Below are 72089 nucleotides of genomic sequence, written 5' to 3'. Positions count from 1 at the left end.
TTCACCTTAATCACCCAACGATCAAGATTGGCGTCTAGCATCTACGCGTCATGATTCCCTAGATACAAATGAAGTGCCTGCAAGAACCTTCTGATATAGTTAGCGTACAGTACGATCCCTTCGATTCATATGTCCCGATTGAACTAGAGGCATTGGTTCATCGAGACCTCTTTATTTGTTCAATGACCGTGCGATCGTTCTAAGTTCACTGAACTCCCTCACCCTAGAAATCTCTAAGTGGTTCCCAATAATCGAGTAGAGATATCTATGGTATAGTTGTACACCATTAGTCCTTATGACCTAGACATCACCGTGACTTCACTAGAGGACCAGCTGTATCGTGACCTGTCTCTGAGTTCCACCGAGGACCATCCCAAGGGCCAGTGTTCGTGCAGTCCAAAATCTAGTGGGAGGTCTGTGCATTGTAGTCGGGGATTCGATCGCTAGAATAGTCTTGGATGTCCTGTGTGTTCTGATAGTTTGTAATCATTCTAAGTCTCTGGCCTGAGCTGACTAAGTGATGATTAAAGAATTCGATTCTCTAAGTCATGCACGTGACGATTACAACACTTGGAACGATCGCACCGTCATCGAACATATAAAGAGGTCTCGATGAACCAATGCCTCTAGTTCGATCGGGACATATGCATCGAAGGGACCGTACTGAACGTTAACTATATCTGAAGGTTCTTGCAGGCACTTCATTTGTATCTAGGGAATCATGACGCGTAGTTGCTAGACGCCAATCTTGATTCGTTGGGTGATTAAGTTGAAACGAGCTTCATCTTAATCGTAACTCTAAGGGACGAGTTTTGACCACAAAGGGTTGTGGGCCCACGGCTAGCTTACACCTGAACCATCGAGGGTCACACTGCTCGTGCACATGAGATCTTTGAATAAACGGTCAGAGATAAAATAGTTTATCTTTGCATGATTGGAAGTCAATATGATTGGATCCAACATTCGTAATTTGGAATTATGAATGGGAATAAGAAAAGGAAAAGAATAGGCGAACGTGTTAGTGAACTTTCTAAATCGGGAAATTTCCAAATTTAGAAAGTGCACTGAACTAGGGTTTCCACTTTTGGAAAGTTGGAAAATGAGAGTTGGCACTCGTAATGACGAGGATATTATAATGATTCCGAAAATGTAATTGTTGCAATTTTCCGATCATTGATTTGAGAGAGACGAGCAAGTAAAGGAACTAACGAGCTTAAGCTGTTGGGCCCGGTCCAACTTAAGCCCGTTAGGGTTTTATGAAAGGGACTATAAATACTTGATTTATAGGCCTTGCACAAACACACAAGAACTAATCAAAACCCTAGCCGCTCACCCCTCTCTCACGGCCGAACTCCTCCCGCGGCCACCACCGCGCCATCGCCGGAAATTCGCCGGAATCGGCCATCCGTTGGTCGATTCTTTTCGGTATTTCTTTCCTTCTCTTTTTCTTCCGTTTTTCTAACTATTACGTGTCTAGTGCCACGTGTTTAGTAGATCAAAGTATACGAGGTGAAATCCGAGAGGAGGAAGATCGAAGATCGAAGAATCGAGGAGCAGCACACGAGCCGAAGCCGCACGCAACCCCACGCGCCGCCCAAAGACCGCGCGTGAGTTACACGCGCCGCCGTGGCCGTCTCGCCGCTGTTGCCGCTGCACCGCTGCTGCCCCGGATTGTACGGATTGGTTTCCGTAGCAATCTCGACTTGCTTAGCGCTCCTACCTCACGCTTCAAGAGGTAAACACACGAATCCCATGTTTCGATTCGTTTACGTTTAAACTAAATATTCATGTTTTCTTTCGTATGATTTTATGTGATTATGTGTAATCGTTTTAATCGTTGCGAGCATGTTAGTTGGTTTAAACGCGAGCATGTTAATTGGTTTAAATTCAGTTAAACATTTTAGCATGTATGTTGTTTTTAATTTCGCTGGAAGCGCAAAGGTACGCAATTAATTGATTTAATTTATCGGGCATGTGCTTATGTGCTTTAAAGTCGTTTAAATTGCATAAAATTTTTGTTTTCCGCTGCGTACACGTGCCCGAAACCCAACAGTATCATGCTCAACAATCCACAATTTGGTCACCCTGGTAAGGGCTGGTGGTCTTTCGGGCAGGCCTTTTTTATGTCGCGGAAATCAATGCACATTCTCCACTTGCCCTCCATCTTTTTGACCAACATCGCGTTGGATAACCAAGTTGGGAACTCCATTTCCTTGATGATTCCTGCCTTGAGGAACCTGTCTACTTCTGCCGCAACAATCTCATCTTTGTCGACCCCAAAGTGTCGCCTCTTCTGTTTTACCGGGCAAGCATCAGGCCGGATATTCAGTCGATATTGAGCTAATCCCGAATCAGTACTCTTTAAATCTTCTGGATTCCAAGAAAATACGTCGCAATTATCTCTCAAGTACTCAACCAACTCGTCGATAAGGGCTTTGCTCACGTCGCTTCCAATTCTTGTCATATACCCTGGTTAACGAGGCTTTAGTTAAATATTCAAGAATTCTTCGAAGGTACAAACCGGGGCTTCTTGGAATCCGGGTCAATTCTATCTCGCATATACCCAACAGTATTCATTAGCTCCACCCAATTCCTGCTAGCCTTCTGCACCCCATCTACATACAATTTCCTTGAATCCTCCTGATCTCCCTTAACTTCACCTATACCCTTCCCCACTGGAAATTTCAACTTCATATGGATGGTAGAGGGAATGGCCTCGAATTTGTTAAAGTTGTCCTTCCTAAAATAACATTGTATGTGGACGGGGTATCCATCACCAAGAACCGTACAATATGTGTTTGTGTTAATGGCCTCGTCTCTAGGGTAATCTGTAGGGACACCTCGCCTATAGTTTCCGCCACCTCGCCTGAGAACCCATAGACGGGAGTTTGTATCGGAGTTATCTTGACTTCTCCAAACCGCATCTGATTCAAGATATCTTTATACAAGATGTCCACTGAGCTTCTAATGTCAATAAATGTTCGAGAAACATCATACTCCGCAATAGGGCGGATCACACCTCGTTTATCCTCAGCATTAAAGTAAATCTCGGGCGAGCAATTTTCAACTTCATGATTCACCCTTCGAAACAGAGCTCGCGATTGATCGTGATTGCTTCTTTTCAGCTCTATAGGAATCTCCGACTAGATTTCGGACTGCACGAACACTGGCCCTTGGGGCGGTCCTCGATGGAAATCAGGGACAGGTCACGATACAGCTGGTTCTCTAGTGAAGTCACCGTGGTGTCTAGGTCTTAGGGACTAATGGTGTACAGCTATATCATAGAGATCTCTACTCGATTATTGAGAACCACTTAGACATTTCTAGGAGGAGGGAGTTTAGTGAACTCGTCAACTTACGAGCACCCACTTACGCATGCCGATATCACAATACCGTGTACTGATGAGACGCAGTACACATACACTAAGTGCTAGTCTCTTAATGGGAAAGGCCTATATCCTCATTGGTGGCGTAACCCTTAGACTAGGAACACGGTTTAAGAGTTACAATACTTACGTAAATATCTCACGATCCTAAAAGATCAATTATAAGTAATTGTAATTACTGTAAGGGCTATATCTATGTTTGTACAATGGACAAAGATATAGAATGCCTAGGTTCTTTATCATTAATACGAAAAAGGATTATTTATTACAAGAATAAATGGAAAAATCACAGTCACAAGTTGGCTTGTTGCTCACCTACTCTAACAGATAGAAGATATGGTGTAACTTCTGCCACATCAAGAAGTGAGAATGTTGAGTTGGAGTCTGAGGGGTGAGAAAATTGCAAACTCGTGCCACCAATTGAAAGAAAAGACAATTCGGATTCGAGGGCGAATACTTTTGAAGAGGTGGAGAATGATGTGATCCAGCCATGCAAGGAAGTAAATGCTGAGTTAGACAAAGTGCAAACTGACATTGTGCATGTGGATGAGATGGCGATGCCTAGAGAGATGCTTCATTCATTCTCTATACAGAAGATTGATGCATTGGGACTTCGAGCTACAAAATACTCACGTTCATATTGACTTGAATGGGTGCAAGATGGTGTGTTATGCGATGTGGTTTCGAGATGTGTAAGTTTGCTACCAAACATAGAGATTGATTATAAGATCGATTTTGTTTATACTCCTTCTGATATTTGTCCGGATTTGAGGAAGAATCCTTTTAAAGAGGGGGAGTATCATACGATCCAGACAAGCTCCAAGACGAAGAATTGGAAGAAGAGAAAGCAAGTGAGATTAATGGAGCCGTTCGTGTTGGAATTTAAGAGTAAAGGCTTGAATAAGGCCTTTAAAGAGTCCTTGTTGAAGAATTGGAAGAGAAGGAAGAGGAAAACTTGTTGGACAAGCCGAATTCCATGCTTCCGAAATTCTCGCCTATTTCTAGCAGCTTTACCATTCGGGTTATAGCTCTCTCATATGACGTCCAATTAAGGTCCTTCAAATTGCTATGGAAATATAACTAAAATATCTACAACTTTCAAGTTTGGATTATTTTAAGAGACGGATTTAATGAATATTTGAGTATTTTGAGAGGTCAATTCTCCTTCGTTGTTCTACAACAAACTTTGGGATTTTACAAGTGGATTCTTGTAATTTTCTTAGCGACATAATATTGGTTTCTGTGTTTCTGGCTCTTTATAACCACGGGGTCAATATTCCACCTTGATAATAATGGTTTCTAGCTATTTATAGCTATGGGGTCATTATTCCTTTCTTCCGCCAATCTGAATCCCTTGGTCTGGACGTTCCGTGTTTTTGCTTCCGCGTAAGATATTGGGTCCCGTAACAAGTTTTATGGGGTTCGTATCAGGAACTCAATTGAATAGCCAAATAATGTGGATGATAAGTTATTGGAACAATTCTCGAAACAAGATGAGAACTTATTTGAATAGTTCAAGGAATAATATACAAATTATCAAGAGGATTCGAATAGATCATTATTTTCAACAATTCAAGAATCAAAATATAATGCGATATATATCACATTTAAGTGATCAAGAAGCGATAATGGATATCTTATTCTCAGTGTGCATTAGGTTTTTCCAAGAAATAATAGTTGAAGAAATAGAGATCCTCACCTGAAGTCCAATGAAAGTGCTATAAAAACACCTTACTCTCGAGTCATGCTCAAGTATTGAATGAGAGCTTTAGTACGCTCGGCACCTATAGAAATATTCATCACTTAGCGAGATTCCAAATGCTAATATAACCGTATTATTCCACTATATCACAGTCAATTTGTTGAAATATTTATTAAGAATATCTTGCTGCCACAGCTTATTCGAACAATCATTACGATCACCGTACTCATCCGAATAACCTAAACGTTATATTGAATTAAAGCTAACATCTGTATCTACAGGTATGCTGAAGATTCTAAGCCCAAATTATCAACCTAACACAGCAAAAACAGCCCCGGAAAATGAGTGCATGAAACACCCAGGTTTTGTTTTGGAAAATTCGTTGTCGGCACAGTTTGTTTGTAAATCATAACAATTAGCTTATCCAAATTGAAAAAAATGATATGTGAAATGATCTAACGACTGTTACGACAAGTTCACAGAAGACTTATGTCCCAAATTATGAACCCAAAACAGCAGAAATAGCCCCAAACCAGTATTACAGACAACTGTTCGGATTTTGAAAACATTCACTAGCTGGTATATATTATTTGAAAAATCGTAATAATTTGTACATTTATCGAAATTGGTCATACGGTATATCAATTGAAAGATGAAAACTTCAGCGGGATACTGCTCCAAATTCGAACTCCAAACCTTCCAAATTCTGCCCCGAAAACAGGTGCGGCAGCAGGTTTTTATATTCGGAAATTTCGCCGATACAAATGTCGGATTAAAATTGGCTTTGTATAGTAGTCTGAATTTGGGGAAAATTTGTTATTACTATAGTATTTAATCAATTTTACAACTTCTGAGAAGAAAAAAAATCGATGTACAAAGCCTAAGTACCTCAAATCGATTTCCAAAACTTCAGTGAGCGACTTCTCTTCTTGCTGGATTTCGGCGACCAACACCAACCTCCGCCTGAAACCACCACCACCGATGTAAATATAACCTCTCAAGGTCTCCGACCGTACCTATGGATCATCAAATATCCATTGGTAAGACCTTCTTGCAGCCCCTTTCTTTGAAGAATCAATTTGGGGCTTTTTGCCATAACCTATCAATCCCTCAAACCTAAACTTGTTACTGATTACCCTCTCTTAGAACTCGACTTTTGCCTTCAATTCTGTAATTCCAGCCAATTAGTCTTCACACCGAGCCCCAAAAGAGATGCAAGACTTTGGGCGCACTCTACTGCTTGGGGAACTGCTGTAACTAACGGTCCGTCCTGTCGCAACCCCACAATGAAAACGACATCGTGGAGCGTGATCGTCATCTCTCCCCACGGCATGTGGAAGATGTTCATCTCCGGCGGCCACCTCTCCACGAATGTCAACATTAGTTTTTGATTCATATTGGGGAGCCAACAGTCTCGTAAGTGGTATAGCCCGGTTGCCTCCAATCTGCCAATCATCATGTCATCCTACGGGCCGATGTAGGCTTTCAGTGCTTTCGTTCTCGACTCGCACCATCCAGTTGAACGACGTTCCTAAATTAAATTGCATATATTAGATAGCAAAAAGACATATTATATAAATTGTATAAACACACATTAAAAACAAACTTACAGGTCCATACCAAACATATATCGATATATGCGACTTGAACCAACGCATAAACTCCAACTTTTCTGGCCCTCCCTCGCACGGACCAAATACGACGGACCATCCAAAAGTGGAAAATTTACGCCACAGCAACTTCTACGTGCCTCCGCTTCTACCTGCTCATCACCATCGTGATCATTATCCACCATCTCCTTGTCATCATCGCCGTCATCAACTTCATTATTCACCATCTCATCGTCCTCATTGTACGCATAGTGCAATGGAGTACGAACATGACCGACTTGAAGATCATCGGAAGTCTACTGAAGGCCAGACTCCGACTGCAATATCTTCTTCTCTCCCTCTCGCTGCTTCTATCGCTCTCGCTTCTTCTCTAGCCACCGTTTCCCTTCCACGGTCGGATGCAAGAACTCCTCGATCTCTAATTCGATCTGGATCATCCGGATTGTTCGACTTCCCACTCAAATCTTTCATCAAACTCTTACCTTTTCCCGTAACTTGACTCATTATTTTTTCCTTCTACCTCCTATCATCTATAATTTAACATAAAAACTAAATTAGTATTATTAAAAAAAAAATCAAGTGCTCATGTGAAAACACACGAGCAGATGTATAATGTTCATGTGAAGGCACGCGAGCACACTGCACCTGCTCCCGTGTTTTCACACGAACACCAAAAATTCAGAAAAAAAAAAACATAAAAAAAAATGTGAGCTCGTGTGTTTTTTAGGGGAACTCGGTGAACCGAGCTCGCGTGGTTTTACGCGAACTCAGTCCACTTGTTTGCCTAAAAATACATGACCTCACATTTTTTTAAATAAAATACTACGCAATTATTCAATTGAAAAAAATGAAAAAATGAAAAAAAAAACATTCTTGTGCTTGTGTGGTTCTACACGACTAACTCCACAGTGCTTGCGTAGAATCACACGAGCTCTACGAGGCGCATTATTTTTTTTAAGAAATCCCATAATCGTAATCTATGTATGAAAATATCATAAAACACAAAAATTGCCTCCGATTTGTTGTCGTCTCGACCGGGATCTGAGAAAGAACTCCAAAAGTTTGAGAGAGTTTGGGAGAATTTTTATCATTTGGTTTTAGAAGAACGGTAAAAAAAAATGTGCCTGCAAGTTTAAAAAGTGCTTGCACAAATCATTTCAGTTAAACTAATAAGTAATAACAATTTGAAATGTAGAGATTTTACCGATTAAGAAATTCTTTCTCGTACGTACAAAATAGTATTTTATAAATAAGAAGTCAACAGTATTCTTAAATTTCAACCATAATTATATTACTGTCAACGGTGGGTGGAAAACAAAAAGTCATCACAAGGGATCGGCGTTGCCCGATCTTCGGCGGCGGATTTTTTTTTTCAGAAAAAGAAAGTCAAAATCGGATTTTGTTGGTCAAAATTGATGAAATTAGAGTTAAATTATGATTAAAATTGGAATTTGGTTTACGACGTTGAGGGTAATTTTTCCATAAACATTAAGTTTTCCTTTGTTTATAATACATGTTAAAGGGATGTACTTATTGGTAAAATAGACAACACACCTAAACCTTGATTAATAAAGATTGCTGGTTAATGACCTACCCTTATAAAATGGGAGAATGAGGGATCCCTCTAGTTTTGAAAATATATATGATGAGGTCCAATGTGGTTTTTTGTTCTAGTCAAAAACCCAAATTCTAATCTTAATTTAACAGATGTCCCTGAACAATTTGAAGTACATGTTTTGCCATTTTAGTTACAATTTAATACCCTAACCCACGACCTAACACCAGATCGTGATTTCTCTTCTCTCTCTTCAGCTGTAGTCATGTATAGTCGTATATAGTCATCTGTAGTCATATATAGTCGTATATAAAATATGTAGTCAGCTGTAGTCATGTATAGTCGTAAATAAGATATGTAGGGTTTTTTTTCTAATGTACAGTGATGTCGATGGATTTTTTTCGTAAATAATAGTCGTTATTTTATAATTTGATAAATATGACTATAGTACACTATATAATTGAAAATATACAAAATTAAGTTGAAAATGTAAAAAACGGTAATATGAAGGAAGAATATGACTATAGCCATATATAGTCATATTCGAAACAGTAAACTTTTTGGGAAAAAAAATTCGGAAAAAAAAATTATATTTTATTTTTTTAAATAATAATAAAAAAAATTTTCTAAATGCAGTTAGGGCGAAAATTGTATGTAAGGGCATCATAGTCTTTTTGCCTCTCCAGGATCTACCTTAAAGAACGAATATTAGGACATATCCCTATTTATTTTCTATATTAGGGGTGTATATCAAATCACTCCTATGAATATAGTTAATCTTTTAGAAAGTCATTATTGAGATTTGTGCTTCATGATGTGTTCTAGATTTAATTGCGTAGGAATACATTAATTCAATCTAGAGTATTAGAATCCTAATACACGCGTAAGCGGGTTATGATTAATTTAGCATCTCACGTTAATAATTCGAGTTAATTACTTGCATAATTGAAGGAATTGGGGAATTAATAATCACATAGGGGGGAGAATAAAATCATAGGCTTGTTTACTTTGTTAAATATTCGTGTTTAATTGCTTTCGTGTTCCTAATTGTTTAATTTGCATTTAAATTGCTTTAGTTTAATTTAGAATAAGTAATCAACTTTCGATAGTGTAGAGTTATATAATTTTATATTCTCTGTGGGATCGATATCTGGACTTTTGTCCACTATATTACTTGTTCGATGCGTACACTTTCGTGTAGGTAAAATCACCAACAAGTTTTTGGCGCCGTTGCCGTGGAATATTTTAATTGTCTATTGTGTTCTAGCTCTAGATTTGAACAATTTTCACGATTCAACCAAAAAAATGATTTTTTTTCTCTTTTTATTTTTGTTTTACGTACAGTTTTATGGGCAAGAGACTTAATCTCGGCAGAGAACGTTTGGTCCTGAGATCGAACGCACTTTTCGAGCCGCTAGGAGAGTCCAAAGAAAAAACAATATAATGGATGAAGAAGAACGCAGAGACGAGGAGGGTTATGTGCTCGATGAAGACGGAATTCGAATCCAAGAACAATCCCCACGACTTCCACTACATCCAGCTATTAGGCCACGGGCGCTTCCGGACTACATAATCCCGACTCTTTATGGAATCCGCCCAAGCATCCAGTATCCACCCATCGAGGCTCATAATTTTGAGATCAAGCAAGGCCTCTTAACGATTCTCCAAAATAAAGAGCTATTTAGTGGGTTGGCAGGTGAAGATCCGCATCTTCACATTGTCAATTTTCTCGATACATATAACTCGCATCGTCAAAACGGCGTTTCCCAAGAGGCGCTCCAATTAATTATCGTCAAACATTCCCTGCAAGTAAGAACTCGCCACTGGTTGATGTCCCAAGCCCCTCCCTCTATATTGTCATGGCCTCAACTCCTAAAACTTTTCATTAAAGTTAACAACTCACTAGAGATGGATGAAAGACTACGACGGGAGATTCACAATTTCGTCCAAGATCGAGGAAAAGCACTATTCGAGGCATGGAAGAGATTCAAGACCCTTTTGGGGCAATGTCCAACTCACTGAGTGGAACAATGGTGGCAAATCCACATCTTCTACCAATGAATTAACGAGAATGCGAGTACAGTCTTAGATGCATCAACCGGAGGTAACTTTATGAGTCAATCTATACCTGATGCCTTTATTTTGTTGGATCAGATTGCGCAAAACAAGTTTGCCAAATCAAGCGAAAGGACAATAAGTGGAGCCAAGAAGTTTCCTGGGATTTTGGAACTAGATGCAATTATGGGCCTTCAAGCTCAAGTGACCCAAAATTCTCAACAGAATCAGCTGCTTATGCAACACATCAAAGCAAACCCACCACAGCAAGTCCAAGCCGTGGATTCTCCATGCTGCGAAATTTGCCGAGGCAATCACTACACACTCCAATGTCAACAAGAGGTGGAATCCCTCAACTATGTCAACAATGCACCTCGCCAATTCCAAAATCAAGGGTGGATATCACAAGGGCAGTATGGAGGCAATCAACAAGGCCATGGGTACCAAAGACCTCAAGGTGAATTCCAAAATGATCTTGAACATAACTATCAATGGAATAATCCACCGGCCCAAAATTCAAGCTCAAACATTGATGAGGTGTTAGCCCAACTTATGACCACCACTCATGCCTTGTTTCCCAACTTAGAGACTCAAGTGGCACAAATAGCATCGAATCAAGAGAATCATCGAGCAGGAGTGTTGCCATCAAATACGAAGAACCCTCGAAAGAAGAAGTTTGAGACTTGCCAAGCTATCGATTTAAAGATCGAGGAATAAGAAGACATTCAAAGAAAATCACAAGCCAATGTAGCCGCATGGGTACCACCGATCCCATATCCCGAAAGATTTCAAAAGAATATATCAAGGCCAAAACTTGCCAAGCTGTCACCCTGAAGAATGGGGCTCCATTGGAGGAAGTCCCATGTAAGAAGAAGAGAAACACGACAATCAAAAAGCTGGGAGCGATTGAAGAAAAAGAAGCAATTCAAGAAGAACCGCCAGCAACAGTGATTGCACAGGCCCCACCGATTCCATATCCTCAAAAGTTTCTAAAGAAAATCTCGATGCTGAATACCAAAGCTTCCTAGACAAATTGAAGGAAATTCATATCAATATCCCATTCATTGAACCACATCAAAAAATGCCAAAGTGGGTGAAATTCCTCAAAGACATCGTGACCAAGGAGAAGAAATATCAAGGGAATGAGATGATCCAAGTCACCGAGCAATGCAGTAAAATTCTTGCACGGCGACCCAGGTAAGTTTATTATCCGTTGTACTATAGAAGGTAAAAAGTTTAGATCGCTCATTGATTTAGGCGCTAGCATTAATCTTATATACCTAATTCTACTTTTAAAAGTCTTGGATTATGTGAGATTGAATCGACGACTAGAATTCTTCAATTAGCCGAGAGGTCTTTAGTTTACCAAGAAGGTATTTTAGAGAATGTGCTAGTAAAAGTTGATAAATTTATCCTCCTTGTTGATTTTCTTATACTTGACATAGATGAGGATAGGGAAATACCTCTTATTGTAGGGAGACCGTTTTTAGCTACGTTAAGAACTCTCATTGATTGTGCCACTGGTGATCTTACTATGACGGTGCATGATCAAACAATCAAATTTAATGTCTTTAGTACAAATAAAAATCCATGTGATAACAATGATTGTTTTTCTATTGATGTTATGGACTTTACAAATCTACAAAATATTGATGTTTTGATCTTGGACCCATGGGAAGCATCTTAGAGTGCATGAGACAATGGCGGAAACGAAAGTAGGAAAGAACAAGTTTGCTTTATAGACTCAATAAAAACTCCTCAAAAAGATAGTCCTAACTGTTGGGGCATCAAAGGCGATGAATGCACGAACAAACGGATGTTGCCACCCAAGGAGCAAAATAAGCCAAGAGAAGGCATATGCAAATTACTGGGGTCACAAGGATAAAGTCCAACCCCAATTTCACAAAGGACAATTAGTGTCATTGTTCGAATCCCGTTTTTGGTTATTCCGAAATGAGCTCAAATCAAGGTGGTCCGAGTCGTTCGTTGTCCATAAAGTTCTTCCACATGGAGCAATCGGGATAAAGGACCGTGACTCAGATTGCAGGTTCAAAGTGAAAGGGAGCCTACTCAAGCCTTATTGGGGAGATAGTAAAGATTAACAAGTGACTTCGGTCACTTCAGCTTGAAAATAAATAAGCAACGTCCGGCTGAAGACTATAAACTTAGCGCTTCTCGGGAGACAACCTGATCTTTTTGGTTTTCGTATTTTTTCTTTATTTGTTATGATTTTTTATAGGCATGCATTCTAACGATTTTAATTATTTTCAATTTTCGGGGCCGAAATTTTGATCAGGGGGTCCAGACGGCCGTCCGAAAATACAAGTAGAAACCCGAACGGCCGTCTGTGTTCAAGAGGGTCAGAGCCAACTCACGCAATTTAAGACGGCCATCCGAATTTTATTTCAACATTTCCGACAACCGTCCGAAATCGTGACATTCCAGAAACAACTGACACAGTTTCAGACGGTCGTCTGAGTTTTTGTTCAAAATTTCAATTTAAAAGAAAAGGTGGATAAAATTGGAGAAGTCAACGCCACTGGACTAGTCAAGATCTCGGACGGTGGTCCGAGAAATACACTAGGAATCCAGACGGCCGTCCGATTTAAGAAAGATGAATAACATGTCACGTCATTTCAGACGGCCGTCCGAAATGCAGAAGAAATCTCTAGACGGTCGTCCGAGCAGGCGGAGCTGCGCAGTAAGGAACTTCCAATTGTACAAGGAAACTGCATTTTCGCCAATTTTTCCACCTTATAAAAGGCCATCTCATGCACAAAACCAGGAGTCCTTTTTTTTTTAACGCAATTTTGAGAGCAAAGAAGCATCAACGAAGACGAAGACGAAGAATTTGACTTCAATCATAGTTTTATCTTTCATGAATTATTTTTATTTAGCTTTTAATTTAATCATGAGTAGCTAAATGATTTTGTTCTAGGATTTTATTGTGAACCCTATGTGGGATTTATGAATCATTTTCCATGATTTTATGCAAGTTTTAATTCCGAATTATTTCTTGTACTAGTTTTATTAAGTGCATGAAACTGGCCACTTTATGTCCTTTTTTGTTATTGTTAAACGCATCGGGAGATCGGTTTAATAATTTTTGGTAGAAGAACATTTGTTGTATTAATGTAGGAAAATAGTTAATCTCTTAGGTAGCCATTATTGAGATTTGTGCTTCATGATGTGTTCTAGATTTAATTGCACAAGGAATACAGTAATTCAATCAAGAATATTAGAATTGTAATACACGCAGAAGCGAGTTATGATTAACTTAGCATATCAGGTTAATAATTCGAGTTAATTACTTGCATAACTGAAGGGATTGGGGAATTTACAATCACAAAGGGGAGAAAGAATAAATCTTCGTGTTTAATTGCTTTGGTGCTCCTACTTGTTTAATTTTCTTTTAAATTGCTTTAGTTTAATTCAAAATAATTAATCAACTTTCGAGTGTGTAGAGTGGGCTTGATCACAATTTATAGAATTTAGCAACTAAAATTAGATAATTTCATATTATCTGTGGGATTGATATTAGGACTTTTATCCATGTATTACTTGTTCGTTACATACACTTGCGTGTAGGTAAAATCACCAACAAGTTGTTGGCGCCGTTTTCGGAGAATATTTTAACTATCTATTTTATTGTAGATCTAGATTTGAACAATTTTCTCGATTCTCCCAAAATTTATTTTTTATTGTTTTTAGGTACAATTTTATGTGCAAGAGACTTAATCTCGGCAGAGAACCGTTTTATCCCAAGACCAAATGCAGTTTTTGAGCCGCTGGAAGACTCCAACACCAAAGTTTTAAATTCAATTTTGGCCGCATCTGTTACTTGCTAACGGACATGTAAGGGTGGGGAACGAAAGTGTTAAAATTCAACATTGGAGGTGAACTTTGTTCACTTTGGAACAACGGGGACAAAAAATTGAATCGGATCAAACATAAGGGACCAAAAATGTAATTCTCCTGAATATAATTATAAAAGTTAAGTAAAAGATTTCGACTTGGTAGAATAAATTCCTTATTATGAAATATGTGTTAAATAATATCCATATATATGCTATGAATGTTTTTAAAATTCCTAGTATTACTATTGATCATATTTCTTCTCTTTGCAAGAAATTTATGTGGAGTGTTAGTGAGTCGTGTAAGCGGAAAATTATGATTAAATGGTCGACTTGATTTGCATAAGAAATTGGATGGCGTTTCGTTTCCCACACTGACTCCCTTTTGGCCAAATGTTTGAAACATAAATACTTTCCCAAAACAAACCTTCTTCATTATAAAAATCCAAAATCCAACAACAACGCTATTTGGAAAACTATTCCTATATATGGTACAAGAAAGATGTTTCCGGTCAATTGATTAATGTTACTCAAAAGATATGGGATTTGTCATGTATTCAACCTTTTGTGATGAAGTTTATTATCTAGCCGAGCTCGCTATTTTTTTGGAGTTCAACTAGATCTAGCCGAACTTAGTGTATTGTGTTCGACTAGATCTAGTTGAACTCAAAGTTTTTTATTTATTTATTTTTTTTTAAATTCGAAATTTGAAAAAAAAAAAAATTGAACTTCTTTTCCTCTGGAGAAAGTTGAACTCAGCCCTTCGAGTTCAACTTGCTTCGGTTCAACTAATCGTTATATTTTTTTTCTAATTTTTTTTTCTCGAATTCAGTAATTAATTATTCGGGATATTTTATAACTTAAAAAAGAAGAAATTAATTGAACACGTCCCATTGAAATTAATAGTTCAGTTATTGGAGAAGAAAGAAATAAATTTAGAAATTAATAGTTCGGTTATTTGAAATCTTAAAAAAACCTATAAATTAATTTGTTTCGATTTTTGTTTTTTTTTCTTTTGTTAAAATTTGAAATGTGAAAATGATCTGTTATATTTTTTTTAATTGTTTCTAAAATTTTGTAATTAATTTTTCGTGATATTGTATCACTTTAAAAAAAAAAAAAAAAAAAAAAAAAACAAAACTGAACTTGTCCCCTTTAAATTAATAGTTCGGTTATTCAAAATATGAAGTCTAGAAATTAGTTAATTTCGGGTTTTTTTTCTTTTGTTAATATTCGAAATGTGAAAAGGATCTGTTATATTTATTTTATTAATTGTTTCTAAAATTTAGTAGTTGATTGTTTGGGATATTATATAACTTAAAACAAATTGAACTCTTCCCCTTGAAATTAATAGTTCGGTTATTCGAACAAAAAAAGAAATTAATTTAGAAATTAATACTTCGGTTATTCAAAATATTAAAAAAACCTCGAAATTAATTAGTTTCGGTTTTTTTATTATTTTATTTGTTAAAATTTGAAATGTGAAAATGATCACTTATATTTTTTTTTCTAAAATTTAGTAATTAATTGTTCGGGATATTGTATAACTTCAAAAAACAATTGAATTCGTACTCTTGAAATTAATAGTTCGGTTATTCGAAAAAAAGAAATAATTTTGAAATTAATAGTCCAGTTATTTGAAATATTCATAAAAGCCTAGAAATTATTAGTTTTGGTTATTGTTTTTTTTTTTTTGTTAAAATTCGAAATGAGGAAATGATTCGTTAAGAAGCTGAAATATCCGTGCAACATAGCTCTTAACTTTTTTAAATATAATCCTATTAACATTTACCAACCATCCTTTTCAATCATTTTTTTAGCGAGCCATCTGATACACCCATCATTTAGAGTAGTGTGTTAGAGCATCTTCCACCCATCTCTATATCCTATATTTTTTTCATCTAATTAAGGTGTTTTTAACCTCCCAACTTAAATCACTAAATCAGCATTAAACCTAAAATTATGATGATATAGTTTTAGTCTCCCATTGTGGTCAAACCACATATCACCATATTACCAAATCCTATATTTTCACCAAATTGTTTGGTGAGGAAATTTGCAACTCCCACCCTACCACCATTTTACCATTTTTTTTCACTAAATCCTATTTTTTCCTATCAAATATAGAAATTAAAATAGGATTTGGTGTAATTAACACCATTTTATAATTATATAAAATTATTATATTAACTAATTTCATGTAATTACCAATTTATAAACATATTTATAGAAAATATATTAGTGTTAATTAATGAACTAGTGTTCAAAACATTATTATTATTATTATTATTATTATTATTATTATTATTATTATTATTATTATTATTATTATTATTATTATTATTATTATTATTATTATTATTAATTTTATTATTATTATTATTATTATTATTATTATTATTATTATTATTATTATTATTATTATTATTATTATTATTATTATTATTATTATTATTATTATTATTATTATTATTATTATTATTATTATTATTATTATTATTATTATTATTATTATTATTATTATTATTATTATTATTATTATTATTATTATTATTATTATTATTATTATTATTATTATTATTATTATTATTATTATTATTATTATTATTATTATTATTATTATTATTATTATTATTATTATTATTATTATTATTATTATTATTATTATTATTATTATTATTATTATTATTATTATTATTTATTATTATTATTATTATTATTATTATTATTATTATTATTATTATTATTATTATTATTATTATTATTATTATTATTATTATTATTGTTATTATTATTATTATTGTTATTATTATTATTATTGTTATTATTATTATTATTATTATTATTATTATTATTATTATTATTATTGTTATTATTATTATTATTATTATTATTATTATTATTATTATTATTATTATTATTATTATTATTATTATTATTATTATTATTATTATTATTATTATTATTATTATTAGTATTATTATTATTATTATTATTATTATTATTATTATTATTATTATTATTATTATTATTATTATTATTATTATTATTATTATTATTATTCTTATTCTTATTATTATTATTATTATTATTAGTATTATTATTATTATTATTATTATTATTATTATTATTATTATTATTATTATTATTATTATTATTATTATTATTATTATTATTATTATTATTATTATTATTATTATTATTATTATTATTATTATTATTATTATTATTTACGTCGATTTTTGTTCATGTCTCATCTAACATTATATAATCAATAAAATCATTACTTATAATTGGATCTATAGTCAATATTTTTAAAATTAAAATAGATTAAAATTATGATTAACTTTAAATTTACAATTTTGTGATCTATTTTATGAGATACCATGGGAGACCAACCCAAATGCTATTCTATATAAATAGGAAAATAGTGAAATATAATTATTTTATTGTTTAGTGTAAAATTTGATGGAATTGGTGGGAGAGCAAATACACTATTTCTTCACAAAAAGTTGTGAAATTATAGAATCGTGTGCTAAGGACGGGAGATAAACCCATTTTTTCAGCACCAAAAGTAAGATGTTGTGAAAAAATGGTGAGTAGGGTGGAAGATGCTCTTATAAAAACTACATCCTATAATATATTTTTTTAACTTTATAATTGTTGGGCTAACTACCTGACACGCAAGTGCACGTATAGCTAACAAGTAGCAAAAGTGGACTCGTGAGAGTCAGATGTCGGTCCCATAGGGAATACTCAAATTACCTAATTCTATGTACCGAATTCTAACAATTATGATTTTTATCCGGCCTACGCAAGGTTGTCAAGTTTTATCAACTAAAGAATTAAATTAAATATGAAAGCAAATAATCACGATAAGATATCAATAAAAACGGACCTAGGATTTTATCTTCCCCTATGCGTTAATTCATCACCCAATTAAACATCTATCATGCAAGTTACGATTCCCGGTTATTAACCCGAGACACTAAATTACTCATAACACGTTGTCGCGTGCATTATAAGTTTATTATTCATAAACAGTTTACTATATGTCTGTGCAAACCAATTATAAATAATGCATTAAACATACGTATCATAATTTATTCATTTATTAAGTTTATTTATTTTTGTGATGAAGGGACCCGCTACGGGTCATACTGTATTTAGTACGTAGTTATTCAGGTAGTGGAAATATGAGGCAATTTATAAATGAAATTGTTATCTTCTTTTTTTAATAAAGGAACCTGCAGCAAACCATAGAGGTGCACTGGTTAAACCTATACTCTCGTATAATAGCTTACAAACCATACAAGAGACGTAAACTATATAAGGCTAACCATGTGTCATAAATTTGTTCTTATTGTTTCTTCACGTGTACGAAAAATAACTATGATATACAATTATTTACCCAAATCTCCACAATTAAGTGGTTGTTGTGACTTAATTCAATTGTTTTTCAATGTTTTTTTATAAGGTTAATTCAATTGTTTTTCAATGTTTTTTTATAAGGTTAATTCAATTGTTATCAACTGATAAAAAATATTTTAATTTTTGTTGTAATTTATTGCATAATTAAGATTATTTTGTGAATTTTCAAAATATAAAATGAAACAACAAAATTATAGTTATAATTTTTTATTTGTTAGTTTTTAATTAGTTCATGGCAATATGCGCAGCCTATGTCATTTCTTAAATTAATGAGTTTATAAGATTAAGTACATAGATTTTAATGTACTTATAGCTAGCTTTAAATAATTTGAATAAGTGATTTAAATATTTGGTGAAGTCTCTATAAAAAAATAGACTACAAGACTTCCAGTTACACATGCACACCAATGCAATGTTTTGTTTTAATAAATTGCGTAATTATCGTTTTATATAGAGAATGCTATTTTCACCCACAACATATCTTATTTCACCATCAAATTAAATATATTTTCTCTATTTTACCCTTTTGCTCATCTTTCACACATATTTTGTAAAAAGATAAAAATTGTTCACCACCAAACTAATTAAAATATTCACAAAAAAAAAAAAAAAATTCCACCATTTTTCACTTGAATCTTCGCCATAAAATCTCATCATCTCCATAGTGAACGGCACCTTCGTTAGAGAACTGAGAAAAATATAGGAAATTCACAAGGAGCAAGAATCACGTTCTTGGAGAAATAAATTAAATTAAGATTTCTTGTATATAAAGGATTAAAAAGAAAAAAATCGAGATTTTTGATATTGTTGTTTTCGGTGGATTAAAACTTGAAAAATGGGTTACATTTCATTCAGCGCAATCCGCCCAAACACTGATTCAGATTAGACGATTATTAGAATCTTGTTTTACTATTTGAAATTGCTTTGTTGCATTAACAGAAGTTACATTGAGGAAAGAGGAGGAAATAAGCATGGGAGAGTGGAAGATTAGAAATTTTAAGGGTATTTCTGATATTTTAAATAATTTGAATGTGGAAATAGCACCACTCTTTATATATAATCTACGAGAAGTTTTAATCGATTTACACTGTTAATAATAAACAGATTGCATTTTGTATATTATTTTCTATTTTTTATTTGTTATATTAAATTCTCCACTATTTCATTAATTTCTGTTTTCAAGAGAATGTTGTTCCCTTCTTCTATGAATTTACAAGTGATTTTGCACTATTGATCTACATATAACAACAAACACCCATGTGTATGTATGCGTGCGTGTTAATTGGGTGGTTATTTTCACAAATTTATTGTGCAAAATCACCCAGTGAAGTTCACCGAGTGTAGCATTCAATAAAGCGGTACAAATTCTCAAAACGGTTTTACCACTAAGAATTTTCTAGATTCTCGGTTAAATTGAAACTCATTACAATTTAATTTGGTTTTGATTTCAACAAAACATGACGTTTTTAATATTATTCAATTAGTATACAGAATTGGCTCGATAAAAAAGTTAGTATACCAAATTGCGTCGCGTCGATTTTAATACCATTCAATTAGTGTACCAAATTGGCTCTATAAAAAAAGTTAGTACACCAAATTGCGTCGCTCACTATAAATACTCTAGAAATATTTGGTAAGCAATAAAGGTGGCAAAAGTTTCTATTTTATTTTGTTTATTTGGTAGAGTTCATTGAGTGCCTTAAATATTGGCATGTTATGTTGAAATATTTCATATTTGTGATTATAGGTTTGTGAATATTCAAAGTATAACATTCTTAATATATGTATTACGTACATGGAAACGACGATACAAGGAGAGGGGGAAAGAAACACGGGGAAACATCATATCTAAAAAATGGAGTTAGAGGAAACTTGTGAATATTAAAATTATAGGGGTATATTTATAAATATGTTACTAATATTATATTAACATATATTCGTTGTTATTTGTGTAGAACTACTTTTATATATTTTAATACAAATATATTTAAAATAAATATTATTATCACCTATCAATTTGCAATTGATCTTTAAATCATGTAAATAATTAGGGAAGCAACAAAAATATTTGAAAATTTGCTATTCAAACATGTTCCTAAGTTTTTTAAAATTATTAAATGATCCATAAGGTATTTGGCAGGTGTGCTCGAGGGTCGGACTTAAAAGGTATCCAAAACAGAGATACGTTAAGAAGCTGAAATATTCGTGCAACATAGCTCTTAACTGTTTTAAATATAATTCTATTAACATTTACCAACCATCATTTTCATTCATTTTTTAGAGAACCATCTCATAAACCCATCATTTAGAGTAGTGTGGTATAAAAACTACATCCTATAATATAATTTTTTTAATTTTATAATTGTTGGGCTAACTACCTAACACGCAACTGCACGTAAAGCTAACAAGTAGCAAAAGTGGACTCGTGAGAGTCAGATGTCGATCCCATAGGGAATACTCAAATTACCTAATCCTATGTACCGAATTCTAACAATTATGATTTTTATCCAGCTTACGCAAGGTTGCCAAGTTTTATCAACTAAACAATTAAACTAACTATGAAAGCAAATAATCACGATAAGATATTCTATAAAAACGGACCTAGGATTTTATCTTCCCCTATGCGATAATTCATCACCCAATTAAACATCTATCATGCAAGTTACGATTCCCGGTTATTAACCCGACACACTAAATTACTCATAACCCGTTGTCGCGTGCATTATAAGTTTATTATTCATAAACAGTTCACTATATGTCTGTGCAAACCAATTATGAATAATGCATTAACTAAGAAGTCTTGTAAACGGCTACTTAAGTTGATATTTGTATGCCTACGATAACAGATGCAATTAACACATTAATCCGGTGAAAAATACTCGAAGGCTCGTCTATCCGTGTTATAATATGCTTCTAATGGGTCCTCTATTTTGGATTTATTATGCCGAAATTATCTATCGCTTAAAATATTATGAGCTCGCACGTAGTTCTTATAGCTCGGCGGCCTTGCTCGGAAATAACTGGTAATAGGTCCGCGAGGCGATCATTAAAGGTGAAATGTCTCAAAGCCCTTGTTCGGAAACAACAAAAACTAGGTTCGTCACCTACTCACGAGGGTTGAAATACCTCACGGCACTTGTCCGAAAATAAAGTAACAAGTTTGTACCCGGCTCGCTTGGGCCATCACCTCAAGGAAGCTAAAACCTTTGTGCATGAACAAATGCAAAAACGACTAACTCGTATGAGAAGTCCTAACACCTAGACACGTTGACGCTCAAAATAAATAAGTTCGCTCATGTTAACATAATTGAATTACTCAAGTAGAAATTGGTTATCGATCAAAATTGGAGGAACGCGAGCCTAATACAAAAATACATGGAAATAATTTTTTAGTGAAAATGTCATCCGTAAAAAAACATTCAAGGTATTTCGAGAATCACGTCGCTTTTATATTCTTTAGTGAACCATTTCGCTAGGTTCACTAGAGAATATGATGGAGTATATGATGGGGGTCAGTTTTTCAAGGTTGGGCCAAAACCCCCATGTTGGGCTTATTAAACAATATAAATACAAGAACATGTGGGTCGGACCCTCTGAACTAAGCTTATTGGACCAAAAGCTAAATAACAAGAATGGGGGTCTTTAATGCAGCCGTTTTTTAGTTGATGCACCTCAAAATATTTTACACATTCTCTCCTCTCTTTCACCTTCTCTCTCTACTTTTTTCCACCCCTTCAAACAAACCGTCGGAATTTTCCCGAATCAGTCTAAATCGAAGATAAATTTTACACCAAATTAATCCTCTAGTCTTGTATATTAGGAAATAGACTTTTTTCATCAACTTCAGCGAGCTTGACCAGATCTAGCCGAACTCAATACGGAGATTGTGGCTAGATCTAGCCGAACTCGCTATTTTTTTTTGGAGTTCAACTAGATCTTGTCGAACTAAGTGTATCAAGCTCGTCTAGAGCTGGTTGAACTCAAGGCTTTTTTTATTTTATTTTTTTTAATAATTCGAAATGGGAAAAAAATTGAACTTAAATTCAGTTCGTCTACAGAGAGTTGAACTCAACCCTTCGGGTTCGACTTTCTTCGGTTGAACTGATCCGTTATATTTATTTTTTTACTATTTCTCTAAAATTGAGTAATTAGTAGTTCGGGATATTGTATAACTTAAAAAAGAAGAAGAAACTAATTGAACTCGTCCCCTTGAAATTAATAGTTCGGTTATTCGAAATATTAAAAAAAAACCTATAAATTAATCAATATTTTTTTTGGTTTTTTTTTATTTTGTTAAGATTGGAAATGTGAAAATAATCCGTTATATTAGTTTTTTTAATTATTTCCAAAATTTAATAATTAATTGTTCGGGATATTGTATATCTTAAAAAAAAATTGAACTCGTCCTCTTGAAATTAATAGTTCGGTTCTTGGAAAAAAAAGAATAAATTTAGAAGTTATTAGTTTGGCTATTCGAAAAATTACAAAGCCAAGAAAGTAATTATATTTACTTTTTTAATTGTTTCAAAAATTTAGTACTTAATTGTTTTCGGGATATTGTATAACTTAAAAAAAATTGAACTCGTCCCCTTGAAATTAATATTTAGGTTATTCGAATAAAAAAGAAATTACTTTAGAAATTACTAATTCGGTTATTCAAAATAATATAAAAAGTAATTAATTTTGGGTCTTTTTCTTTCTTTTTTTGGTTAAAATTTGAAATGTGAAAATGATCCGTTATAACTATTTTTTAATTGTTTCTAAAAGTTAGTAATTAATTGTTCGGGATATTGTATAACTTAAAAAAAAAATTTACTTGTCCCCTTCAAATTAATAGTTTGGTTATGTATTTTTTTTTTGTTAAAACTCGAAATGTGAAACTGATCTGTTATATTTATTTTGTTAAATATTTCTAAAATTGAGTAATTAATTTTTCTGGATATTGTGTAACTTGAAAAAAAAAATATTTGAACTCGTCCCCTTGAAATTAATAGTTCAGATATTCGAAAAAAAATCAAATTCAAAATTCATAGGTCGGTTCATATGAAGTGCATAAAGGTTCCGATCGTGTCGCTTATGGGATATAACAACCCATGCATCACACGGGTGAGGTACTAGTTCGATATAACATCGAGATGTTGAATGCGATTACCCTTTTCTCTAATTATTCCTGAATCTATAGGGGTTGGTGAAATTAGTAGGAAATGAGAATTTTAACATCCACATAATTGTGATTAACCTTTTTCTATAATTAATTCTTATTTATAGGGGTTGGCAAAATTAGTAGTAAATGACCATTTCCACGTCCAAATAATTTCTCTATCGCAGATTTGTTTAACTTGCGTACTATTAAAAGTACTTTGACCATTAAATGGAGTGAGTAAGTGTATAGTACAATGAGGTCAGTGTTCTTTAGTATATAGTACAGAGGGGTAAAGTGTATTTTACCCTATAAATATCCATAATCTTGTTAATTAATTAGAGTGGTGCTATTCCCGCCCTCAAATTTTCTCATTTCACCACCAATTTTATATAAATTATCTAAAATACCCTTAATAATTTCTATCATTTTCCAACACAATCTCTAATCGACCAGCATCCCATTTATAATCGGTCCATCTTCACCACCGTCTTCTTCGTTTCATTTTCTTCTAGATTTCACCAAATCCCGTGACTCTTATATGACCTTCTATACTGATATGCCTAATTGGGATGACTCATGGACCGAATGGGCCTACGATTTATTTATCAATTGGGCCACGAGCCCAATTTAGAAGACCACTACAACGAAAGCCCAAACACCTTCAAATAAGGTTTGGGCCCAACTAAATAACTCCAACCCAATCAAAGAGGTATAAATTAAGGTTTTAACTCATTTCTTATGGTACGTTCTATAATTCAAGCAATTGAAATGCTCATATTCTCTCTACACTTCTACCATCTGCACGTATGACTCGAGCATCGGACGGGTTTTTGCCAGAACAACCCCTGGTCTAGGTTACGAGTTCTCTGATCGCAGGTACTTCTGGACCATCTAGCTCGTGAGCCAGTGATCTACTTGTTGGGATGTGAAGCCCAGGAGTCAATGAAAATTCACAAGAGCTTCTACATTAGCCGATTTTAATTTTATTAACATGCTTTGATTAGATTCGTTTAAAGGGGAATAAATCTAATCTAGCAACTTACAATTCTCACGAGTAGATGCATTTCTATCTTCGGCGCACGAACGAGGATCCACGTCAAGCCTTCAATCCTCGAAAAACAGGTGTACAAAAACTTCTAGCCCTCTTTCTTCGCCGATATCTCCGAGATGGTTGATCTGATGGAGACACCCTTTAGGAGGAATATAGTACTATGGGTTAGAAAGTTATTGTTTAAATTTCAAGCCTATCCGATGACCGGTTAATTTATGGTGAATTTCCTCGCAGGACTGCTCAGAAATTTCCGAAATGATAGTTTGTTCTAAAAACCTATAATCTTCTGTTGTATATCTCGGATTTATAATTGTTCTACAGGGGGGCTGTACTTGAAGAAATCTAAACCTATAATCGAGAAACTTAGAGAGAAAAGAATAAGAGAATTATTTTCTAATAGGCATGTTGAATTATCTCTCATCAACCTAATCTTTATTATATATATCACAAGGAATTAGAGTCTCAAACAGAAAGGATTCCATGGAAACAAATCCGACTCCTTCTAAAAACCTATATAGTCGAAAACTACAGTCCAATGGGAACTTAATTTTCGACTGAATTAATTCAAATATATAATATTGGTTGAACTTTATTTTCTGGATTAGTTGGAAAATCCATTGGACTACAATATGGACTAAAGGAGAAAATATAAATCAGGCAACTAATAATTAATTAAATCCAAACTCTTAAAAGAATTCATTTACTTAATTATTAAATAATTATTTACTTTTCACTACCAAAAAATTATTGAACTCCCGTTTATCTCAAATATTACATTCGAGCTCCGATCGAACATTATTTAGATTCTGCCCACATTAAGATATCTTATAACCACCAAATAATTTATTCACTGCAATCATTACCTCTCGGAGCGTGAGACGAACATTCGGATTGACGCAAATTGCCACGGAAATCAATCCGTGCATTCAGGAGAAGCAGCGGCGAAGCGATAGCGGCGGACGCGCGGATCAGCGACGGCGCGTGAGATTCACATGCTGTCTTCGGGCGGCGCCTGAGGGCGCGTGCGACGGCGGTTCGGCGGATCGACTCCTTTGTCTTCCTCCTCTCGGATTTCACCTCGTATACCGAATTCAACTGATACGTGGCACTAGACATGCAAGAGTCAAAATAAGACGGAATAATAATTAAAATGATAGAACTATCGAAGAGTATCGGTGCGTGGGCGCGGATTCTGGCGACGGCGACAGCGACGCGGTGGAGATGGGGCAGCGGACGTGAGGTGAGCGGCTAGGGTTAGGGTTGTGCCTTGTGTGTTTTTGTGCAAGACCTATATATCTTATATTTATAGTGTCTTGTATAAAAGCCGTAACGGGCTTAAGTTGGACCGAGCCCAACAGATTAATTTCGTTAGTCTTACTTCACTCGTTTCTCACAACTCAATGATTGGGAAATTATAACAATGATATTTTCGGAATCATTGAAACGTCCTCGTCATTACGAATGCCAATTCTCGATTTCCAATTTTAAAACTGGAAACCCTAATTCAGTGGACCTTCTAAATTTGAAAACTTTCCAAGTTAGAAAGTTCACTAAGATGTTCGCCTAGTTCTTTCCTTTTCTATTTCTCATTCATAATTCCAAATTACGAATGTTGGACTCAATCATATTGACTTCCAATTATGTAAAGATTAAACATTTTTATCTTTGACCGTTTATTCAAACAACTCGAGTGCACGAGCAGTGTGACCCTCGATGGTTCAGGTGTAAGCTAGCCGTCGATCCACACCTCTTTTTGGTTTAAACTCGTCCCTAGAGTTATAATAAAGATGAAGCTCGTTTCAGCTTAATCACCCAACGAATCAAGATTGGCGTCTAGCTACGCATCATGATTCCCTAGATACAAATGAAGTGCCTGCAAGAACCGTGTGATATAGTTACGTAGAGTACGATCCCTTCGATTCATATGTCCCGATTGAACTAGAGGCATTCGTTCATCGAGACCTCCTTTGTAGTTCAATAACTGTGCGAGCGTTCTAACTGTTGTAATCAGTATGTGCATGACTTAGAGAATCGAATTACCTAATCATCTCTTAGTCAGCTCTGGCCAGAGACTTAAAGATTACAAACTATGAGAACACACAGGACATCCAAGACTATTCTAGCTATCGAATCCCCAACTACAATTCACAGACATCCCACTAGATTTCGGACTGCACGAACTCTGGCCCTTGGGGCGGTCCTCGGTGGAAATCAGGGACATGTCACGATACAGCTGGTCCTCTAGTGAAGTCACCGTGGTGTCTAGGTCTTAAGGACTAATGGTGTACAACTATATCATAGAGATCTCTACTCGATTATTGAGAACCACTTAGAGATTTCTAGTAGGAGGAAGTTTAGTGAACTCGTCAACTTACGAGCACCCACTTATGCATGCCGATATCACAATACCGTGTACTGATGAGACACAGTACACATACACTAAGTGCTAGTCTCTTAATGAGAAAGGCCTATATCCTCATTGGTGGCGTAACCCTTCGACTAGGAACACGGTTTAAGAGTTATAATACTTAAGTAAATATCTCACCATCCTAAAAGATCAATTATAAGTAATTGTAATAGCTGTAAGGACTATATCTATGATTGTATAATGGAAAAATATATAGAATGCCAAGGTGCTTTATCATTAATACGAAAAGGATTATTTATTACAAGAATAAATGGAAAGACCACAGCCACAAGTTGGCTTGTTGCTCACCAACTCTAACAGATAGAAGATATGGTGTAACTTCTGCCACATCAAGAAGTGAGAATGTTGAGTTGGAGTCTGAGGGGTGAGAAAATTGCAAACTTGTGCCACCAATTGAAAGAAAAGACAATTCGGATTCGAGGGCGAATACTTTTGAAGAGGTGGAGAATGATGTGATCCAGCCATGCAATGAAGTAAATGCTGACTTACACAAAGTGCAAACTGACATTGTGCATGTGGATGAGATGGCGGTGCCTAGAGAGATGCTTCATTCATTCTCTATACAGAAGATTGATGCATTGGGACTTCGAGCTACAAAATACTCATGTTCATATCGACTTCAATGGCAGCAAGATGGTGTGTTATGCGATGTGGTTTCGAGATGTGCAAGTTTGCTACCAAACATAGAGATTGATTATAAGATCGATTTTGTTTATACTCCTTCTGATATTTGTCCGGATTTGAGGAAGAATCCTTTTAAAGAGGGGGGGTATCATACGATCCTAAAAAGCTCCAAGACGAAAAATTGGAAGAAGAGAAAGCAAGTGAGATTAATGGAGCCGTTCGTGTTGGAATTTAAGAGTAAAGGCTTCAATAAGGCCTTTAAAGAGTCCTTGTTGAGGAATTGGAAGAGAATGAAGAGGATAACTCGTTGGACAAGCCGAATTCCATACATCCGAAATTCTCGCCTATCTCTAGCAGCTTTACCATTCGGGTTATAACTCTCTCATATGACGTCGAATTAAGGTCCGTCAAATTGCTATGGAAATATAACTAAAATATCTACAACTTTCAAGTTTGGATTATTTTAAGAGACGGATTTAATGAATATTTGAGTATTTTGAGAGGTCAATTCTCCTTCGTTGTTCTACAACAAACTTTGGGATTTTACAAGTGGATTCTTGTAATTTTCTTAGCGACATAATATTGGTTTCTGTGTTTCTGGCTCTTTATAACCACGGGGTCAATATTCCACCTTGATAATAATGGTTTCTAGCTATTTATAGCTATGGGGTCATTATTCCTTTCTTCCGCCAATCTGAATTCCTTGGTCTGGACGTTCCGTGTTTTTGCTTCCGCGTAAGATATTGGGTCCCGTAACAAGTTCTATGGGGTTCGTATCAGGAACTCAATTGAATAGCCAAATAATGTGGATGATAAGTTATTGGAACAATTCTCGAAACAAGATGAGAACTTATTTGAATAGTTCAAGGAAGAATATACAAATTATCAAGAGGATTCCGAATAGATCATTATTTTCAACAATTCAAGAATCAAAATATAATGCGATATATATCACATTTAAATGATCAAGAAGCGATAGTGGATATCTTATTCTCAGTGTGCATTATGTTTTTCCAAGGAATAATGGTTGAAGTAATAGAGCTCCTCACCTGAAGTCCAATGAAAGTGCTATAAAAACACCTTACTCTCGAGTCATGCTCAAGTATTGAATGAGAGCTTTAGTACGCTCAGCACCTATAGAAATATTCATCACTTAGCAAGATGACAAATTCTAATATAACCGTATTATTCCACTATACCACAGTCAATTTCTTGAAATATTTATTAAGAATATCTTGTTGCCACAGCTTATTCGAACAATCATTACGATCACCGTACTCATCCGAATAACCTAAACGATATATTGAATTAAAGCTAACAACTGTATCTACAGGTACGCTGAAGATCCTAAGCCCAAATTATCAACCTAACACAGCAAAAACAGCCCCGGAAAAAGAGTACATGAAACAACCAGGTTTTGTTTCGGAAAATTCGTTGTCGGTACAGTTTGTTTGTAAATCATAACAATTAGCTTATCCAAATTGAAAAAAATGATATGTGAAATGATCTAACGACTGTTACGACAAGTTCACAGAAGACTTATGACCCAAATTATGAATCCAAAACAGCAGAAATAGCCCCAAACCAGTATAACAGACAACTGTTCGGATTTGGAAAACATTCACTAGCTGGTATAGATTATTTGAAAAATCGTAATAATTTGTACTGTTATCGAAATTGGTCATACGATATATCAATTTAAAGATGAAAACTTCAGTGGGATACTGCTCCAAATTCGAACTCCAAACCCTCCAAATTTTGCCCCGAAAACAGGTGCGGCAGCAGGTTTTTATATTCGGAAATTTCGCCGATACAAATGTCGGATTAAAATTGGCTTCGTATAGTAGTCTGAATGTGGGGAACATTTGTTATTACTATAGTATTTAACATATTCTACAATTTCTGAGAAGAACAAAAAATCGATATTCAAAGCCTAAGTACCTCAAATCGACTTCCAAAACTTCAGTCAGAGACTCCTCTTCTTGCCGGATTCCGGCGACCACCACCAACCTCCGCCTGAAACCATCACCATCGATGTAAATCTAACCTCTCAAGGTCTCCGACGGTACCTATGTATCATCAAATATCCATTGGTAAGACCTTCTTGCAGCCCCTTTCTTTGAAGAATCAATTTGGGGCTTTTTGCCAGAACCTATCAATCCCTCAAACCTATACTTGTTATTGATTACCCTCTCTTAGAACTCGACTTTTGCATTCAATTCTGTAATTCCAGCCAATTAGTCTTCACATCGAGCCCCAAAAGAGATGCAAGACTTTGGGCGCACTCTACTGCTTGGGGAACTGCTGTAACTAACGGTCCGTCCAATCACTTGTTCCTTACATACACTTGCGTGTAGGTAAAATCACGCAACAAGTTGTTGGCGCCGTTTTCGGAGAATATTTTAATCATCTATTTTATTGTAGTTCTAGATTTGAACAATTTTCATGATTCACCCAAAATTTATTTTTTATTGTTTTTAGGTACAGTTTTATGTGCAAGAGACTTAATCTCGGCGGAGAACCATTTTATCCCATGATCAAATGCAGTTTTCGAGCCGCTAGAAGACTCCAACACCAAAATTTCAATTTCAATTTTGGCCGCATCTGTTACATGCTAACGGACATGTAAGGGTGGGGACCGAAAGTGTTAAAATTCAACATTGGAGGTGAACACTGTTCATTTTGGAACAATGGGAACAAAAAATTGAATCAAATCAAACATAAGGGACCAAAAATGTAATTCTCCTGAATATAATTATAAAAGTTAAGTAAAAGATTTCCACTTGGAAGAATAAATTCCTCTCTTATGAAATATGTATTAAATAATATCCATATATATGCTATGAATGTTTTCAAAATTCCTAGTATTACTATTGATCATATTACTTCTCTTTGCAAGAAATTTATGTGGAGTATTAGTGAGTCGTGTAAGCGGAAAATTATGATTAAATGGTCGACTCTATTTGCATAAGAAATTGGATGGCGTCTCGTTTCCCACACTGACTCCCTTTTGGCCAAATGTTTGAAACATAAATACTTTCCCAAAACAAGCCTTCTTCATTATAAAAATCCAAAATCCAATAACAACGCTATTTGGAAAACTATTTGTAAAACTATTCCTATATATGGTACAAGAAAGTTGTTTCCGGTCAATTGATTAATGTTACTCAAAAGGTATAGGATTTGTCATGTATTCAACCTTTTGTGATGAAGTTTATTATCTAGCCGAGCTCGCAATTTTTTTGGAGTTCAAATAGATCTAGCCGAACTTAGTGTATTGTGTTCGACGAGATCTAGTTGAATTCAAAGTTTTTTTTTTTGGTTTTTTTTTTTTAAATTCGAAATTTGAAAAAAAAACTATTGAACTTTTCCTCTGGAGAAAGTTGAACTCACCCCTTCGAGTTCAACTTGCTTCGGTTAAACTAATCGTTATATTTTTTTCTAATTTTTTTTTTCAAATTCAGTAATTAATTTATTGGATATTTTATTACTTAAAAAAGAAGAAATTAATTGAACACGTCCCTTTGAAATTAATAGTTCAGTTATTGGAGAAGAAAGAAATAAAATTTAGAAATTAATAGTTCGGTTATTTGAAATATTAAAAAAGCCTATAAATTAATTAGTTTCGGTTTTTGTTTTTTTTTCTTTTGTTAAAATTCGAAATGTGAAAATGATCTGTTATATTTTTTTTAATTGTTTCTAAAATTTGGTAATTAATTGTTCGTGATATTGTATCACTTAAAAAAAAAAAAAAAAAAAAAACAGAACTTGTCCCCTTTAAATTAATAGTTCGATTATTTAATGAAGAACAGAATACATTTATAAATTAATAGTTCGGTTATTCAAAATATGAAGTCTAGAAATTAGTTAATTTTGGGGTTTTTTTTTCTTTTGTTAATATTCGAAATGTGAAAATGATCCGTTATATTTATTTTATTAATTGTTTCTAAAATTTAGTAGTTAATTGTTCGGGATATTATATAACTTAAAACAAATTGAACTCTTCCCCTTGAAATTAATAGTTCGGTTATTCAAACAAAAAAAGAAATAAATTTAGAAATTAATAGTTCGGTTATTCAAAACATTAAAAAAAACCTCGAAATTAATTAGTTTCGGTTTTTTTATTATTTTATTTGTTAAAATTTGAAATGTGAAAATGATCACTTATATATATTTTTTTATTTTTTCTAAAATTTAGTAATTAATTGTTCGGGATATTGTATGACTTCAAAAAACAATTGAATTCGTCCTCTTGAAATTAATAGTTCGGTTATTCGAAAAAAAGAAATAATTTTGAAATTAATAGTCCGGTTATTTGAAATATTCATAAAAGCCTAGAAATTATTAGTTTTGGTTATTGTTTTTTTTTTGTTAAAATTCGAAATGAGAAAATGATTCGTTATATTTATTTTCTTAGTTGTTTGTAAATTTTTAGTAATTATTTTTTTGGGATTTTGTATAACTTAAAAAACAACAATTTGAACTAGTCCCTTGAAATTAATAGTTCTGTTATTCGGAAAAAAAAAATTATTTAGACATTAATAGTTCGGTTAATCAAAATATTAAAAAAATAAAGAAATTAATCCATTGATGATACTTTGCCGAATCTTTTTTTTTTTTTTTTCTGATTAAGAAAAATTGATATTTTTTTACTCGGGTTTTTTATACCACGTATCTAAAAAGGACAATAATTACACTTCTTAGTCCTAGACCTTCGACAATTTTCTAAATCTAATTTTTTTTATCAGCTCCTATAAGACCTTGAACACGTAATATATACACTCCGTGGTGTGGTGCGAACCCACTACCAATATATGGTTATTACTACGACCGGTTTCTTTCGCTCAATCAAATAATTCTTGAGAATAGTCGATCATAGTAGATATATGAAATTACTCGCTGAAATAAGGAACCTCGAAAGTCACATAATTCTATCATCAACATTTATGTTATCATCAAAACCAGCTTGCATTAAGACTATAACAAATAGACATAAATATACAAGACATATAAAAGAAAAATGTAACTAGTGAACACTTCGACCATAATATGTTGAACTCGTTTCGTCGAGTTCAGCCGGAACAGGTTGAACTTGTTTTGTCGAGTTCGGATTACAAAGATTGAACTTCCACATAATTAGTGTCAACACACTTCAGTTAAAAAATTCAGCCATAAAGTGCAAAAATTGTAAATAAATAAATTAAATTAATGTAACAAAAAAAAAGAGTTCAACATGGATCTATCTGAACTCGAAGGTTCAACTTCGGGTAGATCCACGTTGAACTCATGACGAACTTTATATCCATGTAGATAATCTTTCATTTCCTCCCAACTTTACCGGAACAAACCTGTCGATTACTTGTCAAAATAGAAAATTTGGAGTTGAGAGAGGTTTGAAGTTTCGGTTTCAAGGGAGAGAGTTTTTTTTTTTTGGGACGAAAACATGAAAGTCTAATTTTTTTTGGGGCAAAAAAAAACTGAATATTTCCACATGCAACAATTGAATTTCCGCATGCATTAAATGTTACAGATTAAAAATTGTACACGAAGACACTAATAATGAAGCGCCAAAGTTTTACTTAGCGGTTTAATATTGTTTTTGCCCAATTCTCTTCCCAAACATGATATTTCTGCACATCAAACCCTTTTGCACTTCTTCCTTTCATGAACGACGAGAAGGTCTTCATCTTTTTTTTTTCTCCATCAACAACGAGAAAGAGAAGATTCAACATCGAGTTCCAAAGTAATGTAGCCTGACCGATTTTTATTTATGTTAATTGACATTGAATTCCATCCTTGTGATTTTCTAATCCCAGTAATTAAATTCAAAGCCCTAAATCGTGATTTTGTTGTTTGTATAAGTCACTATGTATGAATATGCATAAATTGAGAATAGAAATAAGAATATGCTAGCAATTAATTCTCTTGCCAACCCTTGTGATTATTCAAAAATAGGGTAGGGGAATTGTAAGAGAAAATACTAGTTTCTCGTGAAAGTTTTGTAAAGAAATTATTTGTTCTCCTTGACAGTTAAAGAAGAATGGCTTTTCTCATGTGGTTTCCTTTTCCTTTTTATTTTTTTATTGGCGTGATTTTTGGACAAAGCATTATATAGATATATGAGAATATATAAACACTTGATATTATCTATGTCTCCATCTTACATCTCTCTTCCCTATATGAATATTTATTTTTCTAGTGTATTACACTATGATAAAATTTTCTATATGTAAAAAGTACCATGTTGATAATTTCAATGTTCTGTTGCTCCTAAAATACTGAATTGTATATTACGTGATTCTACCAAAGATTTGTTATAGTATTTGATTTATATTATTCTTCTTGTTACATCTATTTTTCATTTGGGAGAAGTGATAATAACACATTTATGTTAAATAATAGTAGGGTTACACTTCGCTCTGAAGTTATTGATTGTTGTACGAAAAAGCGAAAACCCTCGCCCCTAGGGCCCCCATCCATTGTCCCGACAAGTATTTGGTGGAGGAACGTAAATCATGGTGACTCAACGACCCTTTAGGATAGCGGACCCGAACCTGGTGTCCACAAGGAGCCAATCCTCATTGGAGTTGAAATTCACACACTGCGGCTGCCATGACTCGATCCTAAGACCTCGTACCAACTTACCACCCCCGAAACCAATTGAGCTATACATATGTGAGAAAGTTACTGATTATTGAATAAGTATTCCGGTTGTTCAGGTTTGTATTTTTTATCTCAATGATATTTTATTTTTTAATAAGATAAATACAGAGTATCATATTAACCTTCTTGAGTAAAATGTGTTCTATTAATAAGAGGAGTGTGGTATCATAAGAGCGGCATCTATGGAGATTAAACGTATATTTTTTAGGTAGATCAAAACTTAATCAGTATCTTAGTTTCATAGTGTTACTACATATATAGAATGAATGTTTTTTTTTATCTCTAAATCATTGGTTCCTTCAAAGCCAGTATACAAATCTTTTTGACATAATTTTGTACTTAATTTCTCTAACTTGTCATTACTATGTATTTGTCCTGAGTTATAGCCTACATAAGGTGTATGTGTTTCCTCATTAGGAATCTCTTATTGACTAATTAAGGTGTATGTATAAAACTGTAATCGTAGTTTTTAAGGGTAGAGTCTATTCTCAATATACTATTTTTAATATAAATATTGTAATAAATATCTTTCTTTTAAGATATGCATTTTGTTGATTGCATATTATTTGGATTGGTTGATGAGCGTTGCATCTACTAACTTGGTCATAATCAACTGTGAGATATGCATCTCGATTTGTTTTCTTATGTTACAACTACGCAAATGCAAATCTGATATTATTTTGTTTCTAAGTGTGAAGAAATCTTTGTGCTCATAAATATGCATTGATATCCTATGTTTTGTTATTTTTTTCTTTCCAACCCTTATTTTTATACACTAGGAAGATGGACGTGCGTTGCACGTCTTGTCTCAATTTATTCTATTTATTTCGGTTTGCTTTGGCATATTATTCAATCGAAATAATAATATATATTAAAATGTCAAAGTTATTTGGAGTATATAATTTAGATTCATGATTTCTACTTATACTTGTATTCTAGATTCCATTTAATTAATATTTTTTTTCTTTCTTCTTGATTTTTTTTCTTCACATTGATCATCATAGAAAAATGTTATTTACCCATTCCTTCTTATCTTATATGTATTAGTTTTTGTTTGCAACTTCTTCTTGAAACACTATCATATTTTCTTGGATAAATAGATTATTATTGTCATTATTTTCTTTTTGAAAATAGAATTCATTGAACGTTACAAGCTAAGGTATTTATAGTCTAACTTTTTCTAATATTACAATATAACATGTTTCGATTCATATAATTTCTACTTATATGCAATCATGATTCCGTTAACCATTTTATTTTATTTTCAAATCTTGAAGTGAAATCCAAAAATTATATCACAATAATATTGCAACAATACCTAAAAAACCTTTAAAATTGCAAAATGGTGAAACTATGAAAAAAATCTCAATTGAGGGGTGAAAGTGTAAGTTATAAATATATCTCCTTATTTTAATAATAACCGTATAGTTTGGGGAATAAGTTGATTTTTTTTAAAACGTATGCAACAAAGTTGATTGTTCAACTGCTCCACTGAACTAATGTGGACTTGGAATAAAAAATAGAGTCAAATACAGTGATTTTCCTAATTTATAGGTGAAGAAGACTTCTCATTCACATAGTAAGCAAGAAAACTTCTCCAAAGTTTGCAAGAACAAGGATTTCATTGATTCACTTCCCTGACCCTTCTTTTCTTTTTTATTTTTTTTGTTGCTAACTTTCGATCAATTAAATTCGAGTGAGTGAAAATAACATTTTTTTGGTTAAATATCACTATAGTAATGATTTCACTGGCATGCATGATTAATGTTTATGCAAACTTTCTTCTTTTTTTAGTAATATTATTTAACAAAAGTAAACAAATATTACCACCCACTTGTGATCATATTCATGACCCAAAAGGACAAAAATGAAATTGTAAATCATGAAAATGAGTAAATTTACAATATTTGCATAGAGGTAAATGTTAACCCTAAATCATAAATATGTCCGCCAAAATTATTAAAATTTTAAGAAGATTTTACAACTCCATTTTATTTTGTCTCTGCACTCTCAAAATATAGCATTTGGCACTTTTTACCCCCAGAAAAAAATAATAGCACTTGGCACTCTCAAAAAGGTAACTAATCATTCACATTGCACCCCAATTGATATTTTAGCAAAATTCATTGAGTAAATTATTTGTTTAGTAGATCTTTGGCTAAAAAAGAGTATAATTTGCATAAAATAGTGAGAAAATGGTTGAATGGTGGGGAAAACTAAAGAATTTAACATGACACTAAAGATGAATATACTGTAAAATCTTAATAAATTAATAACCTCGCTTAAATAATATTTTTCCCGGTCCCGATTCGGGGACAATGTACTAAATTAATTATTCGTTAAATTTATAAGATAATATACATTCGAAAATTTTAAAAAGTCCCACATAATATATATATATATATATATATATATATATATATATATATATATATATATATATATATATTAATACTGCATAAAAATAATTTTTAAATTAAATAGTATAATACATATTTTATTGATCTACGAAGGCTAAATAAAATATGATTTAATTATCGCCTGTTTCTTATTGAAATTCACATCACCACCAATCTGGTTCCTCATTTTTTTAACATGGTTAGAATTTCTCGTATAGTTTCTCATAATTCAACAGAAAATTATTCAATATCTGTGTTGCCTTAAAATCTTTCGTTCGAGAAACGGACACTATAGTACATTAAACTAATAAATAATATACACGTAAAAAAGAATTAAAAAATCTATATGTTGAAAATAGTAATAAAAAATAATTTCATAAATAAATAATTTATGAATTTATGTATAGATTAGTAACTATTAATTTATCGATATGTTAATATTTTGCTAAATTAATAGGATGCTAATGGTCACAAATGTATTAATTTATTGAGGTTTAACTGTCATCCGTGAAACACCCATACAAAAATATTTATTTTCTTCGTTCAAAATATTAAAATCTTAACTTTTCCATCCTTCAATTATTTTTTCACAAAATAACATAAAAAATATCGTTTCATACCAAAAAAACAATCATCAATTTTTTTACCAATTCCAATAAAAGAGGTACATATCCAATAATTTTGTATTTTATTTATCAGAATTCTATTATATAAATTAAATTTATCATATAAAAGAAAATTTTCATTTATAAATGCTACTTAAAGATGAAATTATCTTCATTCCCCTTAAAATATAAGTTGGGGTGAACGTGATAATAAATTTTTTTTTTTGGTGATGTAAAGTGCGAAAATGATACATATCGAGGGTGCAAACTGGAATTAAACCTTCCGAAATTAATAAAAAAATCCTCAATAACTGAAGAAACAATATAACGGAAACTCATCAAATTTTACGATTAATATTGTAAGTACTGAAATTTCGAGAACTTGCCTCCAAATTTGTAATTTGAGTACATCGGCTAACAATTGGGATAATTTGTAATTAAATGTGGAGTGGTTTAAATACCTTGTTTTTTGTATCAAATGCTAAATACGTATCAATATGATTTATTTAAGGTTATTATTCAATAAATATTAACTTATCATTTTAATAAATATTAAACTATAATACCTTATATAATGTATTAACAATTTATAAATTAGTAAAAGATGTTAATCAATTTACCTATTTAACCTTTCATTTCTTGCCTATTTATGGAGTAGTTTTGGAATTACAAAAAATGGAAGAAACATCCTGCCTATTCACACTTTTATAAGCAGTATAGATTATTATGTCATGGAAATTATATTAATTCAAGCACATATTTAAGTTCATATGAGTATCAGTTCACATGTATAATTGTTGTAAAAATGTGAATATTTTATTTTAGTTTGGTCGTAATGGATAAGAGTTGGATGCATAAACCATGGTGAAAAAAAAATATTAAATTGGGTTAAACCAATTTCTAGACATGGCTTTTGCTAATGTATCTCTCAATAGAGAAATTATATGCCCGTGCCAAATATTCTAAAAATGAAGAATGGGCAAGTAGAGAGACAAAAAAAAGAGCATCTTCTTGTTGATGGATTTATAATAGTGATTAATTAATCTTTTTTTCTTCTATTTTTCCCCACCTCTCCAAGATCGATGGTTGTGTGTGTATTGATCGAGAATGATTGTGCTTATGAGCAATGAAACTTGATCGTTTGTCGAAATAGGTTATAATATTGAAAATAGTTAAGGGTTATATTGACTTTTAAAAAAGAAATAGTGAAAGGTGGTCTTTTGTTTCCCACAACATCTTATTTTACAAATTACAATTACGTCAAAATTACAGTGAGTTTCGATGTGTGCCACTGAAAAATATACACACCAATCAAACCCATTTATTGACTCTTAATCCATATATCAAACTTATACACCAAATTGGCAAAGTTTTATTTTAATTTCCATTTGTAGATAGATCCCATTAATTTAATGATTTCCATGAATCGAGCAAGCACAATTAGAAGCCCCAATTTCCTCGGCCAAACAAACCGGTCGAACTTCTCCTGATCCATACCAAATCTCTCTTTTGCGAACAAGATCACTTAGAAAATCATCCAACATTTTCATTGTCACATGAGGCATTAAGACAACATGCGCCATTTTTCCTAGAAATGAAAGTTGCCAATAATCAATAAACTCACGATCTAACGGACGCTCGAAAACCACCACAATGCTCGACTCATTAAGCATCGCGCTAATTCCCGCTTTATTAAGCCCGTATCTTAAGTACTTAGCGTTTGTCAAACAATTGTTGACTTCTTTTTGAAGTCCAATGCGACCTTTCAAGTTTAAACCGTACCATATAAAGATTGGCGTGTGACCATTTCGATTTCCGGATATTGTAGTGTCTAGAGTTGCAATGTATTCGATGTTTGTCGAGAAATCGGTCATGTGCATTTTCCTTGAAATGAGAATGCCACATGGCATTGAGGAGCCCAATAATTTGTGTGCCGAGACACTGACGCTCCCAATAGGCTTCTTAAAACTAAACAGTGGGCCCTACAAAGATATATCATCCAAGAGAAAAAAGATTCATAATAAAAAAATATCAACATAAATTATTAATTATATGTATGTAAATTTTTCTTAAATATTCAAAAAAGAAAAATCGCGGTGAATGTTGATGGCTTTGTGGTGCTCCCTTAAGCACAGACTTTAAAATTTCTGTAAAGTCAGCATTGCACGCAAATATATATATATATATATATATATATATATATATATATATATATATATATATATATATATATATATATATATATATATATATATATATATATATAAAGAGAGAGAGATCTAGAGAGAGAAATTAAATTAAAACTTTATCTACATTTTCAAGAAAAGGAGAGACGAGGCCATATGACGCTGCATCGCAATGAATGTAAAATCGGTCGTGTGAGAAACCACATTCCTCTAACGTTTTTATGACATGATCAAGGTTGTCCACACCTCCTTTGAAAGTTGTCCCTGAATTTTCAAAAAAATTGCTCTAAAATAGGTGTATAAATTTAAAATAGGGTAAATTACACACACCCCCTGAGGTATGCTTAAATAACTGTAAGGTCCCTATGGTATCGATAATTACACTCAGCCCCCTGAAACGTAGTCAGAAACTCTAATGGATAATGAATTGGATACGTTATTCCGATAGGGTTCTAACGGACTATTGGTTTCAGAAAGTGGTGAAGACAACAAAGAGCTATGGGGTGACATGGCTCCCCGAACATTCCCGAACATATCTTAAATCACCCATAGCTCTTTGTTGTCTCCACCACTTTCTGAAACCAATAGTCCGTTAGAACCCTATCGGAATAACGAATCCAATTCATTATCCCATTAGAGTTTCTGACTACGTTTCAGGGGGCTGAGTGTAATTATCGATACCACAGGGACCTTACAGTTATTTAAGCATACCTCAGGGGGGTGTGTGTAATTTACCCTTTAAAATAAACACACACACATATATATGTATATATATATAATGGCACCTATATTAAGATTGATGATGGCAGGTTTATCCTTGTTGAAAAAGAGTTTTTCTTTTAAGTCAGTGCAATCTATCTCCCCAGTAATTAAGGTGCCTATAATTTGGCACTCAATTTTGTAAATTTTTGATCCTTTGAATATGGAGTAGTGTGATTCGTTTGATGTGTACAATATCCCATCTGGTAATAAATTTATTCTGCAAAAAAAGACAATCATATGTAATTTTGTTCGTAAAAATAATAATATAATAATATAAAGAAAAATAAATTGCCTTATAAAGAAACCCCTATATAATAATATAAAGAAAAATAAATAAATTACCCTATTAACATTCCATGGAGATTGCCTTCAGTTCCACCATTAGTAACGTAGCCCCAATATTCACCTTTCTCAATTTCCCATAACTGTGCGAACCAATCTAAAACTGCCACCTCAAATTTTTTGGAATGCAAACCGAAATTGCTTTCTTTAAATGGATCACCCACGTTATTCATGAGGAAACATAGCAAAGGTGACAAATCCATCAAATGGTTGCAATTTAGGTTGGTGGGATAACCTACAAACAAATTTAAATATTTTTTTAGAAAATAGTAAATTTATAAACTTAAATTATTCAACGAATATATATACCTAGTAAATGGTTGGATCTTTCATTGAGATACTCTTGAAATTCAGACATAATATTTGACACAAGGCAACGCTGCCTTTCCGCAACACACTCCTCGTCGTGTGGTTCAACCAAAGCTAAATCTTTTGTTTTACTTTCGAAGCCATAATAATAATTTTTGGAAGCCATTGGATTATATAATTAAAATATTTCTTGAATATATAGTAATTTATGAATTTGTGTTTGAGCACTTTATATAGATCATGTAAGGAAATAAAATGGAAAGACAAGATTTAGCTAGCATAAGTAATTGAACTAGCTAGGCTTTATTATGTATAACACGATTTAAATTTACATATTCGACCTTATTGTTTAGACATAACCAACAAATTGATATATGGGGCCAACTATGCGTTAAACATACGTATCATAATTTATTCATTTATTAATTTTATTTATTTTTGTGATGAAGGGACCCGCTACGTATCAGACTGTATTTAGTAGTTATTTAGGTCGTGGAAATATAAGGCAATTTATAAATGAAATTTTTATCTTCTTTTTTAAATGAAGGAACATGCAGCCAACCATAGAGGTGCACTAGTTAAACCTATACTCTCGTATAATAGCTTACAAACCATACAAGAGATGTAAACTATATTAGGCTAACCATGTGTCATAAATTTGTTCTTATTGTTTCTTCGCGTGTACAAAAAATAACTATGATATACAATTATTTACCCAAATCTCCACAATTTAGTGGCTGTTGTGACTTAATTCAATTGTTTTTCAATGTTTTTTTATAAGGTTAATTCAATTGTTATCAACTGATAAAAAATAATTCAATTTTTGTTGTAATTTATTGCATAATTAAGATTATTTTGTGAATATTCAAAATATAAAATGAAACAACAAAATTATAGTTATAATTTTCTATTTGTTAGTTTTTAATTAGTTCATAGCAATATGCGCAGCCTATATCATTTCTTAAATTAATGAGCCAATTGTTTTTCAATGTTTTTTCATAAGGTTAATTCAATTGTTATCAACTGATAAAAAATAATTCAATTTTTGTTGTAATTTATTGCATAATTAAGATTATTTTGTGAATTTTCAAAATATAAAATGAAACAACAATATTTTAGTTGTAATTTTCTATTTGTTAGTTTTTAATTAGTCCATAGCAATATGCGCAGCCTATGTCATTTCTTAAATTAATGAGTTTATAAGATTAAGTACATAGACTTTAATGTACTTATAGCTAACTTTAAATAATTCGAATAAGTGATTTAAATATTTGGTGAAGTCTTTATAAATAATAGACTACAAGACTTCCAGTTACACATACACACCAATGCAATGTTTTGTTTTAATAAATTGCGTAATTATCGTTTTATCTAGAGAATGCTATTTTCACCCACAACATATCTTATTTCGTCATCAAATTAAATATATTTTCTCTATTTTACCCTTTTCCTCATCTTTCACACATATTTTGTAAAAAAATAAAAATTGTTCACCACCAAACTAATTAAAATATTCAGAAAAAAAATTTCCACCATTTTTCACTTGAATCTTCGCCATAAAATCTCATCATCACCACCTTAAGTGAACGGCACTTCGTTAGAGAACATAGAAAAATACACGAAATTCACAACGAGCCAGAATCACGTTCTTGGAGAAATAAATTAAATTAAGATTTCTTGTATATAAACGATTAAAAAGAAAAAAAATCAAGATTTTTGATATTGATGTTTTCGGAGGATTAAAACTTGAAAAATGGGTTACATTTCATTTAGCGCAGTCCGCCCAGACGCTGATTCAGATTAGACGATTATTAGAATCTTGTTTTACCATTTGAAATTGCTTTGTTGCATTAACACAAGTTACATTGAGGAAAGAGGAGGAAATAAGCATGGGAGGGTGGAAGATTAGAAATTTTAAGGGTATTTCTGATATTTTAAATTATTTGGAGGTGGAAATAGCACCACTCTTTATATATAATCTACGAGAAGTTTTAATCGATTTACACTATTAATAATAAACAGATTGCATTTTGTATACTATTTTCTATTTTTTTATTTGTTATATTAAATTCTCCACTATTTCATTAATTTCTTTTTTCAAGAGAATATTGTTCTCTTCTTCTATGAATTTACAAGTGATTTTGCACTATTGATCTACATATAACAACAAACACCAATGTGTATGTATACGTGCGTGTTTATTGGGTTGTTATTTTCACAATTTTTTTGTCGAAAATCACCAAGTGAAGTTCACCGAGTGTACCATTGAATAGAGCGGTACAAATTCTCAAACGGTTTTACCACTAAGAATTTTCTAGATTCTCAGTTAAATTGAAACTCATTACAATTTAATCTTGTTTTGATTAATACAAAAGATGTCGTTTTTAATATTATTCAATTAGTATACTGAATTGGCTAGATAAAAAAAAAAAGTTAATATACCAAATTGCGTAGCGTCGATTTTAATACTATTCAATTAGCATACCGAATTGGCTCTATAAAAAAAGTTAGTATACCAAATTGCGTCGCTCACTATAAATACTCTTGAAATATTTGGTAAGCAATAAATGCGGCAAAAGTTTCTATTTTATTCTGTTTATTTGGTAGAGCTCATTGAGTGCCATAAATATTGGCATGTTATGTTGAAATATTTCATATTTGTGATTATAGGTTTGTGAATATTCAAAGTATAACATTCTTAATATATGTAGTACGGACATTAAAACGACAATACAATGAGAGGGGGAAATGAACACGGGGAAACATCATATCTAAAAAATGGACTTAGAGGAAACTTGTGAATATTATAATTATAGGGGTATATTTATAAATATGTTAATAATATTATATTAACATATATTAGTTGTTATTTATGTATAACTACTTTTATATATTTTAATACTGATATATTTAAAATAAATATTTTTATCAACTTTCAATTTGCAATTGATCTTTAAATCATGTGAATAATTAGGGAAGCAACAAAAATATTTGAAAATTAGCTATTCAAACATGTTCCTAAGTTTTTGAAAATTATTAAATGACCCATAAGGTATTCGGCAGATGTGCTCGAGTGTCGGACTTAAAAGGTATCCAAAACAAAGATACGTTAACAAGCTGAAATATCGGTGCAACATAGCTCTTAACTGTTTTAAATATAATCCTATTAACATTTACCAACCATCCTTTTTATTCATTTTTTTAGCGACAATCTCATAAACCCATCATTTAGTGTAATTGTATTATAAAAACTACATCCTATAATATATTTTTTTTAATTTTATAATTGTTGGGCTAACTACCTAACACACAAGTGCACGTATAGCTAACAAGTAGCAAAAGTGGACTCGTGAGAGTCAGATGTCGATTTCATAGGGAATACTCAAATTACCTAATCCTATGTACCGAATTCTAACAATTATGATTTTTATCCAGCCTATACAAGGTTGTCAAGTTTTATCAACTAAAGAATTAAATTAACTATGAAAGCAAATAGTCACGATAAGATATCTATAAAAACTGACCTGGGATTTTATCTTCCCCATATGCGATAATTCATCACCCAATTAAACATCTATCATGCAAGTTACGATTCCCGATTATTAACCCGAGACACTAAATGTTCTATGCGTTAAATATACGTATCATAATTTCTTCATTTATTAATTTTATTTATTTTTGTGATGAAGGGACCCGCTACGGGTCAGACTGTATTTAGTAGTTATTCAGGTCGTGGAAATATAAGGCAATTTATAAATGAAATTTTTATCTTCTTTTTTTAATGAAGGAACCTGCAGCAAACCATAGAGGTGCACTGATTAAACCTATACTCTCGTATAATAGCTTACAAACCATACAAGAGACGTAAACTATATTAGGCTAACCATGTGTCATAAATTTGTTCTTATTGTTTCTTCACGTGTACGAAAATTAACTATGATATACAATTATTTACCCAAATCTCCACAATTAAGTGGTTGTTGTGACTTAATTCAATTGTTTTTCAATGTTTTTTTATAAGGTTAATTCAATTGTTATCAACCGATAAAAAATAATTCAATTTTTGTTGTAATTTATTGCATAATTAATGCAGCCATTTTTTAGTTGTTGCACCTCAAAATATTTTACACATTCTCTCCTCTCTTTCACCTTCTCTCTCTACTTTTTTCCACCCCTTCAAACAAACCGTCGGAATTTTCCCGAATCAGTCTAAATCGAAGATAAATTTTACACCAAATTTATCCTCTGGTCTTTTATATTAGGAAATAGAATTTTTTTCAGCAACTTCGGCGAGCTTGACCAGATCTAGCCGAACTCAATACACAGATTGTGGCTAGATCTAGCCGAACTCACTATTTTTTTTGAGTTCAACTAGATCTAGTCGAACTAAGTGTATCAATCTCGGCTAGAGCTAGTTGAACTCAAGGTGTTTTTTTTTTTAAATAATTCGAAATGTGAAAAAAATTGAACTTCAATTCAGTTCGTCTACAGAGAGTTGAACTCAACCCTTCGGGTTCGAATGTCTTCGGTTGAACTGATCCGTTATATTATTTTTTTACTATTTCTCTAAAATTGAGTAATTAGTAGTTCGGGATATTGTATAACTTAAAAAAGAAGAAGAAACTAATTGAACTCGTCCCCTTGAAATTAATAGTTCGGTTATTCGAAATATTAAAAAAAAAACCTATAAATTAATCAGTTTTGTTTTTGGTTTTTTTTTTTTGTTAAAATTCGAAAGTTGAAAATAATCCGTTATATTTATTTTATTAATTGTTTCCAAAATTTAGTAATTAATTGTTCGGGATATTGTATAACATAAAAAAAAATTGAACTCGTCCTCTTGAAATTAATAGTTCGGTTCTTGGAAAAAAAAGAATAAATATAGAAGTTAATAGTTTGGCTATTCGAAAAATTAAAAAGCTTACAAATTAATTAGTTTCGGTTTTTATTTTGTTTTTATTTTATAGAAATTCGAAATGTCAAAATGATATATTATATTTACTTTTTTAATTGTTTCAAAAATTTAGTATTTAATTGTTTTCGGGATATTGTATAACTTAAAAAAAAATTGAACTCGTCCCCTTGAAATTAATATTTAGGTTATTCGAATAAAAAAGAAATTAATTTAGAAATTACTAATTCGGTTATTCAAAATATTATAGAAATTAATTAATTTTGGGTCTTTTTCTTTCTTTTTTTTGTTTAAAATTTGAAATGTTAAAATGATTCGTTATAACTATTTTTTAATTGTTTCTAAAATTTAATAATTAATTTTTCGGAATATTGTATAACTTAAAAAAAAAATTATCTTGTCCACTAAATGGAGTGAGTAAGTGTATTTTTCATAGTACAATGAGGTCAAGTATTCTTTAGTATATAGTACAAACGGGTAAAGTGTATTTTACCCTATAAATATCCATAATCTTGTTAATTAATTAGAGTGGTGCTATATCCGCCCCCAAATTTTCTCATTTCACCACCAATTTTATATAAATTATCTAAAATATCCTTAATAATTTCTATCATTTTCCAACACAATCTCTAATCGACCAGCATCCCATTTATAATCGGTCCATCTTCACCACCGTCTTCTTCGTTTCATTTTCTTCTAGTTTTCACCAAATCCCGTGACTCTTATATGACCTTCTATACTGATATGCCTAATTGGGCCGACTCATGGACGCAATGGGCCTAAGATTTATTTATCTATTGGGTCACGAGCCCAATTTAGAAGACCACTACAACAAAAGCCCAAACACCTTCAAATAAGGTTTGGGCCCAACTAAATAACTCCAACCCAATCAAAGAGGTATAAATTAAGGTTTTTAACTCATTTCTTATGGTACGTTCTATAATTCAAGCAATTGAAATGCTCATATTCTCTCTACACTTCTACCATCTGCACGTATGACTCGAGCATCGGAAGGGTTTTTGCCGGAACAACCCCTGGCCTAGGTTACGTGTTCTCTGATCGCAGGTACTTCTAGACCATCTAACTCGTGAGCCAGTGATCTACTTGTTGGGATGTGAAGCCCAGGAGTCAATGAAAATTCACAAGAGGTTCTAGATTAGCCGATTTTAATTTTATTAACATGCTTTGATTAGATTCGTTTAAAGGGGAATAAATCTAATCTAGCAACTTACAATTCTCACGAGCAGATTCGTTTCTATCTTCGGCGCACGAACGAGGATCCACGTCAAGCTTTCAATCCTCGAAAAACTAGTGTACATAAATTTCTAGCCCTCTTTATTCGCCGATATCTCCGATATGGTTGATTTGATGGGGACACCCTTCAAGAGGAATATAACACTATGGGTTAGAAAGCTATTTTTTAAATTTCAAGCCTATCCGATGAACGGTTGATTTACGGTGAATTTCCTCGGAGGACTGCTCAGAAATTTCCGAAATGATAGTTTGTTCTTAAAACCTATAATCTTCTATTGTATATCCCGGATTTATAATTGTTCTACTGGGGGGCTGCACTTGAAGAAATCTAAACCTATAATCGAGAAACTTAGAGAGAAAATAATAAGAGAAAATTATTTTCTAATAGGCGTGTTGAATTATCTCTCATCAACCTAATCTTTATTATATATATCACAACGAATTAGAGTCACAAACAGAAAGGATTACATGAAAACAAATCTCACTCCTTCTAAAAAGCTATATAGTAAAAAATTACAGTCCAATGGGAACTTAATTTTCGACTATATTAATTCAAATATATAATATTGGTTGAACTTTATTTTCTGGATTAGTTGGAAAATCCATTGGACTACAATATGGACTAAAGGAGAAAATATAAATCAGGCAACTAATAATTAATTAAATCCAAACTCTTAAAGAATTCATTTAATTAATTACTAAACAATTATTTACTTTTCATTACCAAATAATTATTGAACTCTCGTTTATATTCTCAAATATTACATTCGAGCTCCGGTCGAACATTATTTAGATTCTCCCCACATTAAGATATCTTATAACCACCAAATAATTTATTCATTTCGATAATTACCTCTCCGAGCGTGAGACGAACTTTCCACTTGACGCAAACTGCCACGGAAATCAATCCGTGCATTCAGGAGAAGCAGCGGCGAAGCGACAGCGGCAGCGGCGGACACGCGGATCAGCGACGGCGCGTGAGTATCACGCGCTTTCTTCGGGTGGCGCCTGAGGGCGCGTGCGACGGCGGTTCGGCGGATCGACTCCTTTGTCTTCCTCATCTCGGATTTCACCTCGTATACCGAATTCAACTGATACATGGTACTAGAGATGCAAAACTCAGAATAGAACGGAAGAATAATTAAAAGGATAGAACTATCGAAGAGTATCGGCGCGTGGGCGCCGATTCTGGCGACGGCGACGGAACGCGGCGGAGATGGGGCAGCGGACGTGAGGTGAGCGGCTAGGGTTAGGGTTGTGCCTTGTGTGTTTTTGTGCAAGACCTATAAATCTTATATTTATAGTGTCTAGTATAAAATCCGTAACGGGCTTAAGTTTGAGCGAGCTCAACAGCTTAATTTCGTTAGTCTTACTTCGCTCGTTTCTCACAACTCAATGATTGGGAAACTATAACAATTATATTTTCGGAATCATTGAAACGTCCTCGTTATTACGAATGCCAATTCTCGATTTCCAATTTTAAAACTGGAAACCCTAATTCAGCGGACCTTCTAAATTTGAAAACTTTCCAATTTAGAAATTTCACTAAGATGTTCGCCTATTTCTTTCCTTTTCTTTTTCTCATTCTTAATTCCAAATTACGAATGTTGGACTCAATCATATTGACTTCCAATTATGCAAAGATTAAACATTTTTATCTTTGACCGTTTATTCAAAGAACTCGAGTGCACGAGCAGTGTGTCCCTCGATGGTTCAGGTGTAAGCTAGCCGTCGGTCAACACCTCTTTGTGGCTTAAACTCGTCCCTAGAGTTATAATTAAGATGAAGCTCGTTTCAACTTAATCACCCAACGAATCAAGATTGGCGTCTAGCTACGCATCATGATTCTCTAGATACAAATGAAGTGCCTGCAAGAACCGTGTGATATAGTTAACGTAGAGTACGATTCCTTCGATTCATATGTCCCATTGAACTTGAGGCATTGGTTCATCGAGACCTCCTTTGTAGTTCAATAACTATGCGAGCGTTCTAACTATTGTAATCAATACGTGCATGACTTATAGAATCGAATTACCTAATCATCACTTAGTCAGCTCTGGCCAGAGACTTAAAGATTACAAACTATGAGAACACACAGGACATCCAAGACTATTCTAGCTATTGAATTCCCAACTACAATGCACAGACATCCCACTAGATTTCGGACTGCACCAACACTGGCCCTTGGGGCGGTCCTCGGTGAAAATCAGGGACAGGTCACGATACAGCTGGTTCTCTAGTGAAGTCACCGTGGTGTCTAGGTCTTAAGGACTAATGGTGTACAACTATATCATAGAGATCTCTACTTGATTATTGAGAACCACCTAGAGATTTCTAGGATGAGGGAGTTTAGTGAACTCGTCAACTTACGAGCACCCACTTATGCATGCCGATATCACAATACATTTACAGATGAGACGCAGTACACATACACTAAGTGCTAGTCTCTTAATGGGAAAGGCCTATATTCTCATTGGGGGCGTAACCCTTCGACTAGGAACATGGTTTAAGAGTTATAATACTTAAGTAAATATCTCACAATCCTAAAAGATCAATTATAAGTAATTATAATAACTGTAAGGACTATGTCTATGTTTGTAAAATGGACAAAGATATAGAATGCCAAGGTGCTTTATCATTAATACGAAAAATGATTATTTATTACAAGAATAAATGGAAAGACCACAGCCACAAGTTGGCTTGTTGGTCACCTACTCTAACATATAGAAGATATGGTGTAACTTCTGCCACATCAAGAAGTGAGAATGTTGAGTTGGAGTCTAAGGGTTGAGAAAATTGCAAACTCGTGCCACCAATTGAAAGAAAAGACAATTCGGATTCGAGGGCGAATACTTTTGAAGAGGTGGAGAATGATTTGATCCAGCCATGCAAGTAAGTAAATGTTGAGTTAAACAAAGTGCAAACTGACATTGTTAATGTGGATGAGATGGCGGTGCCTAGAGAGACGCTTCATTCATTCTCTATACAATTCATTCTCTATACAGAGGATTGATGCATTGGGACTTCGAGCTACAAAATACTCACGTTCATATCGACTTCAATGGCTGCAAGATGGTGTGTTATGCGATGTGGTTTCGAGATGTGTAAGTTTGCTACCAAACATAGAGATTGATTATAAGATCGATTTTGTTTCTACTCCTTGTGATATTTGTCCGGATTTGAGGAAGAATCCTTTTAAAGAGGGGGAGTATCATACGATCCTGACAAGCTCCAAGACGAAGAATTGGAAGAAGAGAAAGCAAGTGGGATTAATGCAGCCGTTCGTGTTGGAATTTAAGAGTAAAGGCTTGAATAAGGCCTTTAAAGAGTCCTTGTTGAGGAATTGCAAGAGAAGGAAGAGGAGAACTCGTTGGACAGGCCGAATTCCATGCATCCGAAATTCTCGCCTATCTCTAGCAGCTTTACCATTCGGGTTATAACTCTCTCATATGACGTCCAATTAAGGTCCTTCAAATTGCTATGGAAATATAACTAAAATTTCTACAACTTTCAAGTTTGGATTATATTAAGAGACGGATTTTAATGAATATTTGAGTATTTTGAGAGGTCAATTCTCCTTCGCTAATCTACAGCAAACTTTGGGATTTTACAAGTGGATTCTTGTAATTTTCTTAGCGACATAATATTGGTTTCTGTGTTTATGGCTCTTTATAACCACGGGGTCAATATTCCACCTTGATAATAATGGTTTCTAGTTTTTTATAGCTATGGGGTCAGTATTCCTTTCTAACGCCAATCTGAATCCCTTGGTCTGGACGTTCCGTGTTTTTGCTTCCGCGTAAGATATTGGGTCCCGTAACAAGTTCTATGGGGTTCGTATCAGGAACTCAATTGAATAGCCACATAATCTGGATGATAAGTTATTGGAACAATTCTCGAAACAAGATGAGAACTTATTTGAATAGTTCAAGGAAGAATATACAAATTATCAAGAGGATATGTGAAATTATCTAACGACTGTTACGACAAGTTCACAGAAGACTTATGTCCCAAATTATGAACCCGAAAAAGCAGAAATTGCCCCAAACCAGTATTACAGACAACTGTTCGGATTTTGAAAACATTCACTAGTTGGTATAGATTATTTGAAAAATCATAATAATTTGTACAGTTATCGAAATTGGTCATACGATATATCAATTGAAAGATGAAAACTTCAGTGGGATACTGCTCCAAATTCGAACTCCAAACCCTCCAAATTCTGCCCTGAAAACAGGTGCGGCAGCAGGTTTTTATATTCGGAAATTTTGCCGATACAAATGTCGGATTAAAATTGGCTTCGTATAGTAGTCTGAATATGGGGAAAATTTGTTATTACTATAGTATTTAATCTATTCTACAACTTCTGAGAAGAAAAAAAAAATGATATTCAAAGCCTAAGTACCTCAAATCGACTTCCAAAACTTCAGTGAGAGACTCCTCTTCTTGCCGGATTCCGGCGACCACCACCAAACTCCGCCTGAAACCACCACCACCGATGTAAATCTAACCTCTCAAGGTCTCCGACGGTACCTATGGATCATCAAATATCCATTGGTAAGACCTTCTTGCAGCCCCTTTCTTTGAAGAATGAATTCGGGGCTTTTTGCCAGAACCTATCAATCCCTCAAACCTATACTTGTTACTGATTACCCTCTCTTAGAACTCGACTTTTGCCTTCAATTCTGTAATTCCAACCAATTAGTCTTCACACCGAGCCCCAAAAGAGATGTAAGTCTTTGGGCGCACTCTACTGCTTGGGGAACTGCTGTAACTAACGGTCCGTCTAGTCGCAACCCCACAATGAAAACGACATCGTGGAGCGTGCTCGTCATCTCTCCCCACGGCATGTGGGAGATGTTCATCTCCAGCTGCCACCTCTCCACGAACGCTAACATTAGTTGTTGATTCATATTGGGGAGCCAATAGTCTCGTAAGTGGTATAGCCCGGTTGCCTCCAACCTGCCAATCATCATGTCATCCTACGGGCCGAGGTAGGATTTCAGTGCTTTCGTTCTCGACTCGCACCGTCCAGTAGAACGACGTTCCAAAATTAAATTGCATATATTAGATAGAAAAAACACATATTATAAAAATAATATAAACACACATTAAAAACAAACTTACAGGTTCATACCAAACATATATCGCTATATGCGACTTGAACCAACGCATAAACTCCAACTTTTCTGGCCCTCCCTCGCACGGACCAAATACGACGGACCATCCAAAAGTGGAAAATTTACGCCACGGCGACTTCTACGTGCCTCCGCTTCTACCTGCTCATGACCATCGTGATCATTATCCACCATCTCCTTGTCATCATTGCCATCATCAACCTCATTATTCACCATCTCATCGTCCTCATTGTACGCATAGTCCAATGGAGTACGAACATGACCGACTTGAAGATCATCAGAAGTATATTGAAGCCCAGACTCCGACTGCAATAGCTTCTTCTCTCGCTCTCGCTTCTTCTCTAGCCATCGTTTCCCTTCTACGGTCGGATGCAAGAAATCCCTGATCTCTAATTCGATCCGGATCATCCAGATTGTTCGACTTCCCACTCAAATCTTTCATCAAACTCTTACCTTTTCCCGTAACTTGACTCATTAGTTTTTCCCTCTACCTCCTTACATCTATAATTTAACATAAAACATGAATTAGTATTCGTGTGAAAACACACGAGCAGATGTATTGTGTTCGTGTGCAGGCACGCGAGCACACTGCACCTGCTCCCGTGTTTTCACACGAACACCAAAAATTCAGAAAAAAAAACATTAAAAAAAGGTGAGCTCGTGTGTTTTTTAGGGGAACTCGGTGAACCGAGCTCGCGTTGTTTTACGCGAACTCAGTCCACTTGTTCGACTAAAAATACATGAGCTCACATTTAAAAAAAAAAATCAATAAAATACTACGCAATTATTCAATTGAAAAAAATGAAAAAAAAAAAACATTATTGTGCTTGTGTGGTTCTACACGAATAACTCCACGGTGCTTGCGTAGAATCACACGAGCTCTACCAGGCGCATTATTTTCTTAATAAAATTCCATAATCGTAATCTACGTAAAAAAATATCATAAAACATAAAAATTGCCTCTGATTTGTTGTCGTCTCGACCGGGATCTGAGAAAGAACTCAAAAAGTTTGAGAGAGTTTGGGATAATTTTCATCATTTGGTTTTAGAAGAACAGTAAAAAAAAAGTGCGTGCAAGTTTAAAAAGTGCTTGCACAAATCATTTCAGTTAAACTAATAAGTAATAACAACTTGAAATGTAGAGATTTTTCCGATTAAGAAATTCTTTCTCGTACAAAATAATATTTCATAAATAAGAAGTTAAAAGTATTCTTAATTTTCAACCATAATTATATTACTGTCAACGGTGGGTGGAAAACAAAAATTCAACAGTAAGGATCGGCGTTGCCTGATCTTCGGCGGCGGATTATTTTTTTTTCAGAAAAAGGAAGTCAAAATTGAACTTTGTTGGTCAAAATTGATGAAATTAGAGTTAAATTAGGATTAAAATTGGAATTTGGTTTACGACGTTGAGGGTAATTTTTCCATTAACATTAAGTTTTCCTTTGTTTATAATACATGTTAAAGGGATGTACTTATTGGTAAAATAGACAACACACCTAAACCTAGATTAATAAAGATTGTTGATTAATGACCTATCCTTATAAAATGGGAGAATGAGGGATCCCCCCTAGGATTGAAAATATATATGAGGAGGTCCAATGTGGTTTTTTGTTCTAGTAAAAAACCTAAATTTTAATCTTAATTTAACAGATGCCCCAGAACAATTTGAAGTACATGTTTTGCCCTTTCAGTTACAATTTAATACCCTAACCCACGACCTAACACCAGATCGTGATTTCTCTTCTCTCTCTCTCTACTCTCGTTCTCTTCTCTCTCTTCAGCTGTAGTGATGTATAGTCGTATATAGTCATATGTAGTCATATATAGTCGTATATAAATTATGTAGTCAGTTGTAGTCATGTATAGTCGTATATAAGATATGTAGGTTTTTTTTCTAATGTACAGTGATGTCGATGGATTTTTTTCATAAATAATAGTCGCTATTTTATAATTTGATAAATATGACTATAGTGCACTGTATAATTGAAAATATACAAAATTAAGTTGAAAATGTAAAAAACGGTAATATGAAGCAAGATTATGACTATAGTCATATATAGTCATATTCGAAACAGTAAACTTTTTGGGAAAACAAATTCGGAAAAAAAAAATTATATTTTATTTTTTTAAATAATAATAAAAAAAACCAAATTTCTAAATGCAGTTAGGGCGAAAATTGTATGTAAGGGAATCATAGTCTTTTTGCCTCTCTAGGAGCTACCTTAAAGAACGAATATTAGGACATATCCCTATTTATTTTCTATATTAGGGGTGTATATCAAATCACTCCTACGAATACATAGTTAATCTCTTAGAAAGCCATTATTGAGATTTGTGCTTCATGTTGTGTTCTAGATTTAATTGCGTAGGAATAGATTAATTCAATCTAGAGTATTAGAATCGTAATACATGCGTAAGCGGGTTATGATTAATTTAGCATCTCACGTTAATAATTCGAGTTAATTACTTGCATAATTGAAGGAATTGGGGAATTAATAGTCACATAGGGGGGAGAATAAAATCCTAGGCTTGTTTACTTTGTTAAATCTTCGTGTTTAATTGCTTTCGTGCTCCTACTTGTTTAATTTTCATTTAAATTGCATTAGTTTAATTTAGAATAAGTAATCAACTTTCGACTATGTAGAGTGGACACTATCATAATTGGTAGAATTTAGCGATTAGAATTATATAATTTTATATTCTCTGTGGGATCGATATCTGGACTTTTGTCCACTATATTACTTGTTCGATACATACACTTGCGTGTAGGTAAAATCACCAGCAAGTTATTGGCGCCGTTGCCGTGGAATATTTTAATTGCCTATTGTGTTCTACCTCTAGATTTGAACAATTTTCACGATTCAACCAAAAATTTAAATTTTTTTTCTCTTTTTATTTTTGTTTTAGGTACAGTTTTATGGGCAAGAGACTTAATCTCGGCAGAGAACGTTTGGTTCTGAGATCGAACGCACTTTTCGAGCCGCTAGGAGACTCCAAAGCAAAAATAATATAATGGATGACGAAGAACGCAAACGTGAGGAGGGTTATGTGCTCGATGAAGACGGAATTCGAATCCAAGACCGATCCCCACGGCTTCCACTACATCCAGCAGTTAGGCCACGGGCGCTTCCGGACTACATAATCCCGACTCTTGATGGAATCCGCCCAAGCATCCTGTATCCACCCATCGAGGCTCATAATTTTGAGATCAAGCAAGGCCTCTTAACGATGCTCCAAAATAACGAGCTATTTAGTGGGTTGGCAGGTGAAGATCCGCATCTTCACATTGTCAATTTTCTCGATACATATAACTCGCATCGTCAAAACGGCGTTTCCCAAGAGGCGCTCCAATTAATTCTCGTCAAACACTCCCTGCAAGTAAGAACTCGCCACTGGTTGATGTCCCAAGCCCCTCCCTCTATATTGTCATGGCCTCAACTCCTAAAACTTTTCATGAAAGTTTACAACTCACTAGAGATGGATGAAAGACTACGACGGGAGAATCACAATTTCGTCCAAGATCAAGGAAAAGCACTATTCGAGGCATGGAAGAGATTCAAGACCCTTTTGAGGCAATGTCCAACTCACTGAGTGGAACAATGGTGGCAAATCCACATCTTCTACCAAGGAATTAACGAGAATGTGAGTACAGTCTTAGATGCACCAACCAGAGGTAACTTTATGAGTCAATCTATACCTGATGCCTTTATTTTGTTGGATCAGATTGCGCAGAACAAGATTGCTAAATCAAGCGAAAGGACAATAAGTGGAGCCAAGAAGTTTCCTGGGATTTTGGAACTAGATGCAATTACGGCCCTTCAAGCTCAAGTGACCCAAAATTCTCAACAGAATCAGCTCTTTATGCAACACATCAAAGCAAACCCACCACAGCAAGTTCAAGCCGTGGATTCTCCATGCTGCGAAATTTGCCGGGGCCATCACTACACACTCCAATGTCACCAAGAGGTGGAATCGCTCAACTACGTCGACAATGCACCTTGCCAATTTAAAAATCGAGGGTGGATATCACAAGGGCAGTATGGAGGCAATAATATTTTTGCGAGACGGCTCTAGGGTTTGGTATTTGTCGCTATCTATGTTTTGGTGGCGTCGATAGTTTTGACAGGGCGATGCTAGAATTTGGTATTGGTTGCAGCCCTTCTATTACGATTTAGTCGCGCGGTACAAGATAATTTATTCTTTTGTAGTTGATTTCGACAATTCGTAGTTGGTTTCGGTGATTTTGTAATTGATTCGCTATTTTTGTACTAGATTTTGATAATATTGTAGTTGGTTTCGATAATTTTGTAGTTGGTTTTGATGAATTTGTTGTTTTTATAAGGTAAATTTTAGTGGATTACGATAAATTGTACCTTGTAGTTTGTTGCTAAAAATTTTAGTTGGATTGAGGTGTTTTTATAGATTTTTTTGTTATAAATTGTAGTCGTGTTATAAGTTTGTAGTTGATTATTGAAATTCGTAGTCGATTACAATTTAGTAATTGTAGTTGATTATCGTAATTTGTAGTTATTTACGATATGGTAAATCTGCCAGGAAAAGAAAGACGAATTTATTTAAAAAACAATTATTAAAAACTAATTTATTACAAAATAAATTTGTTAAAAAAAATAAGATTAAAGAAAAAAAGGTAAGAAAAAAAAAAGAAAAAAAAAAGTGGAAAATAGAATGATGCATAGGTAGTGGAAGAGGGGTGGGAAATGAGAATAATGTAAGGGTGCAATGGAGTGGAGTTATAAGAAAGGGGTAATATGCTAGAGGTCCCTAGTTGGAAACATAATTAGATGTGGAATACAATCTTAATATTTTTTTATGAACTAAATCATTTTTAGAAAAATAAATATGAGTCACATCCTCAATTTTTCTTTTATCCCTAATTTACCCTTAAGCTAAATCCATAAATTCTACGGTCACGTTTCTCTCAGATTTATTTTTCTTTTTTCTTCTCTCTCTCGCAATCTCGCTCTCTTTGTGTCTCTCAATCTCGCTCTCTCTCTCTCTCTCTCTGTCTATTTTTCTCTCTCTCTCCCAATCTTTATCTCTCTATTTTTCAATATCGCTATTTCTCTGTCTCTTTCGTTCTCCACCACTCCAATCCACTATTGAGGGGGGCGGTGGTTATGACGGTGGAGACGGCGGCAATAAGCGGATGGTTGTAGAGGCAAGGAGACGACGGCTATGGTGGTGTAAGGTCAGATCTATGGTGGAAGGCGCGGCGACAGTGTTGGGCATGGCGTGATGGCGGCGCTCAGTGATGGTGGTGGTGGTGGTGGTGGATGGTGGTGGTGGTGGTGGATGGTGTCTATGGGTCTGGCGGCTAGGGTTTGTAGGAGGAGTTAGGGTTTCAAGATGTCTTAGGGTTTCAAGATATCTATGGGTGACTACGGACTTGGTTTCCTATGGGTTTCTGTAAATGTCTACGACCGTAAAAATAAAAATAAAAAATCATAATTTGCAATTTATGTAGAAAAGAAGGGGAAAAAATAGATTTTTATATAATGATAAAATACAAAGAAAAAAAACGTATTCCACGTAAAAATTAAAAAAAAATGCTATATGCAAACTTTAAAATGTTAAATAATACCATAGTTCATCATAGTATATTTATAATTTGGTGTAATTTCGAATTTGTGAGTGGATGGGCATTTTTTAAATGAATTTAATAAAGGATGTGAAGCAAATTTTAGTTAGACTTGTCATTTAGTTCTAATAAGGTTTGTTACCAGGGACTTATATCTTAAGACCCCTATAAGAAATTAGGCAGTTCTATGAAATGTAATAACAAAGTTGATCTAATTATGTTAAATAATTATCGAGGGGTGCTCGCTAATAGACCCTAATTTAATTAATAATATATAGTAGAGGAAGTCATACAAATAAAAGAAGGGCAAATGGCAAAGAGGGATATGAGAAGGGACTTAAATGCACATTGCTCAACACAAAAAACAGTCTTTCAAATCAACTCATTCCATGTATTTTGTCTAAAATACCCACCATAATTTATTTTTTATCAATTCCATCCATTATGCTCTAACTTCCTCAATATTACACATTAACCCCGAATTTAAACAAATATATTACATTCCCCCATTTTAATAATTTTTTGAAATAATATTTTTTTAGTAAATAATTTTTTTTCTGAATTTTTTTCCGGCTAGATTCCGGCGTTGACCGGGCTCTTCTCCGGTGTTGACTTTTTTTTTGAAAACTTCTTTTTTCCTGTGTTGATTTTTTTTTTTAATTTTTTTTTTCTTAAAAAGATTATTTTAACTAATTTTATTGTCTTGGCTGCTAAATACTGTCTCAGATAGTAATATTACTGTTTGGGACAGTAATATTATGAATATTACTTTCCCGAACAATAATATTACTAATATTACTGTCCTAAACAGTAATATTACAGCATGAGACAGTATATTTACGGTCGGAGAAAGTAATATTACGGTCGAAGACGTACACCAAAATTGCATGCCATGACGATTAAACTAATTAATACAGTAAAATTACTGTCTCAAACAGTAAAATTACTATTGGAGACAGTAAATTAGCAGCTCAGACAGTAATATTAATTAAAATATTTTTTTTAAGAAAAAATAAATTTTCAAAAATAAAAAAAAAAAAAAAAAAAAAAAAAAAAGGTCAATTGACAGTTAAATTATTGTCTCCGACAATTATATTACTGTTGGAGACAATAATTTAGCAGCGAAGACAGTAATATTAATTAAAATAATTTTTTTTAGAAAAAAAGAGGTCAATTAATAGTTAAATTACTGTCTCCGACAGTTAAATTACTGTTGGACACAGTAATTTAGCAGCCAAGACAATAGTATTAATAAAAATATTTTCTTTAAGAAAAATAGAAAAAAAAGTCAACGCCGGAGACCCGACGGTCAAAGGCGGTTGACCTACCGGCAAAAAAAAAGTTTCAAAAAAAGGATGGTGGGTCAGAATTGGTTAATTGATGAAATTGGGCTAAATTGGAGTGTAAATCATGAAATTAGAGTTGAATTGGGTTTCAAGGAATCGAGGGTAATTTTGGTATATATAAAAGGATTTTCCTTATTTGCAAATAAGTTTAAATGAGCTGGAAATATTTGGAAGACAAAAAAATAGATGTCATTTTTCTAATTAAGTGCCCTTGTTATGAAATAAGTAGTGAATCAAAATTAAAAATTGTCACGGGTAGTACGGTCAAATACTCAAAAATTCATAATTAACACCCTCCTAAATAATAAACATTTCAATAAAACCCTTACATAATAATTAATACAAACAGTCACATTTTATTCCAAAACAATATATTACAACTAGTTCTCCTTATGAAATAATATTATTTCAATTACCCCGAGGTTAAAATTTGCAAAATATTCCGTCAAAATTCATGCCGTAAAGGGGACAGTGTAGGAGGACAATAAATATTACGTGAGGTTCTTTTTTTCTTTTTTTAATTTAACCTTAGTTCAAGAGTTTCTCGTAATTAATTATTATTTTATTTCCTAAAAGTTTTAATTTTAGGTAACTGTGGAAGAAAAGTTTATATATATGATCATCTATAATTTTAGGTAACTGTGGAAGAAAAGTTTATATATATGATCATCTATACATTCTCATAAATTGTATGGATGATATTTGGTAACTGGTAATGCCAAATAAATAAGGCATCTTAGCTTTATGTTAATTGATGCCCTAGCTAGCTCATTTGATTCTACTTTAGCTATATGTATTAGGCTTTCCAAACCTAAATTGGTAGCATCGGCCCCCTACCAATTATGCCCAACTTATTTCGATAGGTCAGCTTGTCATAATTAGATATAATTACATGTCATGGTTTCGATCATCCCACGTCTTCTCGAAAGGTAGAATTTAAATAGATTATGAATGTCAAACCGAATAAACGACTCATCCCTATGTGTTCAATCAAGAGCGGAACCAGGATGAAAATGCAGAGGGGGCAAAAACCCGAAAAAAAATTTAAGTTAACAAGACATTGCAAAAATAAGTTTATATATTGATATGTTTTAATTAAAATGTTATATATGTTATAATTTTATCGTATTTTAAGAGCATGACAAAAAAAATTAGAGTTATTAATAAAAAAAAAATTCAAAAATAAGTAAATATTCATAAATTATTTATATATATATATATATATATATATATATATATATATATATATATATATATATATATATATATATGTATATATGAGAGAAGAAACAAAAAAATTAAGGATTAAGATACATACTTGCAAAAACTTTAGTAGGCCAAAAGTAATATTAAAAAAATACAGTGCCAAAATACCTAAAATAATATTTTTTTTTTATTGTTTGGAGGTCAACAGCCCCCCGCCCCCTACCCCCAGTCCGTTGTAAGTTCCGTCTATGTGTACAATTAAAAAAAAAAAAAAAAAAAAACTGCAAAAACCATGATATTTCTTTTAGCTTGATTGAATTTGCAGATTCTACGTATGATATATTTTTTAGAAGTGCCTAAGAAATTAGGCATATTTATAAATACCAACAACGTGCAATACACGGTTCCTTCGATCCTACACCCGGTGATAAACACCGGGATGGGTCTTCTGCTGCCAAGTGTTCCTTTTTTTATTTTTCTAAAACCCCTAAAGGTAAACCCTAGCGGGGAATCTATTATAAAATACAAAAAAGAGACACGTGGCAGCAGAAGACCGGGTGTAGGGTCGAACAAATCTGCAATACACGGTGTAAATTAAAAAAAAAAAAAAAAAAAAACTCCACTCCAAAAATTGTACTATAAAAGAATGCACTAGTGTGTAAGTTGTTTCTTGAAAATTAACACAAAAGACTATATATAAACATCTTTATAATTAAATGGAGATAAAAGAAGGCACGAAAGATGAGTTCTTCAACGAGTTGCTTCAAAAACTTGAGCAAATGGCAAACTGGGATGGTCGTAAGCTCGTTAAATACCAAGGTTTTTGGTTTCCATTGAATTATCTCCGACCACTATTATCTGCTCAAAATCACTTCAAAGCAAACGATTCCGACATAATATTGTCAACACTTCCTAAATCAGGAACCACATGGTTGAAAGCTCTCGTTTTTTCCATAGCCAATCGCAGTGTTTATCCCAATATTGATCAAAGCCCTTTACTCACTTCTAATCCTCACAAACTTGTGCCTTTCATCGAGTTTGATCTTTATTGGAATGAAGAAAATCCCGATCTCACACACATTCCTAGTCCGAGAATTTTCTCCGCCCACATTCCTCTAAATGCCCTACCTAATTGCATCCTCGAATCATCTGAATGTAAAATTATCTATATCTGCAGGAACCCTTTGGATCAGTTCATCTCACACTACTATTTCGTACTTCAAAATTTCGTAAGTAAGGATGCGGCCCCACTTGAGTTAGACGAAGCTTTCGACATGTTTTGCCAGGGGGTTCCGGGCCCAGTTTTGGAGCATATGCTTGCATACTGGAATGCCCATTTGGAGAATCCTCGTAAAGTGTTGTTTCTAAAGTATGAAGATTTGAAAGATAATATTGGTTTCAATGTAAAGAAGATTGCTGAGTTTCTAGGGTTTCCATTTTCGTTGGAGGAAGAAGAACAAGGCTTGATTGATGAAATATCTAGGGTTTGCAGCTTTGGAAATTTGAAGAATTTGGAGGTGAACAAGAATGGATATGTTATGGATGGTTTACTGAAAAATAGTTCCTACTTTAGAAAAGGAGAAGTTGGAGACTGGACCAATTATCTGACTCCTGCCATGGCTGAACGCATGAAAAAACTCATGGAGATTAAGTTCCAGGGCTCTGGTTTAATGTTCAACATCTAAAGAGGCAAACATCTAAATATGACCTTTTATTTCAACATCTAAAGAAACAAACATCTAAAAAGCATAGTTGTTATTGCTGTTGAATATGAGTTTTTATTTCATTTATGTTACGCTTCAATGATATTTTGTTGGTGCTTTGATCTGTCTCTCCTTATTATCATGCATGGAAGGAAAATAACTTTACTTATCAATAAATTACTTATGTTATAAAATTTCATGATTTGATTGACATGGAGTTAATTTTCGTGTCCTATATGGTTAGAAAGATCTTGAAGTATAGTTTCCACAAAAAAAAATGGTTTACAAAATGAATGTCCAAGGAAGAATTTATGCTCAGTTTTCTAGAGTCTGCGCCAGTGGCACATATTGTCATACATAGTAAATATGAACTTGTGATTTTATTAGTTGTTGTTTGTTATATAATTGATTTTAGTTTTTTGAATTTGTGATCATTATTGTTTTTCTATTTTTTTCGGTTAGATGATTTATGTTCTATTTAATGATTATATTGTAGTGAATGTTCACTTGTACTTTGAAAGTGGAGTTCATGAATTTTGGCAGCAACAACTTTAACGAGGAAGCAACAATGACTCAACTGATGCAGTTTTCATCATCAAATTTTTTGATATAATCACATATTACTACAGTCATATAGTCTCATATCCATATTTTCTGATATAGTCTCATATTCCTATAATCAGATATAGTCTCATATGTAGTCATACTCATACATAGCCATATGTATTGATATATATTATATAGAAGATCTACATTTTTTTTTTCTCGAATTTATAGTGATGTTGATGATTGTTTTAGTTGAAGAATTTATAAATTTATTTTCTGAATCTGTATTGTGGACTACAAATTGACTTCTAATATACTATTTTAAATTCAAAATGTGAAATACGGTAATATAAAGATAGGATTATTAGTGAGAACCCCCTAATACATTAGGATATATTAGGATGGATCCACCTCCTTTTATAATATTAGAGAAACCCCCTTCATTGTTTAATTTTAATTAATACTCCCTCCGTTTCATAATATTTGTCGCTTTGGAGAATTTGTTTTGTTCCATATTATCTGTCAATTTAAATTTCCAACACTTCATTAATTACTTAATTTACAGTTTTTACCCTTATTAACTCTCTCCAATACTCTTTTTTCAACTAATTTGTCTCTCTTATTAATTATAAGACAAGGTCATTTTAGTCTAAAAGCATACATTTATCTAAAATAAAGACACATTCAATAAAATTCTTAATCTTTGTGCAAAGCTAAAAAACGACAATTAAAATGGAACGGAGGGAATATTTACATAATTATTAGGTGTTTTACCTATATTACCCCTGGTTGTCAGATTTTATAATAATTAACCCTAGCCACATATTTTATACCAGCCACCATTCTCTCATCGACACTCATCTCTCCACCACTTCTCTTCTTTCTAGACATGGGAATTCGATAATGGGGGTGGAGGCGACGTCTAAAGGGAGGACGAAGGCGGCGCCACATCTCGACAACGACAAGGGAGTCGCTCTCAAAATCTATGGCGCCGTGAAGAAAGAACAATAGCCGCTATGGAGTCGATTCTCGCTTAGTTCTCAAACCCGTTGGACAGTCTCATATTCTTGTAAATCTCTAATTATTTTTGAGTTTGCAGTAAATCTGAACTTCAATGGTGATTAACATTTATTTTGATTAAAAAAAAACATAAATTTTGTGGTGTTCGTACTTTGATGTTTTTCACTATTGAATTTGTGATTTTCGTAGGTGGTTTTGTGGTGTTTCTGTAGGTGAAATAGTGAAATCAATCTTGGAGACGTGATTTATGAAGAATTGTACCATGTTGTGGTTGTTTTTTTGTAGTTTCAATACCTTTGTAGTTGTTTTCGATAATTTTGTAGTTGTTTTCAAAACTTTGTAGTTGATTTCAAGAATTTTATAGTTGATTTTGATTTTTTGTAGTCGATTTTGTTAATTTGTAGTTGTTATTTTTGGTACACCTGCTATTGAAAACAAATATTTATTGTAGTTGCTTTACAGTTTTTTATAGTTGAATCGGAAAAACATGAAGAAAAAAAATAGATGTTTTTAGTAATTTTGCAGTTTGGGTAAACTTGTGGTTGAACACCATAATTTTGTAGTTGTTTACGATAATTTTTGTAGTCGGTTATGGAAAAATATGAAACAAAAAAATTGAAAAAATTGAATTGTTGTTGATATAGGAAATATTATATTTGATTTCGCAAATATTATAGTTGATTTCGTAAATGTTGTAGTTCATTTCGGAAATTTTGTAGTTAATTCTAGAAAAAAAAAATTGATTTATTTTTATTTATTTATTATTATTTTTTTAACTTTTTTTATATATTTTTTTAATCCTTTTTAAGTAAATAAATGAAAAATAAAATAAAAAAGAAGGGTGAATGGGTAGTGAATAGAGGGAGGGTCAATTTGGAAATAAAGGAAGGGATGAGTCTATTACTAATAAGTGAAAATGGGCTAGACTCATCTTTATTGAAAAAAATGCTAGACTTGATTATAGTCAAATATATTCAAATGAAACATATTATACTTATCGAGAAAAAAGTGATACGAACCCCGTAGAACTCGTTACGAGACCCAATACCCTACGCGGAAGCAAGATCGAAAACACCCAAAAACAAAGATTCAAGTTTGGCGGAAGCACGGAACAATGACCCCATAGCTATAAAGAGCTAGAAACCATTATTATCAAGGTGGAATATTGACCCCGTGGTTATAAAGAACCAGAAACCAATATTATGTCGCTAAGAAAGTTACAAGAATCCACTTGTAAAATCCCGAAATTTGCTGTAGAACAGCGAAGGAGAATTGATCTCTCAATATACTCAAATATGCATTAAAATTCGTCTCTGAAAATAAGCCAAATTGGCAACCTATTTATAAGGTCTAAAAAGACTCCTTTTTCACAAGGAAAAGGACTCCTACCTAAACTATAATAAGGAAATAAATAAATAAGCAAATCCTAACCATAAAAGACTCTAAAATAATAAAAACATAATAAAACCTAAATTAAAAACGTGAATAAGTAAACTAAATAACTTGATCTTCAAGTCGGCTTCTCGATCACCCTTCTAATCTCGCGACATTGGGCTGTGCACGTGCATGCAATTAAAGCTCAATTTCGACACTGTTCCACTTCGAATATCTCTTCGCTCAAAACATGAAAGTTGTAGATCTTTCAGTTAGCTTTCCGAATCATTTTGAATCATCTCAATCGGACTTCGGATGCGAGAGTTATAACCCGAATGGTAAACCCTGCCAGAATAGGCGAGAATCTCGGATGCATGGAATTCGACTTGTCCAACGACTTCTTCTCTTTCTTTTCTTCCAATTCCAAACCATAGACTCTTCAAAGGCCTGATTCAAGCCTTTACTCTTCAACTTCAACACGAACAGCTCCATTAATCTCACTCGCTTTCTCTTCTTCCAATTCTTTGTCTTGGAGCTTGTGCGGATCGTATCATTCTCCCCCTCTTTAAAAGGATTCGTCCTCGAATCCGGACAAATATCACAAGGTGTATAACCAAGATAGATCTCTCTGTTTGGTAGCGAACTTACACATCTCTGCACCACATCGCCAAACACACTATCTAGCATCCATTGAAGTGGATATGAACACGAGTATTTTGTGGCTTGAAGTTCCAATGCGTTCAACCTCTGTATAGATAATGATTGAAGCATCTCTCTAGGCACCGCCATCTCATCAACATTCACACTGAGAGTCTGCACTTTGGCCAGCTCGGCATTAACCTCGATGCATGGCTGGATCATATCATTCTCCACCTCTTCAAAAGGATTCGTCCTCGAATCCGAACCTTCTTTTTCTTCAAGTGGTGGGGCGGGTTTGCTATTTCCTTCCCCCTTGGACTCGAGATCTGAACTCTCATTAACCTCTTCATCAACGATTGGATCAGCAATTTCCAAATTCGCTTGACTGTTCTCATACTCAAAACCTTCACGAGTATCTTCTTTTTCAAGTGGCGATAACGAATCACCCTCTCTCTTCAATTCCTCAACTAGCGCATTATCACTTTCCAAATCGGTTCTTTCTTTATTCTCATATAGATGATCGAACGTGGCCTCTCTTGGTATTGATTCACTATCTCGGTTTGATGAACAGCTCCACCATGATTTTCGACTCGGTGATCTCCTTTCTTCTAACTTATTAACTTGTCTCAAGCTTTGTATCTTCAATTCCCTATAATAATGGGGAACAAACCTCTTTCTCATAACTGCCTTCATGGACTCCCAATCTTCAATTGGTTGTTCACCACAGCGCCGCCTAGTTAAGACATATTGGTCCCACCAACTAATTGCATAGTCAATGAATGCTTCGACGGCGAGCTTCACCTTCTTCTTTTCGGAATAATAATGACAATCGAATACGAGCTCAAGCTTTCTTTCCCATTGAATGTACGCATCAGGATCACTCTTGCCTTGGAAAGATGGTATTGTCAACTTGAGTGAGCTGAAGTTTTGATCTACGCCATCTCTTTCTCGAACAAAATATCCTCGGCCCGATCTATCCATTCCAGAACCTCGTCCCATACTCTCCCTCCTTGATTTTGTAGCGTTCACACCAAAATGTCCATCACGATCTACCTCTTTATCAGGATAATGTATAACTGGTTGGTGAACATCACGTCGTACGTATGGCCCTCGAACATGTTGATCTTTGCGTAGTTCCTTTAGTTGGGTAATAATTCCTTCCATCCGATCTTGGAGTTCTTGGAAGCGTTTATCCATTGGCGACATCCTACGCTGCTCAATTCTTTCTCCGTAATAACCGGTCTTCTCGGACATGATCAAAGCAATATATTTTTTTTTTTTTTTGAGACACTAACAAACTCTAACTTAGATTCTAAGAAGCTTCAACAAAAATAAATTTCGAATTTTTTTTTTTTTTTTTTTTTTTTGACAAAGACTCAAGACAAAACCTAACTTAGACTCTAAGAAGCTTCAAACAAAATTAAATTTCGAATTTTTTTTTTTTTTTTGACACGAACAAACCCTAATTTGGCTGAAAAGAAATCTAAACAAAAAATAAAAATTCGATTTTTTTTTGTATTTTTTTGACAAAGACTCTAAATAACACAACTCAAGAAAAGATGAGATATACTAGAAGACACAACAAAAAAAATAAAGATAGGTGAAACCTGTTTTGGATGTTGGCTCTGGTTACCAACTGATACGAAACGAAAAACAAAACGAAGACACGAAAGAAAGGACTGACTCAACAATTAAGATAAAGGATAGGCGAAACCTGTTTTGGATGTTGGCTCTGGTACCAACTGATACGAACCCCGTAGAACTCGTTACGAGACCCAATACCCTACGCGGAAGCAAGATCGAAAACACCCAAAAACAAAGATTCAAGTTTGGCGGAAGCACGGAACAATGACCCCATAGCTATAAAGAGCTAGAAACCATTATTATCAAGGTGGAATATTGACCCCGTGGTTATAAAGAACCAGAAACCAATATTATGTCGCTAAGAAAGTTACAAGAATCCACTTGTAAAATCCCGAAATTTGCTGTAGAACAGCGAAGGAGAATTGATCTCTCAATATACTCAAATATGCATTAAAATTCGTCTCTGAAAATAAGCCAAATTGGCAACCTATTTATAAGGTCTAAAAAGACTCCTTTTTCACAAGGAAAAGGACTCCTACCTAAACTATAATAAGGAAATAAATAAATAAGCAAATCCTAACCATAAAAGACTCTAAAATAATAAAAACATAATAAAACCTAAATTAAAAACGTGAATAAGTAAACTAAATAACTTGATCTTCAAGTCGGCTTCTCGATCACCCTTCTAATCTCGCGACATTGGGCTGTGCACGTGCATGCAATTAAAGCTCAATTTCGACACTGTTCCACTTCGAATATCTCTTCGCTCAAAACATGAAAGTTGTAGATCTTTCAGTTAGCTTTCCGAATCATTTTGAATCATCTCAATCGGACTTCGGATGCGAGAGTTATAACCCGAATGGTAAACCCTGCCAGAATAGGCGAGAATCTCGGATGCATGGAATTCGACTTGTCCAACGACTTCTTCTCTTTCTTTTCTTCCAATTCCAAACCATAGACTCTTCAAAGGCCTGATTCAAGCCTTTACTCTTCAACTTCAACACGAACAGCTCCATTAATCTCACTCGCTTTCTCTTCTTCCAATTCTTTGTCTTGGAGCTTGTGCGGATCGTATCATTCTCCCCCTCTTTAAAAGGATTCGTCCTCGAATCCGGACAAATATCACAAGGTGTATAACCAAGATAGATCTCTCTGTTTGGTAGCGAACTTACACATCTCTGCACCACATCGCCAAACACACTATCTAGCATCCATTGAAGTGGATATGAACACGAGTATTTTGTGGCTTGAAGTTCCAATGCGTTCAACCTCTGTATAGATAATGATTGAAGCATCTCTCTAGGCACCGCCATCTCATCAACATTCACACTGAGAGTCTGCACTTTGGCCAGCTCGGCATTAACCTCGATGCATGGCTGGATCATATCAAAAAGTTAAAAAAATAAACATATTTTTTAATTAAAAAAGTATTGAAAAAAAAGTAATAAATAAATAAAATGCGAAAATGCTAAATGCAATCTGAAATTGATAAATGGTAAAAGGTGCTAAATGCAATTTGAAAATGCTAAATGTTGTATAAGAGGTATATTTTGAAATGAATATTTGGACAGAAATTTAGGACGGAAAAGAAGTCGAGGCAAGAATTAGATTCTTTTTTAGTAAGACAAGATCGGCCCGTATATTTGCTTACGTTCTTAGCCAATTGTCCACAAGATACAACGACTTAAGGGTTTCAATTTTTACAGCACAACAAAAGTCGAACTACAGCGAACAAAACGTGAGCTTTGGACTCTCTAGACACGAAGGAAGAGATGAACAATATGTTTTATGAATGCAGAGAATGCTTTAGATTCGAATGAGTGAATTTGCATTCTGCAGGGGCTCTATTTATAGGTTTGCAAAACTTGTGTCCAAAAGTCAGTACTTTTGGAAAGAAAAGGGGCTGAAAAGGTGAGGATATTTTCGCAGGGACCAGGCACCAATTCAACTTAAGTAACCACCTTTTCGGATGATGAGGCACCACTTGGCACGCGCTTGGACATGCATGTTTGCCTACTGCACGATCATGTCATCTAGGACACATGTCGCTCTCTAATTAGCTAATTAAAGTATGAAATTCGAATTAATTAATTAAGCCCATAAAACTTAATTATTTTTTTGGTCCAAAATGAGCCCAAGGACCATGTGACACGGGTGCGGGCCAAGCAAGCGGCGGCGCGCGTGTGGCTTTGCACTTAAGCTCACACTTGTTATTAAAATACTATTAGCTATCAACGTTCCACTATTTAAAGTGTTCTGATCAAGATTATTTTCCAATGTTGGATAGTGACTCTTCATCTTCACATTTCGTATAAATGAATCTTATTTAAGTGTCCATCTTAATGCATTACTTTCTCATTCATACAAAATTGGTGTTGAGAAATTAACTACATTAGATTCATCTACTCTAAACGTAGATTATGAATTTATATTCAATTTCCATTTTTCGATAAATGGAACTCACTTAATGTTGGGCCCACCGGGATAGCACAAACTCCACATTGGTATGATATTGTCCAGATTGGGCCGGGCCCAACTGGTTTTGCTCTTGGGTTTCCCTAAAAGGCCTCATACCAATGGAGTTACTATCCCCTCTATATAAACCATAGATCTTTCCCATATTAAACCGATGTAGGACATTGTTTGCATCTCAACAATCCTCCCCTCGAACAAAGTACCACATAGGTCGGACCACAAAGGACCACCGAGCCTCCCCTCAATTTGCGCCTGGGGCTCACACCACCGAGCCTCCCACTTGGAGCTCGTCGAGCCACCTCCATTTGCGCACCGGGAGCTCACCATATTTGATCGGCACCGAGGATTCGGGAATTTCACACAGATTCCGGCAATTTCCACCACATAGTTAGGTCTGGGCCATGGCTCTGATACCACTGTTGAGTTTCCACTCGAAGAAACTTACAGGCAACTCAGAAAAATGCTAGATAAAATAAAGGGCAAAGTACAGTCTGCACCCCTGAACTATAGGGCTTGTCACAAACACCCCCCTAAACTACAAAACGTAACAAAATAGCCCCTCCGTTTTCAATCCGTTTGTGTGTGATGACGTGGCTAGTTGACTTTTTTCATTTTTCATTGCTTTTATAGCTGAACCATATTTTTGACGTTTTTACCCTCGATTTACTATATTTGTATCTCTATACACACGTATTTATACACAAGCTCATTAAAATACAAAAAAAAATATTAAATCAAATTACCAACAAATTCACGAAATTAAACAAAGATTCCTTCTTCTTTTTTTCTGTTAAAAAGTTACCACAAACATAATATTAAATCCTATAAATAATGATAATATTGTAAGTAGTGTTGGAAATAAAAACATAATTAATTATATATGAAAAAGAAAAAAAAAAAAAAAAAAAAAACCAACCATCTTATGCTTTCTCTTCTCCGACGGCTTATCAACCGCTAATGATGTCTCCCAAATAGCTAAATCAATTCTCCAGCGACTATATCCTCCGACGACTCTCCAATTTTACCATTCGGGAACCCTTGAAATCTGTTGGCAGGAGTCGGCGGGGGTTTTCAATTTCAATTAAATGAGGGGGCGGAGCGAACGACGTCGTTGAAGGTGCTGAAGAAGACGTTGGTGTTCGCGCGGGCCTAGGTTGGAGGTGGACGTCTGCGATTTCACCATGGAGGAGATATGTGGGGCCACCTTAGCCGACCTTCGGGGAGTGGAGCTGAAGTCAATTGACGGTGGGAGGAAATGTTGCCGAGAAGAGGCAATCCGGCAAAACAAAAAACAAGAACAAGAGAGAGAAAGTAAATTAATCTATTATTTAAAGTTTGAGGATAAATAAGTAAATGAACATCAAAACTAACGGTGTTAGTTTTATAAACGTGGACCATAAATTACAAGGGCCATTTTGGTACGTTTCGTAGTTTAGGGAGGTGTTTGTGACAAGCCCTATAGTTCAGGGGTGCAAACTGTACTTTGCCCTAAAATAAATAACATAAATACAACAGATATGAATATGAAAGAAAGATTGAAGAATATATAGAATAGAACAGCTCAGTCTTCCAAACCAATTCACACCAGAGATTCACTGAGATCTCAAAAGGTCACACACACACAGTACTGAGATTGCACCAACAGAGAACTGATCTCTATTCTCTCATTCTCTCTCTAACCCTAACCCACCCAGATCAGAGGTAAGACCAAGATAACGAGGCACTCAGCAACTCACCCACTCACCACAGAACCAACTCACATAAGAGATGGATCAGGTTATGAAAATTAGGGTTTTATCTAAGTCTTTTGTTTCTGCCACTTCAACCCCCACCTTATATAGGTGCTCCAGTCAACAGTAGCCGTTGAAGGGACCACCACTGGGACAAGCACGGCTAAGGACGGCGGCGTTTGGTCCATGGTTGCTGGAGCAAAAAAGGGTAAAGTTCAGAGGGGGACAAAGGGGAAAAATCAGAGGCTGTCTAGGGCACAAACGGGAAAGAGAGAGTACAAGGGGAGAGGGAGAGTCAGAGAGAGTCATTGGCCAGGATGAGGTGGATGAATCCAACGGTTCAGATTCATCCTTCCAGTGGCTTCCCACAATTGGGCTTAAGTATATGATGGGTCTTTCTCAAGTAATCTGTGTGTGTGTAAGAGCCATAGGGATTTGGGCTACAGGCCCAAACA

General features: G+C 33.9%; 2 protein-coding genes and 1 pseudogene across 3 annotated transcripts; 1 reads left to right on the top strand and 2 right to left on the bottom strand.

The window, feature by feature from the left end:
- Positions 1-2080: 2080 nt before the first annotated feature.
- LOC148770585 (uncharacterized) lies at positions 2081-2464 on the bottom strand. The gene has a single exon (XM_088817919.1). The coding sequence runs from the start codon at positions 2462-2464 to the stop codon at positions 2081-2083; it is 384 nt and encodes a 127-aa protein (XP_088674045.1).
- Positions 2465-38718: 36254 nt separating this feature from the next.
- LOC105965634 (alanine decarboxylase pseudogene) lies at positions 38719-40691 on the bottom strand (annotated as a pseudogene). Its single transcript, XR_016031158.1, has 3 exons — positions 40478-40691; positions 39820-39956; positions 38719-39488 (listed from the first exon to the last, which is right to left on the bottom strand). The product of XR_016031158.1 is annotated as an alanine decarboxylase pseudogene (transcript).
- Positions 40692-61222: 20531 nt separating this feature from the next.
- Positions 61223-62385, top strand: LOC105972132 (cytosolic sulfotransferase 15). The gene has a single exon (XM_012997074.2). It carries the CDS (start codon positions 61280-61282, stop codon positions 62246-62248), a length of 969 nt encoding a protein of 322 aa, XP_012852528.2. The 5' UTR covers positions 61223-61279; the 3' UTR covers positions 62249-62385.
- Positions 62386-72089: the final 9704 nt, after the last annotated feature.

Source organism: Erythranthe guttata, chromosome 5, assembly GCF_056151865.1.
Source record: "Erythranthe guttata isolate IM_541 chromosome 5, IM_541, whole genome shotgun sequence".
Lineage (NCBI taxonomy): Eukaryota > Viridiplantae > Streptophyta > Magnoliopsida > Lamiales > Phrymaceae > Erythranthe > Erythranthe guttata.
The sequence above is the reverse complement of the archived record's forward strand: the minus strand, read 5'-3'. Positions and strand labels throughout refer to the sequence as shown.

What these genes read in the sequence shown, in the direction of transcription:
- LOC148770585 (XM_088817919.1), bottom strand. Translation starts at nt 2,464, where the DNA reads ATGACAAGAATTGGAAGCGACGTGAGCAAAGCCCTTATCGACGAGTTG.
- LOC105972132 (XM_012997074.2), top strand. Translation starts at nt 61,280, where the DNA reads ATGGAGATAAAAGAAGGCACGAAAGATGAGTTCTTCAACGAGTTGCTT.